We start from the raw sequence: 61,139 nt of genomic DNA on the forward strand, positions 1-61,139 counted from the left end.
ATATTAATATAAAATAAACATAATATATTATATAGCATGTGGGACTTCCCACCATCCCAAAATGGATGGTGGATTTCACCTGAAATGTGGTGGGCCACACCGTTTGATGGATGGAGTAGATTTAACGCAATTCGGTGGGGCCCACATCATTCTAGGGGAAAGATAGATAGATAGAGAGAGAGAATGACACGTGAAGGGGAGGGACCCCATCACTATTGGGCCCTCCCAAATACAATGCATACATCAAGTGGGTCCCACAACAAGTGGGCCCTTAAAATCAAAAACAACAGTAGATCACCCACCTCTAAGCCTTCTTCTTGCTCCCCTAGCCTCCTTAGCTCGTATGCTTAACCTTTGATAGTGGGTGATGGGATTTTGATGGTGGGGATGAGGGATGAGAGGGTGGGAAATGGGCCACACTTGTTGCTCTTGGAATTGCTTGGGAAGGCTTAGACGTATGGAGCTTGGGACAGTAGAGATAGAATGAGGGAAAGAGAGAGAGAAAAATATTAAAGGGATGGGTGATGTGGTGGTTGTAATGAAGAGCTATGGGTTTGCTTGATTTTTTGTAAAAGAGGGATGGTGAGGGGAGAGAAAGTTGACTTAAGGGAAAAGGAGGGATGGGTTGGTTGTACTTGGGGTAAGGTGTGACTTGATTGATTGATTGATTGATGGGACATGTTGTAGAGATTCCCTCAAAATTGGTAACGCGGGGCGTTTCTTAGAAACGAACGCTGGCCCACATCTCCTGGCTTGGGCATCAGTTCGGTGCGCAAGTCGCGGCGACAGCGCGGTCGCTATGATACAAGTTTTGGTTCGAGCCAACTTCAATATGCGGGATCCAGCTTAGGATCGTGCACAAACGTCAGATATGGGTCGAGGATTGTCGGAATTCGCCCGGAAGGACTGTGGAAGCCAACGGAACAGTACGGACTAGGATATGGGCTTTACAAAGGCCATCAGTCGGACCGTTACCTTCTCTAAGGATGTGAGTGAAATGAAAAGACCCCCTAATCCATTTTTCTAAATCATTATAGGACAAGGGGCTCAGAAATAAAACCGATCCAAATTTTATGTGGACCACACCATAAGAATAGTAGTGATCGAAATGACCTCCACTAAAACTTCTTATGGCTCACAAAAGTTTTGGATCATGCTAATATTTTTTTTTGTTCTAAACCCTTAACAACATTAAGAATGGTTTAAAACCGTTCCTAAAATTTTGCTCCTAAATATGTGACCGTTGGCACTAGAACGGTTTAGAACCGTTCCTAAAATTCCATTTCTAAAATTTGAAACGGTATCCAAAACGGTTCTGAACCGTTCCGGTTTTTTTGCGATGCCTCATTTAGGAACAGTTTTAAATCATTCCTGAAGCATTTAGGAACGGTTTAAAACCGTTCCTAAACGATAATTTTGATGTAGTGTCATCTATGCATTCAAGGCATCCCAACTTAATGATTTGCCATTAAGGTGGTAGCTGCAGGATCCTTGAATGCGGAAGTTCATTCCCCAATCTACTCTATTGAATGTCAATGAGGAGGGTGGATTGGGGGATGAACTTCCATGAGAGAAAAGGCTTAGGGTATATGATCTAGGGTTAAACACACAAAAACACTCTCTATTTTCTCTACCAACAACCAAGGACAAGCTCTCATTAAATAGGCAAAAGGTTCCAACAGATATAAAACGGTCACATTTTTGACAGAGTTCGATATCATCGAGCAAGGTTGATATCATCGAGCGTATACTCTCGATAGCATTGACTAGCCACTCGATGACACGAACTCAACTGTTAAACGCTTTTAAAACTTTTTGCCAACTGGTCGAGAAAATCGAACATGCGTCGATGTCATCGGATTTCAAACTCCGATTTCATCGACGCGGGTTCGATTCCGCGACATTTGAAAATAAGAGAGCAATTACCTTTTAAAATATTTCAAGTAAGATATGATCGAGCATCACTCGATATCATCGGAATTTGAATATCGATGATATCAATGACAGTGTCAATTTATCGATAATTCCAAGGAAATTTTCCTATATGCTTGCTGGACAGTTTATGTCCTAATTCGATGACATCGATCATGTCTCGTTACGATCGATATTTGAATATCGATTTTATCAAGTGACCCTTGATCCAAAAAAGATTAACCTGAAAACTTGCTAAAAAGATGTGTCCCAATCCGATATCATCAAAAGTCTTCCAATATCATCGAGATTTGAATTTCGAAGATATCAAGGAACCCTTCAATATATCGAGGATTACATGATTTGCCTTAGCAGAACTTTGGACACAACAGACCAGATGTCGAATTTAACGAGTCTGCTCGATGGACTCGAGATTCAAATTTCGATGATATTGATGAGTTCATCAATTCATCGATAATTCAGTCCAGATGTCTTTGTGGTTGCTAAATTGAAATGGCCTAGCTATATGTCCTAGAGGGGGGGTGAATAGGACGATGCCAAAATAAAACTTTAACAGCGGAATAAAGAAAGATAGCCAAATAAACTAAATTAAATCACAATGCTGAAATAAAAGCAACCTCACTAAACAAGTATTAAGAGGTTAATCCGAATTCAGCTCTAAGGACAACCTTACACCATAAAAACCAAGGGTTTATGGCAGGACAACCTTATTTCTAGAACGACCTTTGTATCAAAAACTCAAACTGGAGAGAAATAAATAAATAGAAAGGAATTGAAATAAATTGCAGGAATTTAAAACTAAATTATTACAACATTCCCACTGTGCTTGAAATGTAAATTTTACAACATTCACATCCACACATACATTCCACAAATCTGAATGAAAAAAGATATAAAACTTAAGCAAGCATTCAAACTACAAGACAAAGAATTATAGTAGCTCGCCTGTGTGTACACCAACTGTTCAACAACAGCCACACAGTGCTACTCCACTCCTAATATCCTCACACATGGGATATCAGCGTTCACTATCAAAGATAGGTTTTTCAGGCTCACCCAAAACCTTCACAATTGTGTTTTTCTCTGTGGGCTTACACAATTAAAAAAAACCCCTCTTCTGAGTTTTCCTGGCTCTCCTCAAATAACCAATACAATGAGATTTTTTTAGCAAATTCCAAAAGAAAACCAAATGAAAGTAAATTACACAAACGTAAAATACCTGAATTTCTCCTTCATTGTAGCGGCCCAGAAGAACCATGTTGGAGTAGAGATTTGAATGTCGAAGTTCAATGTCCAATACTCTCTTTGTAATGGTTCCAAGTTCTAACAGATTTTAAATTAAACCAATTAGGCATAGCTCTATTTGATTTTGATTCCAAGAAGACAGAATACAACAATTCCACTTTTCAAATAAATTAGAATACAGAAACAAAATCAAATAAGGAAAGCTAAAGAAAGAGAATATTAAATAAGCACACTTAGCTTAAAATGGAGCACGGACTTATCTCTCAGAAGGCCGAATTAAATTAGCTTCAATTTCATCTTTTATTCTGAGATTCGTTTTCTATTTATAGGTGAGCAAATCACGTCTTCGACTGGTCTAAAGTCCTCTACGACTGGTCATAGAACCAACAGATATTTGAAAATTCAGGCGCGATAAGATTGATAGTTTCACAACTGGTCGTAGGTGGTCTACGACTGGTCGTAGGTCCCCTTCAACAGGTCGTAGGTTTCACACGACTAGTCGAAGATAGCCAATCTTCATCGCTATACATTGAGTCGTAGCTCTACGACAGATCGAAGAAACAGTCGACACTGTTCATATGACTAGTCGAACAAACCCTAAGACTAGTCAAAGCCAAACAGAAAATATTCGAATTTTGCAACAACCTTACGACTGATCTAGGAAATTCTTAGACAGGTCGAAGCAGTGCTAGGACTAGTCGAATAAAGTCCAAGACTAGTCTTAGAACAGCTTAAACTTACATATATAAAACATATGAATTATGTATCCAGAATGACCTACTCTAAAGGTCAACCTAAGGTCAATCATACCTCAATAGTGAAGTAAGGACATTGAAACTTAGAAACAAGAGACCTTTGAAAGTAGCAAGGCTTGAAGTTTTGATGAAGCTCAAACTTGAAAGCTTCTTGAGATCATGAGGTTGAACTTGAAAGCTTCTTGAGATTCTTGACTTGTGAACAATGCTTGTCAAACAAAGCTGATCTTGAGTAGAGCATTGTTTTTAAAGATGCAAGCTGCATAACAGTGTCTTTGGCACCATAAATTTGACAACAAAAAGAGCTATAAACTATAGCACTTACATAGACACCTTAGGTCCTCATTTCGATAAGATCAAGTGAGCTTTAAGGACATCGACAACAGGGTTCGATTTCATCGAACCACATGTCGATAAATCCACAAAGGTAGAAAACTTTAAAGATTTTCCTAATTTTGAAAAAAGTTTTTTATCCAAAAACCTAGGGTGTTCTATGCAATTTTAAGGGTTTTAATTACCTGGTGTTTGAAGACATGGGGATGTGAGGCTAAGTTTTACCTGTGACGAGTTCGGGCACACATCTTATTGAGGCAGACGCTTGATCAATCTTCCTATAGGGCTCCTTTATCTAGCTGACTCAACACTCACGCTAATTGACAAACTAAGGCACTTTCATAAACTATTTTGGAATGACATGATATGTATGAATCTGTGAGGAAAATTCCTACTGAGTTTTCACTCACCTAATCATGTGGTTGCACCAAATAGATGCAGGAATGTGGACAGGTGAAGACCTCTATGATGGGTTTCCAAGGATGGCTGAGCTGGAGTTTAGCAAGGAAGAATTCTATGTGAATGTTGTTGAGCCATTAGAGCTCTAGGATTTACTTGCTTTTATACTTCAGATTTTATATTTTGTTTGAATTGTAATAATAATTCCTTACTGTGAGATTTCATTTTTCTTTCCTATACTTGTATTAAACTCCCTAGTTGTTTCTCATAATATCCTTAGCTTACATAGCAGTTACCTCACTTTGTGTCATGAGAATTACCATTTATTAGTTGTATGATGGTCCATTTTATAACGTAATACTCGGGTTCTCAATGAGGAGCGGCTATCCTTGGGTTATGAGAACCAGGGTGTTACAATTGGCTATCTAGAATTTTTTCCCTTCTTCTCAGAGGTTCCTTTCGTATCATCCACTCTTTCTGTGAAGCAAATAGTCCTACCGACAGTTTGGCCAAGCTTGGTAGCAGCTCTCAAACCAACAAATTCTTTCCTTCTCTCGCCTCCTTACCTTGAGTCATGAGGGGCCTCATTCTCCTTAACAAGGCAGGCTTTGGGACCATCAGAGCGCATTCCTCGTAGCAGTATGCCTAGCCCCGTCTTTCTTTTTTGGGTTGTTTATGGCGGCCTTCAGGTCCTCTTGGAGCCGCTTTCTTTTATCTTGTTTTCGTCTTTAGAAGTTCGACATGACAGGAGAGGTCCGGAATCTTTTTGTTGGGACCCTCCTGAAAGCTTGTATATTTCTCAGATTAATGAACTTTAGTGGCATAGGCCCACTTTTCTTATTAAAAAAAAAAAAAAAAAAAAGCAACCCCTTACTTATTTGGCCTTTTTTTAACCAAAATAAGCCTATCTTATCTCATGATAAACAAGCAATATCAATCCTCCATTGGTCCACTATCATACATCCTTTTACTTCTCTAGAGAGTTCATCTGCAACCCTAAAGATTCTGTCACCATCTCCACCACTACCAATTCTAGCAAGGCAATCCGCCACTGATTTACCATTTTGATTAAATCGAAGGCCTACAACTCGGTTCATTAAGTGCATCCAAACACACCATTGACCAGCATGTAGGGAAAATGATAGGATATTCTGCTGGTGGAGGACACTTCAATGTCCGTAGAAGGTGGCTCGTCTTCCATCTATAAACTTTGGTGGTCATTTATAGCTGAGTTCCACCTCCAATTCCATGTTGATCCCCTTTGTGTGGTGGAAACATGTGCCAAGGATCTACCAGCAAGGAGATCAATCAAACTTTTTTTTTTGTAAGAAGCAATTTCCATTGAAATAGGGGAGAAATTACAGTAATTCAGGTGGTCCTGGACAACAAAAATATCCACAGGGCACCTATCATATCCATATACAAAACCCACCCACAAAGATTCGCCTAAACGAATGCTCTAATAGCACCTAGACCCACCTTATCTAACAAGAATAATCCCCTAATATTAATGGGAAGATTCTTCACCTAGTCTTTTTTATTATTTTATAAAAGAAAGATGCCTCCATTTCAATATAACAAAAGGAGTACAAAGGGGAAACAAGTCGCCCCCAAGATTCGGGCTTCCCCTAACAAAAGGGGGGGGGGAGCCTATCATAAAGAAAGAAAATACGGCCAAGGGAGGCCACAAAAGGGGGCCAAGACCACTAGTGCTCCTAACTGACTGAACCTAAACCCAACCTGTCCAGAAAAAGCAGATCCCTGACTTCGTGAGGGAGATCTAGACAGGCAGAAAACAGAGCCGATCCTTGATTTACGCTACCTAATTTGGCCAAAAAGTCCACCGGTCCATTACCCTCTCTACAAATATGAACAAAATTTACATTTAAGGAGGCGGTGAGGCTCTTGATTCTCGTGACCCAATAACTCCATTTCCATCCCTGGCAAGAAAGCCCTGAGAGAAACCACACCACCGAAAGGGAGTCAGATTCCACAATAATGTTGGAGAAGCTGTGATGGATGCAATGCTGTCGACCGTCAAGTATAACATGAAGCTCCACTCTAGTGTTCGAAGCGCAGCCGTAACCTGCATAAAAACTGAAGCAAAACTCGCCTTTGTCTCCTCTGCAGACGCCCCCACCACCGGCTACCCCTGAGTTACCCCTGGAAGAGCCGTCAATATTCAACTTCACCCAACCCTATGGAGGTTTGGTCCAGATGCTGGGGCTGCCATGAAATGCCTAAAGCCTCCAATGCCTTGCTAAATGAAATCGCACAGGATTAAGGGGGCTTCCAATTTTCCAATAGACAACGAATCCAGCCTATAACCCGTAAGATGATCACACGAACATTCATGATTACCCCGTCAAATTTCGACGCATTTCTCCCATTCCAAAGTTCCCAAAGAATGAAATAAGGCACCATCTTCTTAAAAGGTGGGACGGCCCGTTCGTAGATCGCAAACTTCACCAATGGACCAGCCATCTCTCCACTGACGGTAATGGTCTAAGCTGGATATCATAAATACGAGCAAAATGGGCCCAGACCACTCTCGCTAGGCCGCTCCACATAAACAAGTGGATAGCAGATTCCACCGCAGGTCTCTACGTCAGCTGGAGGCCCTTCACACAATAGCAGTAGCAGGAGGCAAGCTGAATCCCACGTGTTTGGATGGCAGCATCAACCGGCAATGCCCCCCTTATAATTCTCCAGGTTAGTAAGGGGATCTTGGGCAGTAGTTTAACGTTCCAAATATTCGTTCCCCAAGCCGTGTTTGGGCTGCGCATCCTGCAAACATCCCATGCCAACGAAATAGAGAAAACACCACACAAATTTGGCTGCCAAACAGGAGAATCTGGGCCATCAGATATGCATTGCCCACCTTGGAAGATTTCATCAATTACCTACTAAGGGAGAACCGAGTAGACGGCCTATGGTGGAAGCAGGCCCATCCTGCCTAGGATATCGCTGACCTGAAGAGGCCGAAGTCGCGAAGGGATATCACATGACGTCCTACCCTCCAGCGGCCCACCACCTGTCCAGTTAGAGGTCCACAAGTCCAAATTACCAACACCAATCTGCCACTGAACTTGAGCTTCTAAAATCGGGAACAAGCTTCTAATTTTCTTCCATAAGGGTGAGACAGAGTTCATAAACTGCGTCTGACCCGCAGTCTGCAAGTCGTGGGCATATCTGGTCTACATGAATGAACCTCACAGCCCCTTGTCTGCTTTGTACTTCACAATCCAAGCCATTTTGAGACGGCATGCCTTTATGACTTTCGAAAGGTTCCTAATTCCCAAACCCCCTTCCGGCTTTGGCGTTGTAATGGTCCTCCATTTCTTCCAATGGAGTTTCTTTTTTCCATCAGCCCAACCCCAAAGGAAGTCAACAAAACGAGTTTCCAAGCTCTTCAGGACCCCAACTAGGACATGGGTCGCTGCGAGAGTATGAATCGGGACACTAGCCAAGACATGCTTCACTAATGTGGCTCTACCTGCTATTGACAAGCAACGAGCTTGCCAACCTTTGATATGTCCATCCACCTTGTCCACAAGTTTCTAAAAAGAGTCCTTCCTTCTGCCCATAAGATTCTTCACCTGGTTGAAGAAGCTCCTGGACTGATTTTGACCACTACCAAAAAAACGGGCAAAGGCTACGGATTTAATCCGTAGCCATATGCCTAATTGGCTTGCCAACCCCCCCTAAATTCACCACTCTTTTCATGCACAAAGCTTGTACAACAGAAGAGTGTGGTGGGAATGTAAGATAAACTCATAGCTCCTTGGATGTCCTTTGGCCACATAATTGGTAGTAATCTGAACAAACCAGAATTTCTTTAGAAAGAAAACATAATTTTAAGCATTTCCTAAGATTTCCAAAGATTAGTTGTAAACATTGTGTATTAGAAAATCGATTTGATACACCTAACATAAGCTACATTTGGCTCATGGCCACTCTAAGAACTGCGAAATGGGGTTCTTTTGTGTTTATTGGTAAAGAAAGGGCATTTTCATATGCATATACACTGTTGTTCCATGATTTTTGGAACTTCTACTCCTATAAATCCCAAATTAAAAGAGATTCCTAATTCAAGAAAATTTGCAAGACAAGATTTCTCATTCTCCTTCTCATAGTATTAGAGTATGTTGGGGTTTACTCCATAAGGACACAGCATGCGCCGCTCAATGCAGGTTAGATATCAAGGCAATAATGTTTAGTCATTTTCCATGGTATCCTAGGCACCTGGCATATTAATAATGCTTTGCTACACCGCGGCCATTTCAATTTTGGTGGTGTACCAAATGCCACCTTAAGGATGTTGATTGAAAGGGATTTTATACACTGCTATGGATGACACTGGAATTCTACATGAGAAGAAATTAGTAGGGATAGGTGTGGGTCATATTTCAATGATTAATCCATATATGAAATTAGTAGGGATAGGTCTCCTCTGATCCCCATATATGAAATTTTTTAGTTTTCTCAAAAAATAATAAAAAATAATAAAAAATTAGCATCTAGGTGTGGATCATATTTCAATGACTAATCCATTTTTGTGATGAAAAGAGAGAGAGAGAGAGAGAGAGAGAGAGAGAGAGAGAGAGAGAGAATCAACAGTATTCATTTATTTTTTCTAATGAAAAGAAGTATATTGAGAAAGGAGCTAAGCTATACAAAGAAGACCGACTCATAAGGAAAAAAAACAAGGCTAAAGGCCGGACTGCAACACAAAAAGACGCCCGGCTGCTTAACTCAATCAGCCCACAATAGAAGAAGAGGAGCCAGTTCCTGCACCTACACTTATTACTCACTTTGATGATGTTAGTCCAAGTATGCAAGTCCCTATATATTCCCTCACCCATAACTCATCTTTTTTTCTTTTTTTTAGAAGAAGGTGGATCGTGGCCACCATGTATATATAAAAGATGAGATGTACAACCTTTCAGGCGGTTCCAACAAAAAGAATCATAGCCGCCTATCATATGGAGCAATTACAGAGCAAATGCAAAGGGAAAAGAAAAAATCTGAGGCCATGGAATGCCCAGGAGAGCCGGCAGCTATTTAAGACAGGGGAAGCAGTGGAGTGGGAATGGTCCAGGCGAGGGGGTGGGCAGCAACGATTGGGAAGGGCCCAACCAGGTGGAGGGGGGTCGACTATCCAATCCCTGACTTGGGATTTCAACGTCTCAGCGAACCCACTCCTGCTTTGTCTAGGACCAGAGACCCTCTCACGTGTTTGGGAAGGATGTGAGGAGAAAGGAACAATCTGTCAGGAGCACCACTGCTAGCAGTGTTGGCGAGGCCATCGACTACGGAATTACCTTCCCTATAGGAATGATTGAATCGAATGGTGAGGGTTTGAGCCAGGAGATGAATGGTTTGAAGAATGTACCAAAGCTTCCATCCACAAAAAAAAAAAAAAAAAATCTGGGGTCGAGACTGCTTCAAAGAGGATCTTGGAATCAGTTTCCACAACAATGGTTGATATGCCCATATCATTGCAAAATTTCAATCCGTCAGCCAGAGCGCGAGCTTCCACTATCATGTTGGAGAGGATGCCATAGTAGGAGTGGAAGGCAAAAATGAAATTCCCTTCACAATCTCTACGTATACCCCCTCCACCACTAGCCCCAGGATTCCCGTGAGAAGATCCATCGACGATTAGCTTCAGCCAAGGGGCAAGGGGCCTTTGCCACTTCATAACCTTCAATCGGATGGTTCTGAGGGACGGCGCTAGTTGGGAAAAACCATGGATTGTAAGGCCTTCCAAGGCTCTGAGGTTGATGCTCGGCATAAGAGAGCCGAGGTCCAGGATCCATTTGGTGATTTGGGAAATGATTCAAATTGGGTTGATGGGCTTGTTGTTGAAAATAGCTCTGTTTCTTCCTAGCTAGATTTCCTAGAGGATTATGGGGAAGGCCAGCTTGTGAATGAGCCTCCGGTAGGAAGAGAAGGAAGTGGAAGAAGACCATTGAAGGACGTAGTCTTGAATGGATTGATCTTGGATTAGCGGGACTTGGAATAAGATGACAAAATGGCCCCAAATTTGGAATGCTATTTCACTATAGCAGAAAAGATGATCGATATCTTCAACCTGAGGACCAGCAATAGCAGGAGGGTGATGGCGAGAGTTGACGGGCTTGGTGGAAGGGAAGGAAAAGGTTGTTGTGGGTGGGTGAGAAGTTGGAGGGGTGAAGGTCTGAGCAGGGGACAGAGGTGCTGGAGGAAGTTGAGAAAGGGGGGGCTGTAATGGGCTGGCGAAGATGGGCTACAGGGGGTGTTGAGACGGCCTGGAGAAGGTGGGCTAATCTGAGGGATGAGAGGACTAGGAATGGGAGATGGGATGGTGGTGGGAATTTCTCCGTGGTTAGAGCTGGGCAGGTGATTGACGAGTGGGAGGGGCATGGAGGTGTTTAGCTGTGATCCCACAACAACTGCATTTTGAGGCTAAGCTGATGTCAAGGCGTTGAAAGGCTGAATCAACAAGGATCGCATGATACATAATCTTCCACAGGAGGATGGCTATCTTGGGAGGGATGATTTTATTCCAGGCCCATTGGGTCCAATGTTTCTCAGGTCTTTGACTTCTCAGCGCATTCCAAGCTGAATTGGAGGAGAATTTGCCATTTGGAGTCAACTTCCATACCAACCTATCACGTCAATCTGACATATAGACTCCACTATCAAGGATGGCCCGAATTGCTGAAGTAGGGAGAAGGTGAGCTACCAGTGTCAAATTACAGGATCCTGCTAGGCCCTAGAAGTCTAAAAGAAGGGCTTTACTGACTTGGGGATGAGGAGATACTAAAGCTGCTTGGAATAGGAGACCATTGTCAGTCCAATTGTGTAGCCAAAATGAGACTTCCCCTTTGCCAATAAGCCATTTAGAGTTGAGGATGGTGAATTGAAGGGAGCCTCTAATGTCCTTCCATAACCTGAAACTAATAGTTCTGGATGGGCTACTAGAAGTGAGGAATTTCTGAAGATATCTAGTCGTGAAGAACCCGGCCCAAAGAGAATCTCCCTGGATGAGACTCAAGGCTATCGTACATCTACTAGCTCTCATGGAGTCCACAATCCTTTTGGATTTCGAGCCCTCCTTCAAAGAGGGGGTAACAAATTTCAGACCATCTAACCCAATGACGTTTCTTAGATCTGTCAGATGTGCCCCAGAAGAAGGACGCAAGGACTCTCTCAAGGTGGCTGCATGCTTTCTTTGGGATGTTGATGGCCGAAAGGATGTGCATGGGAATGCTGGATAAGACATGCTTGATGAGGGCTAGCTTAGCTGCCTGGTTGAGGAGTTTGGCTTTCCACCCAGCAATTCGAAGCTCGATTTTTTGGAGGAGGGGAGAATGTGGATGTAGTGGATCCTGCCTTTGTGGAGGGGAACTCCCAAGTATGTGAAGGGGAGGGATCCTGGCTGAAAGCCAGATAATCGGGCTACTTGTCTGGCTTTGGGGGGAGTAGCTTTCTTGGGAAGGATGAAGCAGCTCTTTGACGGGTTGACTCTCTGGCCAGAAGCTTGCTCATAGGAGAGAATAAAAGTGAGAAGGGCTCGAATCGAGGAGGACCTGCCATTCAGAAAAATAATAGTGTCATCAGCAAAGAGCAAATGGGATATAGTGGGGCATCCTCTGGGAATGTTGAAGAGGAGACATCTTCTAGATAGGAATAGTTCCTTGAGGCCCCGAGAGAGGACTTCGGCAACAATAATGAATATGGCTGGGGATAGAGGGTCCCCTTATCACAGTCCCCTGGAGGATTGGAAGAAACCGAAGGGTAACCCATTGATGAGAATAGAGAACCAACTTCCTTCCCAACTTTGCCTCACAATATTGATCCAGTCCTGGTGGAAGCCAAATTTCCCAAGGACAGCGCTAATGAATGGCCATTCGAGCCTGTCATAAGCCTTTTCCATGTCCAGCTTTAAGATGATGTTCCCACTATGGGACTTGCGGTCAATAACATTAGCCATCTCACAAGCAATGGATATGCTCTCAATGATCGACCGGTTTTTGACAAAAGCACTCTGCTCCTCTGAGATAATGGTTAGAAGGATGATAGAGAGTCTGGAGGCTAGGATTTTGGAGAATATCTTCTGAATGCAATTGCATGCATAGACTAATGGGTCGGAAGTTGGCAAAGGATTTCGCATTCTTCTTTTTGGGGATGAGAAAAATGGACGTGCATCGGAATGCTCTAAGATATTGACCTCCTTGAAATAGCTCGATCGCCACATTGTGGAAATCGGTTTGGATGATATCCCAACATAAAGAGAAGAAGCTGCCTGAAAAACCATCTGGGCCCGGGGCACTATTACCCAGAATGGCGAAGATTGCAGCCTTGACCTCATTGAGAGTGGGAGGGCTGAGGAGGGTCACATTGTTGGAGTCAGTAATGAGAGGAGGGATGCAATCAAGGACGGAGGGCGAGGCAATGGAGGTGTTGGATGCAAATAGGTCTGTGAAAAAATGGATTGTCGTATCGCCAATCTCCTGAGTAGACTGTAATGGGGGACCCGATTGAGGCTAAATGGATCGGATGGAGGGTCGTCTTCTCGTCTAGCATAGAGGTGTGAAAAAACTTGGAATTTTAGTCCCCAACCTATAGCCATGTGATCCTAGATCGCTGTTTCCAGAAGATTTCCTCAAGAAGCAAGGCTTTCTTAAGGGAAGCAAGGGCCAGATTAAGGTTGAATCTGTCAACAGAGGATCTGGTATGGAGGAGTCTGGCTTCTGCTGCTGTAACCACATCCTCAGCGATCCTGACATTCTAGAAAACATTCCTAAAAATTCTACAATTCCATGATTTGAGGGTTGATTTAAGCCTATTCATTTTAAGGAGGAGCTTAATCATAGGGCTCCCCTGGACATCTGGCTACCAAGAATCAGAAACTAGGCTGTGGAAACCGTCGTGGTGCAGCCACATATTTTGAAAACGAAAAGGTTTAGGGCTAGTACCTATCACCATTTCCATGGGGGAGTGATCAGAGAATACCCAAGTTAAGTGCTCCACCCTGCATCTGGGAAAAGCCTGCAGCCAGTCTGAGTTGAAAAGCATTTGTCAAGCCTGGCACAACGTCTGCTTTGCCCAGCTCTATTGGTACACCAAGTGAATTTGGAGCCCAAAAATCCTGCATCAATCAGTCCTGCTTCGCCAATGGCTGAGCAGAAGTCATCCATGCTTCTAGGATCAGCCGCTAGGCTCCCTGCTCTCTCATCCTGGCTGATGGTCACATTGAAATCTCCAACAACCAGCCAAGGGCCTGATGTGGAAGAGGATCGGGAAATTAGTTCCTCCTAGAGAAGTTTCCTGTTCATTCTGTTGCAATCAGCATATACAACAGAGATAGTGATTGTCCAGTCACTGTCGTCCGATTCTGCTTTGACTATGATGCATTGCTTTGTGGCCGAAATTGTTTGAAGCTGGTATGGGGGATTAAAAAGAATCTAAATCTTCCCTTCTGTTATGTCTTCAGAGATGGAATGGTGAAATCCCAGTTTGGCAGCTGTGTGGATTCTCTTGCTAGGCCAGACCATAGGTTCCTGAAGAAGAAGGATGCCAGCTCTATGAGAGTAAGTCAGCCTTCTCAGATGCCTCTGAGTTAGAGCATTGCTGGTTCCACGCACGTTCTAGGATAGGACACTAGACATCAGAGTCACATTCCACTCCTACTACCCATTTTTGAAGTCCTGCTAGGCGAAAGCTGTGCCTAATAGAAGTTTTTTTCTGTTGCATGATCTTGTTCCGGATGCAGTTCCCTAGTGTAGGAGGGGGAGCTTTGGGTGAGGGGAGACACTCTGTCATGTCCACCCATAGTTCCATACCTCCACCCGAGCTGTGTGGAATGACGGGAGCTTCTTAAGTTTCAATTTCCGGGTCAGATGCATATCTAGAAGAGGAGTCATCAAGTTCAAAGCCTGAATTAGCAAAGGACTGAGCAACCTCCTTGCTGTCGAAGAGAACATCACCTAGCCCTAGTCGGTCCTCTTGAAATTCCTGTCTGTTAATCATAGTTTGGACTAATTGAGCTTCTATCTCTGGGTTCCACGTAGGCAGACAGGTAGTAATGGAGGGGCCAGGAGATTTGGTTACTGATATGGAAGGAGGAGGCCGGCTCTAGATCATAGGGAGAATGGAGGATTGAAGGGTTGCAGGGGACTAGTGCAGGGGCTAGATGATGACTGGTGAGGCTTGGAATGGGGGGGATAGGATAGGGGTTGTGGTGATAAGGGGGTTAGCAGGGGTGTGAGATTGGTTCATGTTGGGGCTAGGGCTATGGCCAAGGTGGTACTTGGACGATGTGGTAGGAGGATTGGTGGGACTGGCGGGGTGTGGAATGGGAGAGGTTGAAATAGCAGGCTACTAGGTTATGTTGGGTGGATTGGTAATAGGGATTGGAGGGTCATTGGTAGTGGCTTGGTTGGTTGGGACATATCCGCAAACAGGAGACGGGTGTCCAGAATTGGAGGTATTGGGTTGGGGCAGATGGTTTTCACCAGTCTCCATATCTCATCCTAATTATGGTGAACCTAGTGCACAACCTTTTTATGTAACATTTAGACTGTTAAATCAAATGGCTACGATGATGAAACGGCAACAGGATCAATTTGTTGATCAATGGCACATGTTGTTCACATTAATCCAGACACAATAGAACCCTCAAAATGCTTCCCCTTATAGACCTGAGTATCCAGGAGAGGTGGATCTACTTGAGAAATTTACCAAGTTGTGTCTATCAGTCTTTTAAGGTAGTTCTGATCCATCGATCATTGAAAATTGGATGAAGCAAATAAAGAAGATGTTGGAGGCTATGAACGGCTAAGAAAACCAAAAAGTAAGACTGATGTCATTTGTACTTGAAAGTGAAGCAAATACACACACACACACACACACACACACACACACGGTGGGAAGCAAACAGAAGAACAGTTCCAACTAGTCACATATGGACGTGGGAGGAGTTTTATAATAAATTCTATGAGAAATATTTCTCGAAGGCATTTCGCAACCAGAAAATGGTGAAACTCATGAACATGGAACAAGGGTCCATGACCTAAATTGTATTTGAATATGAAGAGATTGTTTTGGTGAAAGAATATGAATAAAGAGATCATCGATTATGTCTCTTGGTGTTTTACTTACCGACAGATCATCAAAATCCATCATAATTATTACAGCCTTTGAAAATACCTTAATGGAAATGAAATTGTATCCCCATAAGCTTTATTATTGGGCTACCCAATACTCGAAAGAATCATGACTCAATTTTGGTGATCGTTGATTGATTGACGAAGTTAACATATTTTATTCCCATACGCATCAACTACTTGATGGACAAACTTGTCAAGCTGCATATCAAGAAAGTAGTACATTTTCATGGAGTGCCTAGTTCCATCTCATCAGATCGCGACCCTCAATTTATATCATAATTTTGGACAAGCTAACAAGAAGCTATGGGCACCACTTTAGACTATAGTACAGATTATCATGCCCAATCTAATGGGTAGACAAAGCAAATAAATCAAATATTGGAAGACAAGTTGCATACTTGCACACTCGATTAAAGGAAGTTGGGATGATAATATGCATGCATTTCATTGAGTTTGCCTATAACAACAGTTACCAGGAGAGCATAGGGATAGCATTATATGAAGCTTTATATGGTCGTTCATGCCGTGCACCTAATTATTAGACATAGATTGGTGAGAAGAGATTGATTGGGCCAGTTATTATGCATGAGACTACTAAGAATGTAGAGATTATAAGGAAGTGTCTACAAGTTGCACAAATCCGAATTAAGCAGATAACAAAAAAAAATGTGACTAAGGGTACTTTATAGGAGACTACCAATTTTTGAAGGTCTCTCCATTAAAAGGACTTGTGCATTTCAACAAGAAGGGAAAGCTTGCACCTTGCTATATCAGACTTTTCGAGGTGTTGGAGTGGATTGGAGAAGTTACTTATCAGCTTGTGCTACCGCCTCAACTTGCAAGCGTCCACATCTTCCATGTTTCAATGCTATGAAAGTATGAAAAGGATGCTCCACATGTCATATATTAGTAAGACCTCGAGATGCATAACGACACATCTTATATGGAAATGCATGTACGCATTTTGGAGTGCAAGGAGCATATTTTCCGCACTAAGACCCTGTCGTTAATCAAAGTTTTATGGACTCATGATGGAGCTGACGAAGCATTGTGGGAGTAGAAAGGAGAAGTTCAAGAAAAGTTTCCTACCTCTTCGATGATGTACCTCAGGTCAATTTCGAGGACAAAATTTTTCTTTTAGGGGGGTAGAATGTAATACCCTAAATTTTGTATGCAAGCAAGAGATACAAATACCCTTCACATAAACAAGTAAACGATTTAAAAATTAAATTTTGTCTTTAAGAAACAAAAGCTACTCAGCTAACCAAGTGATAGAAACACTCTTTGTTGTAGAATAGGTAAAAGGATCGATACCCACTAGTGTAGTAAAATAACTCAAATTTGAAAGAAGAGATGTGATAAAAGAGAGAATGAGAGATTTTCTCCAGACCTCTTAAGAGAGAGAGAGAGAGAGAGAGAGAGGAGACAATTTTTATGGATTTACGTCATTCTGATCGATGATGAAATGTAGAAATTTATGCGTTTTTCAATTTTTATTTCCTTATTTATTTATTTATTTTCCTAATTACATCTTACTGTTTGTTTAAGTGGATTTAAGTATGCAAACTTATTTATTTGGATAGCTTTTAATAAAATTTCTCAAATTTTCCCTTATTTCTCTAATGAATTCGAGAAACTTCTCTTCTATATTCAAGGTGATTATCGTTCGAGGAATATTGTGATTGTCCTTATCATGCCATTCTCTACGTCAATTGGTATATGTTGGGTCTTTCAAAGGAGTTTTGCATTGTGGTCTTCCTCTTTTATTGAGGGCTTCAAGGTATTTAGCAACTTCAATAATTTAGCAAATGATGCGATGTAGAAGATTTAGCAACACCTCAGAGCGAAGCTTTTCCTTGGATCAATGACTTCTAACAACGGATTAGGTAATAATCCCATAAACAATACTCTAGGGAATTATCACTTAACAGATGCAGCTTTCAAGGAGCTAGAATTCCCAATCGTGTTGATCATAAGGCGATGTTGGTGGTGAATCACAGAGTCATTCTTGAGGATGTGGGATCTAACGACGAGGAAATAGATGACATGATCCTCCAAAACCCTGGACGATATGGTGATCGGGTAAATCAGACGGATCAAGAATCTAGGATGAAAGTTGATCTGACTAGCTTCAACGGCCAACTTCACATCGAGGAGTTCCTCGATTGGTTGCTTGAAGTCAAGCGCTTCTTCGACTACATGGATATCCATAAAGAAAAGAAAGTTAAACTTGTGGCTTAAAAGTTAAAGGGTGGAGCTTCGGCTTGGTGAGAACTGAAATTACACGTGGTGTAGGATAACATGGGTTTGTACGAAAGCTTAGTGGAGCTATAGAATGAAGGTTATGTCCTAAAATGGGGTGATCAGGATGAAATAAAAATTTACCAATTAACACACAATTCCTTACATAAATTATTATGTCAATTTAAACTAAGTAATTTAACACTAAGACTTCTAAGCCAATAGTGGTTCCAATCACATAGACTACAATAGATATGACATTCAAGCAACTAGTATATAAACAAGATAGTATACATGTATGTGTGGTAGTGCTCACTATCAAATGTTAGTGCGCTGATTTGTGCATATTTTTTATCAATCGCATGAGTCAATGTATCATATAGTCGGTTGAGTCATTAGAAGTTGAAGACCGAAGACATAAGAAGACATAAGCATCAAGGAGCAAAGAACAAATAAATGAGATGCCTTACTGACCCTAACAACCTAAAACAATCCCTTAAACCTCTATATGACCCTTAACATTATAAGTGAACCTTGTTGATCATCCCTTAGCTTTAGAAGCTTAAATGAAATATGATAAGTAAAGTTATAAGAGGTGCAAAGCTGCTGTGAAATCGTATTTCCAAAACAGCAGACTTTCAACTGGTGCTTGATCTCATCGAGTAGCCCTCGAGGGGTCTTCGATGGCATCAAAGATTGCCTCAAGGGAATCAAGTAGGTAACTTAGATTTGTCTAGTAAGATATAATTTTTTATCCGAGTTTCTCAATGGCATTGAGGACCCATAGAAGGGTCCCCTCATTGCCATCAAAGACCACTCAATGGCATTAAATAGTTATGTGTAAACTGTTTAGTAACAATTCAACTGGAAGCTTGATTTCTCGATGTCATTAAAGGCACGCTTAATGTCGTACAAATTGTTGTCCCTACTAGTGATGGAGCATAACAGAAAAAATGGATCTAGCCTGAGAAGGATGCGAGCAGAGAGAGGCAGGTCTCAGGAGAGACGATCGCAATTGAGAGGAAGGATTGCTCACCCGACCCCAAAAGATGCTCCATCTAGAGGGCAAACGTTTGAAACCCCACCGTCTTCTCTTAAAGAACAGCCATCTTTCAAATACGCAAGGATCAAGGGTTTTCTCTATTCATGGGAAACATCCCTTTTAACTGCTCGGCGACCAACATTCAGAGGATTTTCAAGAAATACAAACGGATATTAGATGTGTATATCCCCACTCTTCCAGGTTTGCAAAAACCTCATGGCTACGCATCCGTTCGATTCCGATATGAACAAGATGCGAAAGCAACCATGGATGTTCTAAACGAGCAGTGTATCAACGGAAGAGTAGTCTCTATGAGATGGGCGAAAGTAAGAGCTCATCAACCATCCAGAATACAGGCATCTATTCCAGCTCGAGTGCAGATGAAATCGCATCCTAATACTTCATACGCCGCGGTGCGGTCGAAGGAACCAACCCATCTTTCAAACAGAATAGAGGAAGAGCCAGATCTTACAACCATTGCAGATCCAGACGCAATGTCCACTCAGCTACAAGAGCTGCAACTTGATCTGGTAGGGAGAGCAGATGGGGCGTACATTTCCATTTTGAAACTATACAAAGCCATCAGAGACTCCAGGTTTGCAAGCTCCTCCATTAACATAACTAGGATTTCACTAGAGAAATTTCTGATTACATTGAATTCTAAGGAATAACTTGTCGACTTCCTAGCGGATTCGAAACTGCATAGACATATGGGCTTATTTTCAGTCAACAAGTGGTCAACAGGGGAAGTGATGGGAAGTGAAGGGAGATGGATCAAATTATTTGGAATCCCTGTGCATGCCTGGATGGAAGCTTTGATGCTTGATCTAGCCAACTATTTTGGGTCTACAATCCAGATTGATCCCATTAGCAGCTACGAAATATTTCAGGTGTTCGCCCGGATCAAAGTGCTACACTGACTAATCTCCCACCCCCAACCTAAAATCCATATTATCCTCAATGTAAATGATATATGAGCATGCAATGCACATGGGACAAAAAAAGTAAATGAAACATGATGGGAAGATAGTACCTGGATGAAGAAATCAGGAGGATCTTCTACAGAGATCTCCGCATGGAAGCGAGTCAACAAGAGAGTGAAAAGAACTAACCTAGAATGATGTAAAAAGTAAACTAACCTAATGGCATAAAACCATCTAACCTAGAACAACATAAAGTAAACTACCTTGGTCTTATGAAAGCAAGGAAAAAACTACTCAGTCATGTTGCAAGGTTTCTCTTCCGCCAATATCTTAATAAGTTTCTCAGTAAGTTCCTCAACAGGTTTATCCAAAAGCCCTTTTTGCAATAGACTTAGACGCCCTGGAGCATGACTTTCTAAAGAAACTTATGTACCTCACAAGAAATTTTTCGTTGAATTGCTTGAGGTATCCAGAGTATATACGATTTACCTGTGACAGAAGAAGTTTCAACGTTAGTATCCCATGGTGAATCAGAGACTACAAGTAGATGAAGTTCAGAAAACTTCTCAGGAAGTGATGTAGTCTCAACACATTTTGAAGTGTCAAACTTCGATTTAATTTTCAGCTCCTCCTTTAATGGTAGACAGTTAGGATCTGGGAAGGGAGGGACTTCAGAGTAAGGGTTCTCTCGGTCCGTGACAACTACCGAGATGTTGTCTTGGAAGGCATCCGCTATTTCTTTAATCATAGGCTCATTTGAATCTGGAAGGTGTGCCAAGCAATTGTCCAAAGAGTTGAAAAATTCAACTAAGAGTGACTTATTTTTCACATTGACATCTGTAATGAAATGCTCAAGGATTCCATCATTTTTAAAAGTAGATGGAGGTATGCACTCTTGCTTTTGCCCTGCACAGACAAATTGAGGATCAATTAGCGATGCATTGATGTGAGAACTCTATTCATCGGTACCACGACCGTAGCCATTGGTGCCGTAGCCATAGGTCTAAAAGCTATGGCTACGGCTATAAACCGTAGCTATATAGATAATAGATACAGATTAAAGCCGTAGCCGTTGCTTCTATAGTGGTCAAGGATTTACGACTACGGCTTATATCTGTAGCCAAAAGTTGGGCAACAACCGTAGCAATAGGCTGAAATTAGCAACAGCTACAGTTTTCAGATACAATGCTACGGTTAATAGCCGTAGCTAATGAATGTATAGATACGGATTAAATCCGTAGCAATATTATTCGTAGTTTAAAATTACATACAGCTACGGAGTTTATCTGTAGCGAAAAGTAGAATGAGAACCGTAGCAAAAAGCTAATTTTAGCAAGAGCTACGGTTTCAACAAAGGGCTACGGTGGATAGCCGTAGCTAATGCTTGTTGTTAATAGAAAATTTAATTAGTAATGGCAACTCTTACCATTGTAGTACACCCTGATAAATCATTCATTCATTCAATCAAACACAATCATTCATTTTCATTCACAAAAGTACAATGCCAACATAATAATAGTTATATGTCTATTTAAAGTTCTCATTAACAACAAGATCCAATCGGCATCGATAGTAAATACTCATAATCACTTGCTCTTACAACTATTCCCACCTCCGGTGTCTCTTCATTTTCTTCTGTTTCCATTGCCTCGCTGGTATCAATGCCTTTGGTTTTAAGGAACGGTGTGAAACCCTTCTGCTGCAACTCGAGGACCAGATCTGCTCTCTTCCTGTTACTTACAATAATCTCTCCTTCTACCACCCCAATGATGAATCGGACTTTGTTAGACAATCTCAACAGCTTTATTTCAAGATTATCCAACATTACTTTCCGCATGAAAGTAGCAAGTCAATACTACCATCTTCTCAATTACCAAAAAGAAAAAATGGGGGGCCTAAATCAAAGCTCACCTTTCTCTTTATATAGAACTCAAGTCTTAAATGAAAGAATTCTTCAAGAACTGCAAGAAAATAAGGCACGGTGATGAGAAAGCATATATAGATTTAAGAAATTCATAGCAAGTACATAGAATAAGCAAGCTTACTTTGTTCGGGACTGTCATATTTCTTGATGACACCCCTCACGTCGAATGAGCATATCAATGATCTTACCGAGACTGAACATGATGAGCATATCAATGATCTTACCGAGACCGAACATGGCCATCCCAAGACCTGCATTCGACAAGATTGTGACAAAATTTTTCATGATTTGAGGCTTCTTAACACCCCATCTATGGTAAGAAAGATGTTAGAAGAAAATCAGATTCACATGGAAAGAGCAACACATCTAAAATTCAAATCTCTATCTGAAAAAAAGAAAACTATAATTCCAAATACCCACTTTCAGTTCATGAAGAAAGACTAAAGATCACATTGAAATCCATTGCTCTCCCCGAGGACCTGAAATTCCAAACTCCCAACCTCAAATTCAAGAAAAAAAGAACAAAAGAACAAAGATAAATTCAAATATCTCTCTGAAAATCTATAAAACCCTTCACCAACTGTTCTATACAACAGCAACTGTTCAACTAAACCCTTCATACCCCAACAACTGTTCCACACACTTTAAAAATCTGCTACCATTGTTCTGTACAGCAACAGCATTAAGATATATTTAAACAACAACGGTGAGTGAAGGGCCAGTGAATAATCATACATTTTGACCTGTGTTTGGACAGAGATGCTAAAAAAGATTATTTTCTGTTGATCTGAAGAGGCTAGTGAATAATCAGATATGATGCATCATGTGTTCATGAATCTGTAGCTCCACCATTTTGCAATCTTGGATTAGCATGCATAGATGATGCCTGCAACCTTCTCAATTCCTAAGAAAGTTGGTGGGAGATGAGCTAGCCAGAATGGGCTTGAAGGACCTGTGAAATATTCATGTGCATAATAGTTCTCTATGACGCTATGTATAGGTAATAGAAAAAGAAATTTTGGAAGTAAAAACCTTCAAAAGAGTAAAACTTGTCTCTAGATAAAGATTCATGATAGAGCTGGAATGTTGGAAAGGATTGGTAGATGCATCATTTGTTGCTGCAGAAGGTATTTCTTTTAAGAACTTGAGGCAATCCTGGGAAAAAAAGAAAGAAAGACGTCCATGAGTGGACTCTTAAACATTTTCATGTTCAAGAAGCTTTAAGAGAAAAAAAAATGCAGCATATATTGAGGACAAGTTCATTCATACAATGGCAATGAAATAAAGCATGTGAATCACCTTGAAAAAAGTATCCTTGTATGTGCACAGAAGTTTTGAATCAAGCTTATATTTTTGTTTAAATGGACCACACCACATGAAACAGATAAAATGTTCTACGGTTGAAAATTTCTTGGGGGGCACAAAAGTTTTGAATCAAGCTTATATTTTTGTTTAAATGGACCACACCACATGAAACAGATAAAATGTACTACGGTTGAAAATTTCTTAGGGGGCACAGAAGTTTTGGATCAAGCTTATATTCTTGTTTTCCATTCATCCATGTCTGTATGATCTTATGAACAGGTTGGATGACAAATAAACATCACTGTGGGGTCTAGCAATCCAATTTCCTTAAAATGTCATGTCCACATTCAATTGGAAAAGTCAAACTGCATGTGCAAGATTTTCCAGAGGTGAACTTTGGGAACAAATTCATGATGGTGCGACCAGTGAATGGTCAGGTCACAGAAATGTGAAGGCCAACGGCACCATTGCTAGCAAAACCAAAAACACCTTTTTGTTCGGCCAAACATCATCTCTATCCTTGTAAATTCATCAGAAATTGGGTCAAGTAAAAAGAATTGATGTATTTTTTAAACAGTTAAGATTTATCCTTCAAACTTCATCAGGTTTGAGAAATCAAGTTCTATTTTCAACTATTCTCATCCGAGGAAAACATCAAGATTCATGCATTCCGTGTGAAAGCTGACTCCAAATGGCTGGGACAAGGCTACTACTATGATGACAACATGCCTTTACAGTGTATCCTTCTCTTCTGATCGATAAGCTAAAGCAGAAACATTTCAATGCAATATCACAATGTCGCAGAGTCAGATCCATTTATCTGCTGCTACTGGGGCCAACTAAGAGTCTGCACCAAGACAGTGACAAGAAAGGAATGCTAATAATAGTTCATTTATGACCAGAAGACGCTTGTTTTTTGTCCAGTTATGATAGAATTTCATTGTTAGGAAATGAATGAATGACCAGCCAAGTTTTCAAAGAAATCAAAGTTAGATTATGCTGCATTTGGACTAAAATACCCAAGAAAAATTTATCAACAGATAGCTAATCCCATGATATACTACATAAGAAAAGCGTTCAAGAAACGAGGGAATGGAGACTTACTGCAATACATCGACAACACGACCACGGTCCATTAAGAACTCCCGTAGCTGCAACAGAGCATCAAGACGATCAGACAATGCTATGAATTATATTAGTCTTTGTTGCTCGTAGTTGTCACCTTTATCATTACCTTCGCATTCTCCTCTGCTTCCTGCTGAAGTTTCTTTGACTCTTGGACCACCCTTTCCATGATGAGTTCTTATTCAACAAAAGAAAAAAGAAAAAGATTCCTCCTTTTCACGCTTCTCTTGTTCAGCTGCTACCATTTCTGCCTCTGCAGCAGCCAGTTGGGCTGGGAGATCTCGGCACATCTGGTATAAAATGCAAGATAAGGTTAGAGAAGAGGTGAGGTCTGAAAATATTAATATCTTTCTATCAAAACAGTGGGTGCCATTTGAAACAATTGATACTATCAAACATAGCCGTGTAATGCTGCATCAAACAGGTCAAGCTACTGATCGGTTTGCTCATGTTCTAACCCAGTATGCTATCGAACAGGAATTGTAAGTCTCAAAAAAAAAAAATCCTATTTTCCACAGAATAAAATTCCAAACTCTGCTTACAGCTGGAAATACAGAGTTCTGAAGAGCTCTTTTTGCCTGAATCTCCTATAGTTAGGTTGGAAAAAACAAAGATTTTTAGCTACAAAACTTCAAAATAGAGAAATTCAAGAAAGTAATCTGATCTATGACTTCTCATTTCCCATTGCTGCATACAACCAAAAGAGTAAGACCAATATTAAAATCAATATAAAGAAGGCTAAGAAGCTGTCCTCATTGGTAGGCAGATTTGCGACAATTAAAAAGCTCATAAAGAAGGCTGAGAAGTGTTCTGCATGCTTACTTTGAATAAATGCAACCTGTTCTGGAAGCCATGTGTCGAGTGTAGCAGATCGTACCTACAGCACATAGCCAATACTTTCATTTTTAGACCTAGCAAGGATACAAAGCTAACCAGTAAATAGCTGTGTACAAAAGGGATGTGTACACAACTTACCTTCATAGGCTTTCAATTTTGGAACAATGATTTGTTTGGGGCTGCAAATTCCTGTAACCATATCAAATTTCAGGATCTTCGACAAACAACGTAACTAGCAAAAAATAAATAAATCTCACGGGCCTGCCACACGTATAAAAACATATTCTTAGGTCTGAGGGCCATAGACACTTCTGTCTAACCTGAAAGCCATCATTAGTGACAGATTCGTTTTGCTGCAAATATATATAAGCCATCATTAGTGACAAGTTCTCAATCAGGTAGCTACACATTCCATAGAATTTCAAGGGATGAAATGTGCAAGACATTTTGGATTTTGGGCCTCAAGGAATCTCCATTTTTTGGTTTTTACCTATGTATAGAAGGATATGGGATAATCTCTCATCGTCCCTTTCCAAGAAGGAGAAGAAGAAGAACTGACAGGTCAGTGGTTAACTTCAGAGAATCGGTATTCTCTTTTTGTCAAGATATTAAAAAAAAAAAAAAAAAAAAAAAAACCAGATTCAAAGAATACAGAAGGGTTAAGGGTGTTTTTAGACTGAAAGATAAAGGATCCCAGAAGCCAAGTGTTTCTGTTTCATGTTCTTCAAACACCAGAAACAAGCCATAAGACCATCGAAATCTTCATGATTCAGAGTTTCAAGGCATAAGAATAGAGATGGACCTTTTTAATATCCTCTAATAGAAGGGTTTTTGTAAACAGTGACAAGGGATGAAAAGGTGAGGATTCTGGGTAAAACGACGAGGAATAAGAAGACTATTTGCACTGACCGGTAGCCTCAGCAAAGGATCAGAATGACAAGAAGACGATGAATTATGTTTCATTCTACCTGTCCAAACTCTCTCTTAGATGCTTCATTTTTATTTTGTAATTTTTGGTCTAGCCAATTGAGCTGAACATGACCCCCACGAACCACAATGCCCTAGATGATGTTCAAAAAATTATGGCTTAATTGTCCGAATACATGAGCTTGTTGTCAATGCAGGCATCATTGAAGGAGGGTAACTTCTAGCTAAAAAGGATGATAAACTAACAGACATGGGTGACTGTGCAGTTTAGGTGTACATGTGTGTGTGCACATGCACAATGTGTATTGAATACATGTGCAGTTACAGTACAATTTTTTTAGAGGTGTGCAGGAACAGAACAATGCACATAATAGAGATTAAGAGGTTCCACAACTGGTAAACAAGAGTGAGAAGTGATGGGAATATCTGTTCAAGATTGTGGGCTGCAAATAAAGGGAACTGATAGATATAATGGCACACAGCAACATTTCACAGCAATCTTCAAAAAGCATCTAACCTGAATGGAAGTCAAACAGTGAGCTGCTCTGATTGCCCTTGATGTAAGCACCGACCCAAAGCTATAGATCCAAAAAGAATAGAAAAATATCATGGAGAGAACATTGAGGTGATTTGAACATGTAAGTGATAATATTGAGATGATTTTAGTGTATAGGCAAGTGAGAGGTTTAGCCTTACGTTGCCTTCTCAAGAGAATAGATGCGCAGCTCATACATGACTTGGTACATGCGCCTCGATCAAGGTTTGCCACTTACGGACTAGCGATCTTAATTTGTCGGTTGTAAAATCCTGTAGGACTGATCCTCATCAGCCTGAAGGTCAGCCAAGGAACACTCAAACACTCAGTGTTTGAGACTTTCATACTGCAAGTTACAGACATTAAAATAAATGTGAGGCTTGTGACTTTAAACAGACATTAAAAATACGGTAATAATGTCTTCATACTGCACTTCTAGCAGCAAATATTCAGCATACAATTTGCTCCTTAGATTTCCACCATTGGAAACTCATTTTCTAACTTTAAATAGTATCATTTTCAATACGGCCAAGCGTGTCAACACATTTAATAAGTTGTCCTTCATATTCCAGTAATTCGTAAATAATATGAAATTACTGTGCTCCATACTCAGAAAATGCTCCAGCTCCCTTAGATCACTATAAGTTACTGTGCTCCTAGTATAACCAAAGAAAAAGATCCAAATACAACTTCACCTTGAACTGCAGGGTACTGTTGATAGCATCACTTATCAGCTCCCAGTTTGGACCCATATCATGCATGAGGACAACAAGTGCCTGAAATAAGAAAATTTTAGTTAGGGAGTTCTCAATTGTCCTTGCAATTAGATTTCATATTTATTCTATTTACACGGGTTTCAATTTCTCAAAATCATTAAAATGACCAAACAGAATTTTCAAAAACAGAGTGTCTCCATAAACATCATAATCCACTGAATGTAAAATCATAAGATACAACATGAATGAACTTATAGGCCAATGATCCTGTTAAGTTCCATGCGTACCTCTAAGAATTGTAAGGCCATATGCCAACATATGCGAGCAAATCTGCCAGCCTGCAAGCAAAAATAAACTCAAAAGCTATAACAGCTTCAAAAAATGAAAAAAAAATAATGATAAAACTCACCTTGAAGCCCTTCCCCCTCCTCCTTTACCCGGGCTTGGGACCGGCAATGCAAGGAGTTGCATTGGCGGAGTTAAAAAAGGGCTTAAGCTCCATTTGGTTTGAGATAAATTTACATTCATAAACACCAATGTAATGACCAAATGGAGCCTAAGACTATAAATATATTCAAATATATAGTGCAAAATTCAAGCAGACTGTAAATATCGATGAACTATAGAGTACGAAAAAAAAAACAAGCCAAACATCATGTAGAGTAACTACTTAGGCCAAACATCATATAGAGTAACGACTTAAGCCAAAAAACAGCATCATGTAAGCCCCAACCAAAACCCACTTAAGCCAAATTACTATATGTTCAATTATATAATACTATATTTGTTCAAATTATAGGAATCTCATTGATTGCTTCCCCCATTGCACAAGTGATCCCGGACCGGCCTCTCTAAGTGTAGATGCGAATCCATCTTCTTTCCACAAAGGAGCACCAGGGTGTATAATCTCAGTTAGGATAACAACAAAAGCTCCCTTTGCTAATGGCTCACAATGGACAACTGCATTTGGACTAACTTCGTGTACTTGACCATGAGCAACAACACCACGTAAGCCCCAACCAAGCAATTCGCATTTCTTACCAATATATATGTATCCGGCTACATGTACACATATAAAATGGCGTTAGTATTGTTAGCATTTATAATATAATTGTAAGCTTATTACATTAGCGAAATTATAATTGTATACCGATGATCCCTGAGTAGATTTAGCCACTGGTGGTGATGGGAGGTTTTGACCAAACTATGCCTCTTGATGCATACCCACCCAGGACTTTATATCAATCAATGATTTCTTTATCTCTAATATCTCCTACGGTAGGCCTTCTTTTTCTTTTGCCATATTATATAGCTTTGAACGGGCAGGGGTTGACTTCTTCAATCCTGTTTTGCTTATCGAGCAACCCAGACCACGCATTCGTCCTCTACTATCAGAACCAACCAATTGTAAAACATTACAAATCAAGTTATTAGGAAATTCATAATTACCGTGAAACTTAAGTAATTTTAAAACTTTATTAGTACCTGTGTAAGGGCATCATCAACGCCGGTCATCTTAGAAGTAGGATTGCTACTATAAAGCTCATCTAGTTTTTGCTGTGACAAAATTAATACAAATAAACGTAAAATAATTTAAAGTTATATAATGACATTTCATAATGGTACTAGTTATTGGTAAGAGGGGTGCACTTACAACAAGGTCAGGATACTGGACGACTTTGTCCTTGCTTGTATGGGCTCTTAAGTAGACATCACCTCTACCTATCTCGGCATCAGAGGTAAGATTCCTCTCCATCGCCTTTGGCACATAACATATTGTTCAAATACACATCATTAATAGAGTTAATTAGATCAAAATTAAATTTAATTTTAAACTATAATACCTATCTTTATATACATACCATCTGATGGCGAGTAACAACCATGCTGCGCCTCCCAAGACACGCGGGTCCTTTTAGCTTTGCCCGATTGACTTTATTCCTTGCACTTACTCTCTTGAATTGCTCGGTGTTGTGTTGATCTACAAAGATCCTCCAATCCTCCATAGGGACACCTGGGGGGGGCAGGACTATCTCTAACAACTATAGGATCGTTGTTTTTTATATATTTTTTAGTCAACCTTTTCTTATAATTTCTCCATATTTCATTGATGTGTTGTGTTATGTACCAAACACTTGCATCCTAACTTTGACCCTCAAAGTCATAAAACAGTGACAATGTTTCTATGACCTTTTGAATGTGTGCATAAGGCACCTGGTGAAAGTCCTCGTATATGATCGGGATATGAGCACGGGCTAGGACACTGATATGCAATGCAAAGTCTTTGTGGTTGGGACTGTCCTCATTCGGTTGCCCGAATTCATTCGTCTTAAGGACTTTTTTCCTATCAGGTTGCACATGTAAAGAAGCACCCTTAGTAAGGCCTCTCTTTCTAGATGAAGAAGAAGCTGGCACATCTACATAAAAAAGAATAATAATTATATATAAACATCGTTGATTACCGCCAATATATAAGAAAAATGAAATCTACATATCTAATTAATGATAACTATCTTATTACCTTTTGTGTTTCTCGCATTTGCACCCAACACCTCTGGCTGTGAGTCCATGTGCTTATTTATATGCTAATAGGAAAAAAACCCTAATGGTTAAGAAACAATTTAGATAATGGATAAAGCACAAATAATTCACTATATTATCCATACTTTCATTATATTTCCTTCGATATATATCATTTTGTTACGTGGATTAAAAATACAAAGAATTCAATAGATTCCCCTTGATCGCTTTCTTTTCTTTATTTTCTCAACTACAACACTGACTTCTTCAGGTTCATTGAATATCAACTCATCGACATTTGCTAAGGTGGTGAGATCAGGTCTTGTATCGGCATCAGTTACAGCCTTCAATCGTTCTGATAGAAGGCATGTCTCCTCTTTGACAAAAATCTTTTTTGGAACCTCCAAGACCACGTGCCATTCAGGATTTTTATGATCTTTGGAGTAGAAAACTTGTACGGCATGCTCCGCGAAAATGAATGGCTCGTCACCCACTTTGTCTGAACTATAAAGACTAGACAAATTTACTAATCTGAGATTCGCTTCAACATCAACAACAACACCATGATGTGTCACCTTCACCCAATCACACTTAAATAGGATGGGCTTATACCCTGTACGGTACTCCAATTGAATAATTCTATGAAGGACTCCATAGTAAGGTTAATTTTCATCCACTGTATTTATATCCTTAACACTAGATCGGAAGGTGGTCATAACCTTTGTCATAACCCCACTATTTTGGTTCGTTTTATTCTCCTCATATTCCTTAGTGACGAAAAGGAAACCATTAATACAATACTTATTGTATTGTGTAGCAAAAGCTAGAGGTCCTCTCACTATATCTTTGAATTCTTCTTTGTTAGATTCGTTGAACTTTGTTTGTCTCTTCAACCAAGGTATGAATTCATCCTCGCTAGGCACCTTGTTAGTCCTCCTGTAGCATCGTTGCAAGAAATCTTTGTACTTCCTGTGGGTTATTCGATACCAATGTTATATTGAAATTGCATAAAGTAAAGAAGATATATATGAGCTAAAAGTACATACCCTTCCCACGCATCATAGCTGGGATGACTCTTCATGACCCAAGTACGAGCTTGTTCATATTCGATACCCATTAGGATAACACTTTGACTCGAACCTACTGGACCAACATTGTCATCATTAGAATCATCGTCAATAATTTCTTGTAACTTTTGTGGTTTTGGAATGACTCCATCAAAACGTTTTTCCAGCTTTTCCAAGAGGCTTGTTTTATGTTTTCCTCTATATTGGTTGCAGTATATAACCGTCTCCTCTTGGATGTATTGTTCTGCAATGCAACCCTCAGGTCGCGTCTTGTTACGGACATAAGCCTTGAATATCTTCATGAACGTGACAAAAATAATGATACATTACATATACATGCATCTTTAGACGTTTCACCTATTTACTCTTACTAAGTTCATAGCGTACCTTTCGAATGGATACATCCATCGATAGTATACAGGACCACATATGCGAGCCTCGTAGGCCAAGTGGATGGTAAGATGCATCATCATGACAAATATCGATGGAGGGCATATAATCTCAAGCTGACATAACGTCCTAACCATGCCCCTCTCGAGAGTAATGAGCGTTTAAAGGTCTATGGTTGACGAGCACAAGGCATTAAAGAAGGTGCAAAAGCTTATAATTATAGAACGAATGACCTTCCTATCCTTGAATGCATGCTGGATAAGAATCGGGAGTAGATGTTATATCAACACATGATAAGAATGAGACTTCATTCCCTTTAAATCCATGCAATCTTCCGTTACAATGGTCTTCCAATTCACACTAAAACCAATAGGAACACGCAGATTATGTAAAGTCTGAATGAAAAGCTTTTTCTCTTCTTTTCTTAGACAGAAAGGACCTTGTTTCTGAATCGTCTTGCCATTGCTCTTTTTCAGCCATAGACGCTTCTTAATTCCCAACCATTTCAGGTCCCTGCGCGTATTAACATCATCCTTGGTTTTACCGGGCATGTTCAACATCAAAGCGATAAGGATTTCACATATATTTTTCTCGACATGCATAACATCAAGGTTGTGGCGTACGGAAATATCTTTTCAATACTCCAGATCAAATAATGTAGACCGTTTGAAGAACCACGGTGATTCAACATCATCGGTTAGCTCTTGTCGGCCTCCATCAATACCCCTTATATTCTTCTTCCTAGACTTCCCCCACTGCATATTAAGGTTCGCAGTTTGTCTTTTGACCTCAATCTCATCCAGACGGATCAGTTGTCATCGTATCTCCACTTTCTTATTGTAAGTGCCAGCACTTGTGTCCTTTCTAGACTAGTCCAACATTGGCAACCACCGTCTATGGCCTAAATAAATATGTTTCGTTCCATACTTGAGTCGCAAGGAATCTGTGTTAGGACCACATACAGGACAACCATATTTACCCTTGGTTCTACAACCGAAAATGTTGCCATATGCTGGAAAGTCATGGATTGTCTAGAGCAGAACTGCACGCATATTGAAATTGCTTTCATGGTATGCATCGAACGTCATGACCCTTTTCCGCCATAAGTCTTGAAGTTCATCAATCAATGGTTGTAAGTAAACGTCAATATCCTTTCCCGGTTGTTGCGGTCCCTCAATGAGAAAAGTCAATATAGTAAATTGAGGTTTCATATAAAGCTTTGGTGGAAGGTTGTACATCACACACATAACGGGCCATGAACTATATGAAGTGCTATAAGTGTCGTATGGGTTAAACCCATCTGTAGCCAAACGCAATCGAACATTGCGAGGCTTAGCTAAAAAACCCATATACTTGTCATCGAGATTCCTCCATGCAATAGAATCAGCTAGATGCTCCATCTTTTCATGTTGCAATTTCCTGGTTGAGTGCCAGGACATTTCTTTCACCAACCATGGCACACTGAACATTCTTTGTAGCCTTGGTGTTAATGGAAAATACCTTAACACCTTGGCAGGTACTTGAAATTGTTTTCTGTCATCATCCATTTCTGTCTTGAACCTAGAAGCTTTACAAGTTGGAAAACTAGTTTTCATCTCGTGCTCTCTCCAGTACAAGATGTAGTCATTTGGATAAGCATGGATCTTCACATAATCAAGACCCAACTTTGTAATGATCTTCTTCGCTTGGTAGGTATTAGTTGGGGCCTTATTACCTGAAGGCAACAACTTCTTTAGTAGTTGAAGGAGCTCTGTAAAGCTTTTTTCACTCCATCCATGGTTCACCTTTAATTTAAAAAGCTGTACAATGAAAGTCAGCACGGTGAAATCTTCTGCCCCAGGGTATAGCTCAGTCATTGCTTCTTGTAGATTTGCTTCAAAATCGTTACGTTCATTTTCCCTAAATTCGCCTCCAACTACAGGGGTCACGTTCGGCTCATCCTGGACAACTTTATCTAGGTTATTACCACCGAGTTCTTGAACGATCGTGTTGTGAACATCATTTAAGTTTGGGACACTATGGCATTGTTGGGAACTTGATGCACGTTCATTGCACTCAGGTGATACATGCTCACCATGCATGTTCCAAACCCTATATTTTGGATCGAATCCATTTTTCATTAGATGTATTTCCAAATCATCATAAGAAATCGGTAAACGTGCACATCTCCAAGTGGTGCATAGACAAAAAATGGTTTCTCTACCAGGAAGGTGATCTCGCGCAAACTTTAAAAAACTTCTCATTCCAGAAATAAAACATGGGTCCGGAAAACTTAGTGTTATCCACTCCCTATCCATTACAGGCGAAACCCGATTAACCAAAGGGTCCTTTTTGAACCTGCACCTTACCAAAAAAATAATTAATAAGTATTTTTCACTCATTCACGAATATAATTCTAAACACATGCATCTATGATCTTGATTTGAAATCAACTAAAACACCAAAGAGTTTTGAAGTACTTAGCTAAAATGCAACAAGAGGTAGTTCCCTGTTCAAGCTATCTATTCTAATTGTGTAACTACTATATTGACGTAGCAAAGTTCTTTGAGTTGAATATATGTGATTTAATTACCAGAAATGAAAGAAAGCAGGAATTGCAACAAGAGGTAGTGGGACCATAAGTGGTTGAAGTGGGCCAGCACCTTAAAAGTAGGGATTCATGCGGCTACTATAAATTTATGGCATTCCTTTTGAGTTGAAAGAAAGCAATCAATTGCAGGTTATTGGATTAACCAGGGGAGTTGTTATTAACGCCTGTTCCAATTGATTTAGCTGCACCCTATTTTCAATTTTGGGTTTTGAAATATTACCACAAATGTACTCTTTAGAATGCCCAAAATGGAAAATGGAGGGTAAGCAAATCAATCAGGTTGGGTGTTGACATCAATACCCTTTACTAATATTTCAGCAGCATCAAACAAAATAGTAGTCTGTTGTGAGTATCAAACAACAATATACCCTGAAAGTATATTCCATCAACGGATAGAGAGAGAATACAATCAAACTGAAAATATACTACTCCACAAAATCACATCTCATTGACATTTTAACAACCAACTCCCCTGCATGTTTTAACAACCAACTCCACAAAAATTTCATATTCATTGAAATCAAGTGATTGAAAACATTGATCTAGAAATTGAAATAAAGATAAATGCTATATAGAACACTTCATATGAGTTCTAGTAATTGAAATCATTGATCTGGTGTGCCACCCCATGAGTGTATATAGGCAAACAAATTCGGAAAACCCATCTGTGCAATTAAGATTCAGAAACAAAGGTGAAAGCAACAGGTAATCATACAAAGAACTTTCTATCCTTGCATGGCATTTGCTATGATTGAGGTTTGATTTTTTAACCCATCCCACTTTGAAATCCCACCATTAGATTTCTGATCATCCCATGACCACTCCCCAGGCTCTGTCTTCTACAGCCCGTCAACCAATGCTTCTTGTTTGAGTGAACAGTTCCTTTCTCATGCCATTGGTTGGATGACTACTACAGTCCAATGACTTATTGCAGCATTTCTCATCATCATCCAAGCCTCATCATCCAATAAATTGGGATGAGGCTTGATTTGCAATGAATCAAGGTGATGGAGATCAAGAGAGACAGAGAAAAGGGGCCGGAGATCGAGAGAGAGAGAAGAACGCATACCAAAATCCTCTCTGACGATGCAATCTAAGGAATGCTGATGATGATTTTTCTGTTTCAAACAATGGTGCGGGAGATCGAGATCGAGAGAGACAGAGAGAGAGAGAAAGGGACAGGAACAATGGTGCCGGAGATCGAGAGAGACAGAGAAAAGAGAAGTGGGAGATTGAGAGTGAGAGAGGAAGGGACGGACGTGAGAGTGAGTGAGAAACGGACGGACGTGAGAGCGAAATAAAAAAAAATTGAGAGAGGGGGAAAAGAAAAAGGAGCACGGTTTTTCGCATTTTGTACCTGCTACGGATTTACTACGGTCTAAAGCCGTAGCTAAAAATCCATAAAGCCGTAGCTATTATTCCGTCCGTAACCAGCCCTCGGCGTTCACACGTTTGATGGGATCTGGACGGACGGATTTTTTTTTCTATTTGGGGGGCCCATATTGATGCATTTGAAAAATCCACTCCATTCATTAATTTTGAAATTTTTTTATAGGAAAAGTTGCCACAAATCTACAAAATCTTTTGTCCAATTGAACCACACCAACTTTCAATGATAGGTATTAATCTCCACTATTTCCTAACGTGTGGTCCAACTGATCATTCGATCTACTTCATTTTTTGGATCCTGCCCTAAAATTATTTTTCAAAACGGATAGACGTATTAGATGGAGCATACGATTTTTAATGGGCCTCGTAGAGTCCATCGAGGGGCTTGGACGGATGTGGGAAGGTTGTTACTTTTAGCTACGGTTTTTTGACTTTTAGCTACGGATAGGAGCCGTAGGATATGAGCTACGGTTTATATCCGTAGCCAAAAACTAACATAGTCCATAGCCGTTGATGGAGGTATGCACTCTTGCTTTTGCCCTGCACAGACAAATTGAGGATCAATTAGCGATGCATTGATGTGAGAACTCTGTTCATCGGTACCACCCAGTAAAGGTGTTGTATTGTCAAGAGTTGGCAACTCAAATGGTGGCCGTAACTGAATGGTTTCAATTCCCATAGTCATATCGGGCGACTCATCCGAATCATAACATCATTCAATTCATGGCGGTGGTTCAAACATGCATCACAAAGGTTTAAAGGTTTAGGTGAAAGCAATTCATTCTCTAAGTTTAAATTGGTCATGTCAGATTGGTGGAGTAGATCACTATGGTTGACAACTTCTTAAACCTCTTGATCATTGATACGGGCCAAACTGGAGATTAAATCCCAATACTCATCATCGTCCAATTCAGTGTAGTATACACTTGGGATGGGATCACATTCCTCACATTCTATTTTTAGATTAGGTTGAGGTTCGAATAAACTAATATCTTCCTCATCATTAAAATTAGGTGTGTCATGTGAGTGAAGTGTGTCTATATCATTGTATTTGAAAGACACTCGTATCTCTTGATCATTCTTTTGAACCATCATCGAGATCAACTCATCGGGAAATTGAACCATATGCTCATTAATGGACTCCAACTCCTCATTCGTAATTCCAGAGTTTTTTAAAAGCGAGTTAGGATCACTTTCCTCGCATTTTATTTCTGTAATGAACTGTAGCTGGGATGAACGAGCCTCCTCTACCTTATCAAGGCACGAATTAAGTGCTTCCAATGATTTTTTAATTTCAGCAAGACAAGTCATATTATGTTAAAATGAATCCTCTTGGATCGTTTCTAGTTGGATCTCAAAGGTAGGGGATTTAAGAGAATAGTCACTATAATCCATTATTGGTTCATCTCTCCAATCTTGATGTTTCCACTGATCATAGTTATACGGGTCATAGGTGGGAGAGTTTGATGGTTGTTGGTACACATTATCACCCCAATAATCACGACGACCCCAATAATCACGTACTGTTTTCTTAATTGGTAGGGTGTAATTATTCTCCCTCATATGATCGCGTATAGACTTCTTAATTGGTGGAGAATTATATTCCGGTTGGTTCTCAATCATGGTTTCAGAAAAATTTTGAGACATAAGTTGTTTTCAAGCATAAGCATCTAACACTTTTTCATGGAACCTCTCGTTTTCTAGAAATAGATTACCATACTCACATGCCCACTCTAGCCACTCTTGTTCGTTCATGGTGAAACCTTAATTCTGAATCTAATCCTAAAAAAATTAAAAGAAAAGATCCTACAGAAGTATGGAAAGTAAGAGGAGAAATTAGAAAGAAGTTACCAGATTAGAGATTCATAAGTTAAAACCTGAAAAACAAAACAAAATATGTCAGTTTCTAAAATAGAAAGTTTCTAAAGGAAGGTTTTAAACCTAGAATTAGAAAGTAAGTTAGATTCTAAAAATAAAAGAAATCCTAGAATTAGAAAATTTCTAAAAATATAAAAACAGAAAAACTAGAAAGAGATTACCAATTTAGAAGATCTATCAACAACCCTACAAAACAAGAAAATTAGTTCTAAAAATTAAATAGAAAGAAAAATCTAAAACTAAAGTTAGTAAAATCCTAATTTTAAACTAATTCTAAAATCAATTAATTTCAGAGAATTGTAACTGTCAGTTCCCTAGCAACGGTGCCAAAAACTTGTTCACTCCCCAAATATAGGGTTGTGATGTAGTAATAAACTCGGTGAGACCGAGGTTGAATCCCAAGGGACTGAAACCTGTACGTAATCTGAAACTAAGTAAAGCTAGAACTAGACTAAGATGAAATCCAAATCGAATGAATTTGAGGGAATAATGGTAAAATATTGATCTAAAACTTAAAGAATTCAAAGGTAAGAAACTAGGGTGCCAAGGATCCACTTGTAGCAATTGGGAAGTTACCTTGTATTGATTCAGGGATACAACTGGAATCAGAGTTCTATCTTATCCAGTTGGTAAGAAGAGATTTGTCAGATCTCTGAACTTTTCATGGATCTAATCATCAACAAATAAGATTTGTGAAGATTTGGAAGTCATTCCGCGGGAGACGATGGCAAATAACAGCAATTTACCAAACTTACAGCCAATCATAAGAGAATTGTGAAAGTTAGGAAGGGTTCCATCACCTAACCATGCCCATGAGACGATGGTGAACAACAGGGTTCCCAAGTTTACATCTCATAATTAAAAGAATATACTCAAAGCTATTGTAGATCTACTACAATTTGAGTCACAATAAACCATTAAAAACTAAAAGTATTTCTTAATAATCAAGCTAGAATCCATAAGAGTACAATAACCATGAATCAAAGCAAAGCTACCATCCTAATCACACTACAAGCTTCACCTCTTAGCCCTAGCTAAGAGATTTAGCTAACCATAAAAATGATTAAGCAATCCTCAAAAGAAAAAAAAAACAGAAAAATAAAGAACAAACTCTCTCTTCCTCTATGCACGTCCCCAGATGGGATTGAATTCACCTCCACGGCTGCCCCTGGATCTCAGGATCCCCTACACGTTGCTGCCTCTCCACCTTTTATAGCCACCCGGAGGCGGTGGATAAAGTTGGTGAGAGATAGCTCCATGCGGACATATTTATGTAGCAACAGCGAAAGATACATGTGCTGGTTCTTTATGAGGCCCATGATCGAAGTCAATGGAAAAATCCACTCCGTCCATTGGATGTATCTCAAAAAACCAGTCAGATATGGTTGATTTTGGATCGGTTTTGGTGTAGCCCACAAGGTTTCTCATTACACCGTCAGTCCTCTATTTAGATAATTGAAAACTAATTTCCGTGGTTTCTTGAAATTCATCACCTAGGCTGGGGTGAGAGGGCCTGTGGGCTCCCGATGGACAGTCCAGATTAGACTGTTAGTGTACGGTGGTGGCTCACAAAGGAAAAATGCAAGCTCTGTTGCGAAACAGAGCTTTGCGGATCTTGCTGTGATGGTTAGTGGGCACCACCTTAATGTTTATGGAGAAATCCATTCCGTCCACTGGGGTCCCCACAGAAAACCATCTGTGAAGGCCCGCTTTTTTCTAATTTCGATGTGGTCCACTGAACTTTGCTCGTTGCCGTCCATCCTGTGACTTACAGTGGAGATTGCCTGAGTGCATGCATGGGACCAGATGAGCACCATGGTTATGGTCGTCCCCACCGTCCGGGAATAATTCACAGTCCTGATCTTCCAGATGATTAATGGGTGGGGCCCACTACATGAAAACGGACGAATAGCATCCACTGCCTGGTTTACGCATGAGCTCGGGCTAGCGCCTGCTGACCGAGTGCCTTGATTCGGTGCAGCTCAGTGCACTCCCATCTCATATGTGGGGTCCTCTCGTGATGCTCGTGAGAAATCCACACCATCCATTATGTTTCCCATATACTTTAATGGGTTGAGACCAAACTTGATGCATATCCATGGATCAGGTGGGCCCTAATGCACCAATTTATGGGTTGATCTGTCCGTTGGGCCACTTCCACAATGATCCAAGGCTGATTTTTGATGTGCACAGTTAATTTATGGTCTCCAGGCCATTTATGAGTTGCTAGCCAAACGGATGGTGGAAACCCTGTGATCTTGCATTCTGGATGACTTTCAGGCCACTTGAGCTTCAGTTTCTCGAATTTCTCGGATCTCTGGCATGTAAATCTGTCGATCTTGGTCCCTGGGGTCCATCCCTTGCCTTGGTGAATTCTGAGCATTAAATCCGTGCTTTTATTACCTTATTTCAGTCCAAGCTCGTAAATACACCTTGCATGACAAACACGATTGAATCGAGCCGTTAAACAGTACCATGTTCATAAATCTAGGCAATAACTGGGGTCTGATATGCAATATTTGACCCTCAACACCAACCAGGGGCAAACTTGCAAAAGATTTTGAAGTTACAGGTATTAGAAAAGATCTACCCCATCCATACCCTCCAAGAAGAATCTGAATCCCATAATTCACATAAAGAATTGGCCGGGTTCACAGACCTGTAAACAGTGGAGCAGAAGCAGAGGATACAGGTTTACAGCTATGCTTGGTAGATGTTTGCCAAAATGTCGAGCCGAACCAGACAGAACACAGACTGGAAAATGAAAGCACAGTAGTAAAGGAAATTCAGCCCAGGCCCCCTAACAAACAACTAGCACTGGAGATGTCTTCAAGAAGTGTAATGAAAGTAGCAAGCGAATAGCAGTCTAGGCAGACTAAGCAAAGCCCATTTCAATGGCAACTTAGGCCACGTCTAGCTTTGGAGTGCTGCAACACTCAAGTAAACCTTTTCTTAGCTGACACAGAGAGCAATCTTCAGAAGTGCCCCTTGCAGAGAGCTTCGGATGAAGGTTATAAAACAAGTATACGGATGGGCAGACATCTCAAGGTTTGAGCAAGATCAACTGATTATCAAAATTCTTCTAGAGTCTTAGACAGTGAGTATCAAAAATCTTCGATGAGAATGCAAGTAGCTACCCCACAGTTATTGCGTTTCCAGTGCACTCAAAACATAACTCCAACCATGTCCGGATTGGAAGTTGATCTCTCACCTTTCTTTAATTCCATCCCCAAACCAGCAAATTTTTGTAACAACTTGTATGTCAATTATTCTCCAAACACTGCCAGTCAGGAAGATCAGTTAGATGATGTTTGCTACCCCTGACCAACTAAAGAGAATGAAAGCATTCAGCAGATGTAGGATATCAAACCAACTAAGGAAGACCACCGTCTACCAGTGAAAGGAAATGACACGAAGTCAACCACTTGCCCATCCCGGGAAAAAACAGTGACTAAAATCCTAAGAAGGCCTAGAATTCATTACTCCATGGGAGATTGGGATTCCAGATTATGCAGGCTAAAGAGAAGAGCTGTTAATTCTGGTTGTGTAACAGATGGATAAGACCCTGGTATGGAACATCCGTGGTATTAGAAATATTCATTCAAGGTCTTACAAGTGATTAATTAGGAAACATAATCCATGGGTCGTGGCTATTCTAGAATTGATGCTCAGAGATGAGAGGTGAGTTGGGGTAGGCCTTTACCTGGGCTACCACTGTTCGTACTCAAACAGTGCTGCAGGCAGTAAGATATGGGTCTTTTATAAAGATCATTTGGCCATTTCAGTAGTAAATGCAACAAACCATCTTCTATCTATTATGAAATCATGCCAGAGCAATCAGCGAGCTATTTACTTGTCCATTGTATATGAAAGTTGTGCAAGATATGTTAAGAGAGAGATATGGGATGTCCAGGCAGCTACTTCTCTCAATTTTCAGGGTCCGTGGGCTATTTCTAGTGACTTTAATGCAGTAATCAATGCATCTGAAAGGCGCAGCTACAGGGAGCTGGACAGAGCAAGCGCAGAAGAATTTTCAGCGGTGATTAATATAGCAGGGCTTCTTGACGCTGGGTATTCGGGGAGTCGCTTCACGTGGAGTAATAATCAGGTAGGGGCGGCCAGAGTTTGGGCGTGGTTGGACAGAGTGTTGATCAATTCCAGATGGGCTACCTGCTTCCCTTCTTTCAGGTTCTTCATCTACCTAAATCCTCATCAGATCATGCTCCTTTGCTCCTGCAAAATCCAAAAACAGATGTACAGCGGCCCAAAGCCATTTAAGTTCCAACATATGTGGACGCAAGATGATTCTTTCTTTCCTCTGATTAGAGCAGCGTGGGCCCAGGTTGATTCTAGCCACCCCTTTCTTAATGCCATAGTTAAACTGAAATCAGTTTTTTTTCCGATAACATTTTTAACCCTGTTAAGCAGGCTGAGGAGGCATTAGCTGCTTCAGTTAAGCAGGCGTTGATTGTATGGAACAAAGAAACGTTTAGTAACATTTTTAACCAGGTTAAGTAGGCTGAGGAGGCATTAGCTGCTTCGGAACTTGTGATGACAATATTGATGTTGTTCTTTAGTCAAACCAAGCTGAAGTTATGGCAAACCTTCACATCATAGAGGCCCATCTGGAAACCTTCTGGAAGCAAAATTCTAGAGTGAGCTGACTGAATGAGGGTGACCAAAACACAACTTTTTTCCATGTGATTGCTTCGGCAAGGCATAGGAAAGTAGGAATCCATAAAATCATCTTGGATCTAGGTCAAACGTTAACAGAACAATCGCAAATTAGGGAGGCAGCTGTCAGCCATTTCTTTAAACTCTTCTCATCAGGGGCCTGCGATAGTAACTCCCCTTTGTTAGACAACATTCCCCACCTCATCTCGCAGGAGACTAATAACGGTCTATTAGCTCCTCCTTCCCTTCCAGAAGTCAGTCAGCGGTCATGGCTATTCCAGCGGACGTAGCCCCAGGGCCTGATGATTTCTCAGGCGCTTTTTTTACCTCTTGCTAGGATATCGTAGGGTCGGACCTGCTCAATGCCACAAGGTATCTTTTTCAAGGTGGGAACCTCCCAAAAGCGGAGTCGGCTTCCTTCATCTGTTTAATCCCCAAGTCAGAAGCTTCATCCAGATTCTCGAATTTTTGGCTGATAAGCTTATGAATTGCTTCTACAAAATCATGGCTAATGTGATTGCAACGAGGCTCAGCAAGGTGCTCCCTTCCATTATCTCTTCATAACAAGGAGCTTTTGCCCAAGGCAGATCGATCTCAAAAAGTATTGCCCTCGCTTAGGAGCTATTTAGGGACATCAACAGGAAAGCCAGGGGAGACAACATCATCCTAAAACTCAACATGGAGAAAGCATATGATAGAGTGGAATGGACTTTTCTTAAGCAAGTCCTATCTCGGTTCGGGTTCAGTTTTGGATGGATTCAAATGGTTGAAGGATGCTGGGCAAATGTTTGGTTTTCAGTCCTTGTGAATGGAGAGACGGCCAGGTTCTTTAAGTCATCTAGGGGTATTAGGCAAGGAGACCCGATCTCGCCTAGTTTTTTATCATTGTTGTGGAGGTCCTCAGTACGGGCCTTTCGAAGCTGGTGGATTAGGGTCTTTGCCATCCGTACAAGATTCCTCGAGGGTGTCCCTAGGTCTCACACCTCCTTTATGCAGATGATACTTTGCTTTTCTAAATGGTGGGAAAGTTTCTCTCCATAGGGTGAAGGTTTTTGTTGATGCCTATCAAGCAGACCGGGCTAGGCCATTAATCTCAGCAAAAGCTCATTCTACTCGTCCAGTAACCTCTCTATTTCTAGAGTGAGAGTGATTGAAAGGCTGCTAGGCATTTCCAAATTGCCAGACCACTTAATCTATCTTGGGGTTCCAATGATAGTTGGAAGAATCAAAATATCCTCCTTTTAATCCCTCTTAGATAAGATCGAAGGGTGCATTGGTGGGTGGTAAGCTAAATGCCTTTCTCAAGCAAGGAGAGTGGTTTTGCTAAAGCATGTGCTAGGGAGTATCCCGATTCATACTCTGGCAGCCTCTCATATTTCGGCGTAGGTCCTTTCTTCGCTGGAAAAAAGGTTTGCAAATTTCTTCTGGGGTTGGTTGGAAGGCAAGAAGAAACTTCACTGGCGAAGCTGGAAGGTGGTGGCCCAGACCAAGCAAGAGGGATGGTTGGGTATTCATAGTCTTTTGGAAACGATGAAGGCATTTCGCATCAAGATGGCAAGGATTGCTCGGTTCAGTGGGAGATCGAGTCTTTGGGGTTCGTTTATGGCTGCAAATTATGTGGTAGATTTGGTGAAGAATCCCACCCAGCGGGCTGTTCCTACAGTTTCCCAATTTTGGAAGAAGATCTGCTCAACGTTCCCGTTTGTTGAGGCCAACACTCAGTGGATTCTAGGCCTAGGTGAGTGTAACTTGTGGACTGTAAACTGGATGGGCCTTGGTTCTTTTAGAAATTTGATTTTTGCTCCAATTCCAGCTGCTTTGTCGTTGCACCAGGTGTTGAATTTTCTGGACAAATCTAGTCATGTGCCTCCCTCGACTATCTTTGAGTTTCTACCACAACAAGTCATAGATCACATCTTTCATCATGGCTTCTGTATTTTCGAGGGTCCAGATGTGTCAGTATGGCTATTAACTCCATCTAGAACCTTCTCGGTTCAGACAATGTGTGTGGCAAGCAGATCTCCCAAAGATCAAAAAGGGTCAGCTCGCTGGTTGTGGCATGTGAAAATGCCACCCAGAATTTTTGTTTTTCTTTGGAAGGTGCTGAATAGAGCACTTCCAATGGAAGAGGTTGTTCAACGACGTGGAGTTCATCTCGCATCCAAATACAAATGTTGTAGTGCTAGTGGTGCAGATGGTCCTGCTGTGGAATTGGTTAACCACCTACTTTTGGACAACGATGTGGCCAAGTAGTCCTGGAGATGTCTAGGTGAGCAATTCAACATCAATGTCTGTTCGGTGGTCTCTGTGGAAGCCAAGTGGATGCAGTGGTGGGGTGCTTTGCATGGGAACCGGGATTCAAAGCAGGTATGTAATCTTGCCCCGAGATTCCTGCTTTGGGAGCTCTAGAAGTCACGGAATGCTGCTCGGTTTGAAGGTAAAGGTCTCAATGTTGATGGGATTTTCCGGCATGTCTAATGGTGGATGCAAATAAGCGCCAAGATACTTGGTTCGGCTCCCCAATGGCTAGCGGGTTTCTGCGCCCCTCGTCAGATGAGGAGGCCGTCAGCCACTGACAGAGGAGTCCTGCTCATGTTCCCAAGCAGGCGTTCGCCTCCTAGTTGTGTGGAGGTTGTGAGGTGGGTCAGACCATGCTGCAGCTGGGTCAAGATCAATGTAGATGGTTCCTCCAAATCTAATCCAGGGGTAGTGGGCGGTGGGTGTATATGTAGAGGAGATATGGGTCAATTCCTCTTTGCCTTCTCCTTAGGGTTCGATGTCAGCACAAACTCCTACTCTGAGTGGCGAGCGGTGTATGATGGGCTGAAGTTGGGTCTAGACAGAGGCTATAAGTAGATTATCATCAAATCCGATTCTCTGCTTGTTGTTAAAATTCATAATGGGATCTCTCAAGTGGGCTAGAAATGGAGCTACTAGTTAAGCCATATAAACAGGTTAAAGAATAGAGGAAGGATAGAGTTCACTCACATATTTAGGAAAGACAATGCCCCAGCAGATGTTCTGGCCTGGCAAGGGAGTGACTCTCAGATATCATCTGTTGTCGAGCCATTTGGCGGATTTACCTGCCATGATCCGAGGGTTGGTGTTTCTAGATAAGATGGGGCTAGGAGCAGTTAGAGAGTGTCAGCGAGTGTAGTTAGCCTCTTGTAGATGGTTTGGGCTTTCTTTGTTTGGTTTGTTATGATAGGCTTCCTCGAGTTCTTTTTCTAAAAAAAATAAATTTTTTAAAAAAAAGTCCACAACTTTAACTGTAAAAATAAATTTAAAAAAAAAAAAAAACATAACAGAAAAATTACACTTAAGAGCATAATCTTAACCATCTGATTTAATCTTCAAAAAAAAAAGGCACGCTCGATGCCATCAACAAAGTCATGTTCTATCTGGGTTTTTTTTTACTATTGGAACTTGAACTTTATATATAGGGCATTCGATTTTTAGGCATTTGGATAAGTTTTTTATGAAATAGGCCTAGGTGATTTTATGATAATACCTCTCATCCTAAGTCTTTAAGTCTATAAGATTTAAGTTATCTTTCTTGTGATTCATCACTTGAAAGAAGATTTCAACCTCAATATTGAAGATGAACTTGATCTCTATCTTATTTTAGAGATTAGACTTGCACCTATAGTCAAATCATTATCTAAACTTTCTACCTGAATCTTTGTATTGTACATCATTTGTTCATAAATATAAATATACAAGGGCATTATACTCATTTCTTTAAAAAAAAACATCTAGGTACATCTTATAAGATTACAACCTTCCATTAGTGTTAGGAGATTCACCCAATCTCCCATTACCTTAGTCACGTCAAAGGAGCACTACATGCCAGTTGTTTAATACTGAAGTTGAAGTCATGGTAAAGCATTCACATCATGATTTAGGGAGCGAAAAGGAACTGATTGAAACATAGGAGAGCATTAATCAAGCAACTTAAGATGGTACATCAACAGAGCTCAATTCGACAAGTGTTATTGAGTGAGTCCACGTATACTCATTCCTTATATAGGATTGATTGTAAAGTTTGAATTGTCAAACTCGACTAGTGTAAGTTCTTATACTTAAGCACAATTAGGATTGTCAAATTTCGTAGTCCTGAAAGGAGAACAAGCACTCATAAATATACTCTTCGACAACTCATGAAGATCTCGTAAAGACTCGATTAACATCTCAAGGAAGACTCAACATCATAAGCCTTAAAAGCTTTATATGGTTTGAAGATTGGAACACTTTATATGTGTTGCCCATTAGGTGGTATAACCTTAGATTGACCCTATGTTAGGTGTATTTCATATGATATCACAATAACATATGATTCTAAGTAAAAAAACACTGGAGTTGGGTGGACCCTATGTTAGGTATATTTCACATGATATCACGATAACATATGATTTTAAGTAAAATACACTGGAGTGGAGGGAGCCCACATTTAGATTCAATGAAATGTGAGTGGCGGGAGCCCACATTTACTAAAAAAAAGTAAAATACACTAGAGTTGGGCCAGCCCAACCTCAGGTTCGGCCAACCTAACTATGTTCGGCCCACCCAATAGAATTCGAGCAAGTATACAGCAAAAAAGATTTTCCTGAAGCAAGTTTGGCCAGCCCAACCTGTCTGCTCGGCTAGCTTGAAGTATGTTCGGTCAAGTTTCCAGCAAGATAAGATTTTGGATCTCATGTAGATTCGACTAGCCGAACCATGTATTCGTCTAATCGAACTAGAGGTTCAGCCAACCAAATTTTTGGTTGGGCCAGCCAAATTTTTGAAAGATTTCATCTAGTGAAATTCGAAGATCTATTGGAATGCAATCATTGGAATTCATCTAGCCGAACCTAAAATCATGCTAACAGAATTTCTAAACCCTTTAGCTATAAATAGAGGCTTTCTCTCACTCATTCAAGACACAAAAATTAGATATCTATCTTCTTAAGAAAAGAGTGAAAGTCCAAGCCTCATTAAGTTATTTGTGTGGTAATTCTTATATTTGATTTAACTTATTCTATTCTCTTTCTCAAATTAATTTAATTCTTTTTTAATAAAGTAATCCATACTCTACTTGAGAATTAGAGAATTAAATTTACAGCTCTAAGGTATTATTTATTACTTTAAAAATATATTAGATCCCTATATCCTTTTTGGGTTAAATACATATACGACTTCATTTATATAATAAGAAAGAAAATCACTTCAATCAAGCTACGGTTATGTCTTCGACTCGCCAATTGAAGATAAGTATTGCATTTATTTTATTTCATTTTAGGTTTTTCTGAGATAAGCTCGGAAATCTTAGCAGGTTGTTTTGTAGTAAGCTTGTGAAAATCACAAAGAGGGTTTTGTTGTGATAACCCGTGAAAATCACAAGAACTGTATAAGGTTGTTAAAGTGATCCTGTGAAAACCTTAAAATAATAAAAGCCAAAATTACAAGGGTAGTAATTTTGAGAGTGAAGTAGGTGTGGAGTTAAGCACCGAACCACTATAACTCCTTGTGCACTGTAGTGATTGTTTAATTCTTTATATGCTTTCCTTGTGATTGATTATCTCTTACGAAGTTTGATATTTTGATCTTAAAGACGTCGTGAAATGAAGTTGTCCTACCTAAAGTTTTTAGGTAAAGGTTGTCTTACGAGCTATTTAAAATCAAGATTTCAATACTCTTATGTAATTGAGAATATTTGTTTTATTATTCTACATTATATTAAGATATTTTGTATTATCCTATTCAAGCCCCCCCAACTATGATTGATTATCTCTTGCTATATTTGATATTTTGATCTCAAAAACGGTGTGAAATAAGGTTGTCCTACTTAAATCTTTTAAGTGAAGGTTGTCCTACGAACTATTTGGAATTAAGATTTCAATACTCTAAGCAATTGAGAGTATTTATTTTAGTATTCCGCATTATATCGAAATATTTTGTATTGTCCTGTTCACCTCCCCTCTAGGACATCTATAGCACATACTTTCAAATAGGTTCATGTGTAGGACATTAGTTTTTATATAGGACCTAAATCTAAATCCTTATGTAAGCCACCGGACACGGATGTGTATATGTTAGTCTCCGCGGAAACCTCTGGCAGGAGTATACATAGGTTCTTGGATTACGATTAAGGTTATTGATTAACCGATAGAAAACCAACTCAAGTCTCTTATGGGAACCTCCTGTGGGAATGAACGTTAGAATCCTTGTATAACATGATGAATGTTTAATTATATGTATACATGATTAGATGAATGCTATGGTAATATAAGTAACACATCCCACACATTATTTTAAGTAAGAAATTATGTGTTTAATAGGTATAAATCTTATTTGGTCCTAACCAACCCCTCTACAACATAACCTTCATTCTCTAAATCTACCAAGCTTCCACACATAGTCATGGTATCTTACGCCATGCGCAATTTCATCCCCTTCTCCGAGACTAATAGATTAGAGATTGGGATCAGAGATTTAGAGTCCTCTCGGCCACTAAAATTGTGCTCCATTCGGTTGATTAATGAAAAGAAATGAGGTCAATCCTTTTGAATGAGTTATTTTTACCTTGTGACAATAAACATGAGTCTACGGACTTAAAGACCCATTCTTTCACCAACACTTTTAAGTTCAAAACAACTCTCAAATGAACAAAGATATACTTTCAAACTAAATAAGGTAAAATATTGCCGATTTCATTAGATATTATGAAATAATGTTTATTACAATTAACAACTTACGAGACAACCAAATAAATAAATAAATAATAAAAAGAGATAAATACGTGATATGACTATTTGAACAAAAAAATCAAGGAGGGTGTGATCAACCAAATCAGAACTTAAATGATCACGATCTACAACTTAAGGTTGCAAAAAGACTCTCTACACCTAAGGTACTGTAGCAGGAGCCGTTATGTAGTAACTGTAAACTAAGCTAAGTTATACTAGGAAAAATAAAAGAAAGATAAATAAAAGATAAGCCAATGTGTTTGGCATAAGGCCTCGAACTCTTCTTCGATTGCTCCTTTTACTGATCGTCGAAAAGATGAAATCCTAGTTAGGGTTTCCTTGTTGCTTATGGATCCTTCACACTCACATTGCTGGCTTGGATATGGGAATCCTTTATTGATTCAAAACTGTCAACTTGCATTGGGAAGGACTCAGGTTATATTTTGACTCCTTCACTTTTCAGATCTTAATCCACCGCAGGGTGTACATGGTCTATCAAGGACCAGGCGAAGATTTGTTGAAATCTCACTGATCAAGAAAACCTGATCTAGGGCTAGATCCATACTAATCATGACCGCTCTACATCTCCAACAATATTCAGCTAAATAAATTTAGCTAGAGGTCACAAAAAGGTGTTGGATAGTCTAGATCATGCCTCATCTGCCATTTTCACTATTTACTATGGGGTGGTTTTAGATGTCGAGAATGATAGATGGAAAGTATGCATCACATCCTGACCCCCCGGGTTCCTGATCGAGATGCAACTCTAAGGGCATCTGGGTACTCTCTCTGTCTCTTCCTATCTCCAAATTATTGAGCGAACAAGATCCCACTTTCTCATCCAACTTTCCCATTGCCACTACCAAAAAAATGAGCAAAGGTTGCAGACTATAGAGGTCTATGGTTACGGCTTTAATCTGTAGCTAATTAGCTGCGGATTAAATCCGTAGCTAAAACAGACTTTATCTGTAGCTAAAACATACCTCCCTGTAGGACCTTATGAGAGACTGACGATGCCTACGGCGCTCCATGAGGCCCATTGCAATATATTTATTTTATCTAAACGGTCCATCAATTTTGAAATATTATTTCAGTGCATGAGCCCAATAATTAGAAAGATCAAAAGTCTAAGTGGACCACACTATGAGAAAGAATGAAAAATAAATTTATATCGTTAATATGTGGTGTGGTCCACCTAAATCTTAGATCTGACTCATTTGTTGGATAAACCCTAAAAATGAGCCGTTAAAATGAATGGACAGAGTGGATAATTAACATACAGAACAGTGGGCCTCACAAGTCCTAAAATAAATCACCCCTAAAATCTCGTCCACACACCTCTCCTGCGCACCCTATTTCACGAAAGCAAATCCCTCTCTCTCTCTTTCTCTTGCCCGCCCGCGACTCACCTTCCCTTGCCCTCTCTCTCTCTCTCTCTCTCTCTCTCTCTCTCTCTCTCTCTCACACACACACACACACACACACTCAGCCCTCTCTCGATCTCTCGTGCTCCCTCACCCTCTCTCTATCTCTCAACCCCATTTCCCTCTCCGTTTCCCAACCTCTCTGTCTCTCTCGCTAGGGTTTTTAAAACCCCCTTTCTCTACAAGAAGGAGAAGAAGGAGAAGGAGAAGAAGAATGGTTAGTCTCTCTCTCTCTCTCATTTCCCTTTCCCTTTTGCAGATAATTGTAAAATCCCTAAATTCAGCTTTCTTAGCTGCATCCGAAGCCGATTCGATCGATACTTTGTTCATCTCAGCAATCACAGAAGGAAATCAAGAAACTGATCTCTCTAAAGTATGTTTCAGATCCCAATTCTCCGAAATCTGTGTTGAAATCCATGCAATCTCTCACGTTTGTATGTCCCGTCTGCAGAGTGGTCCAAAACCCTCATTTTCATCTCCGTCAGACGCATTTGACCCCACCGATGCATTAGAATCCTTCCCTACACCATCAATTACTGATGGGAATCAAGGATCTGGCATGTATCTACACACACATCCACCTGATGCATGGCCTGGACTTCCACATCGTGAAGTTGCCATGCGTGTCCACATATAGAGATGCATGTGGAAAGGTGCGCGTGGGCTTATCGGAACTCTTGTATGGTGTATTTGTTTATATATTAGTCTTTATTTTACAGGTTATCTTCAGATCTATATACTATTGATGATTCTCTCCCATTTATTCTCAACATTCTCTTAGCAAATTTCTTTAGCCTTGTCGGCATTGCAATAGTTTTGTCATATGGACAGGTAAAACTAGAAGGCTTTTTGTTGTATCAATCCAGATATCTGATTGGACTGTTTTAGTTTTGTATGATCATATTTCTTAACACTACCTAGATAAATTTTGTTGTTCAGACATTTAATTGATATGTGCAGATTATGTTCTTGCTTCTATTATTACCGTTTTGGTATATCTACAAAAAATTGCAGGTATGTGTCTAACACAATTTCTTTCTGCTAATATTTATTCATTAATGATGAGCATACTTGGGATGATGATAGTAAAAATTCAAATTATTTATTTTCAAGTTAATCTGTATGGTTTTATGATTATGTCCATTTTCCTAGTTTATTTCTAAGAAAGTAGGTGAAACTAGTATTTTTAAGAAAGCAGAATAGCAGTAGGCAAAAGAGAGCATGCATGAAGGTAATTTTCAAGAACCGAGCTGAAAATCATATAATTCTGTAGAGTTTTTATTTGCATATTCATATGTCTATGGGTGTGACGAAGAAGGGGCAAGTCATACTGGTTTCGGTCCCCAGACGAGTCACGTTCTGAAACGCTACTTAAATCCATGCCCAGTGGGGTACATGGAGCCCACGAATAAATGATAATAAACATCTAGTCATTGTTTTTGCTGAAAATACTAATCATTTTCACAAATTATTGTGGTAATGAAATAAGCACACTGCTGATTTTGAATTTGGAGCATCACCACCAAGAAGTTAAACTGTTGTTTGGAATAATTCTGAGATATATTCAAGGTTTTTCTTGTTTGAGCATGTTTAAACTTGAAGTTCTTCATTTGTTTAGCCATTTTGGAGTTATCTTGACGTTTCATTTTGGATACATTTTAAGTTTTCTGCTAAATCAGTTGACATAAGTGGAGAATCTTTATTCCACTTCATTCTTGTGTTTGGAAGGTGTATTTTTTTTACGGTAAATCCTAGATACAATAGAGCATTATGTTATAGTATTTCTAGAATTGAGTTCACTCAATCATTTCATGTAGAGAGAGTGGGTCCTACTAGTGTATCTTGTACATCTGTATGACATATCTTGTATGCTTATGCACATAACTTGTCTGGTTGGGTATTTATACACATATACAATGCATATTGAGTTGTATATGTTGTATGAAGAGATGAATGAAAAGATTGAATTGGTTTTCAACTCATTGAATTTATGTTTTCAAAACTTACAATATTTGTGTGAGGTATTATCTGATGCTGACTGAACAAAGTGACCATATTGGTTGGCACAATAGCGATATAGGTGCACCTTTTTGTAATTTAGATTGCTCATCTAGTTTGTCATCATGCAAGCTAATGTACAAAAATCTCCTTTTCCTTGCAATTCTAAACTTTTTTCCCATTGATGGGCTGCAAAGACAATTTACCTATGGCTCACTTTCAATGGGGAAACAATTCCACTGATCATATAGGAAAGTTTTTCCAATTGGAGAGATTTTTTGGGGCACACCCCATTCACAATATGTTCCACAAGATGAAATGGCCTGAGTCATGGAAAGTTGGGCCCACCTGCACTGTTTCTTGCTGACAAAAGAAACTGCCATTTAACACAATCAAGATTTCTATCGTAATCATCATCATAACCTTTTTCCTAGCTATTTGTGGTCCCCTTTACAATTCTTACTTCACCAATTGTTCCTAAGGCCCTATCCTTGGGCCATATCATTGAGGTTCATATAGTTCTTCTTCTTATTTTATACTCATTGTCAGATAGATCTCATATTATTTATGTGAAGTATATCATTTCATGATTTAGATAATGCCGCTTGTTTATTTTGTGTCCAATTTGACAGAGTTGTTGTTTTGCCTTCTATTTTTCAAGGTTTGCAAAGTGGCCCCCATGGAAATCCTCTCCCACATGCACTTTACAAGCAAAATATGTGCCAATATGGCATGTGTCCAGTATATCTGATAGGAGCATAGGATGGGCTACACCATGCAGATGATGGTGACCATCTAATTTTGCTCTTGCAACTTGAACCACTCACTATATCATTTTTATCCATCCATTAAGATAACCACCATTTGGTTAGTTAGGATTGATTTATCATTTTGATTTCCAACATGCACCTTTCAAGATGTGCCTTACAATTTGAATGGTCTAAAAAGTTGTACTTGTGTGCCACGTGAGGAGTAACTGCCAATTTCAGAATGGTAACAACTCTTCCAACAGAACATGGAAAAGTTATATGACAATCTTGATTGTACAAATAACTTAACCGATTGTGCTTTGAGCATAAAACAGAATTTCACCAACCACATGAAATTAATCATTTGATTTTGCCTTGGAATTTGAACCATTCACTGTTAACCATCCATTTGATAACCATCAATCAAATGATGATTATCTTTGATTTATTAATGTGCATTTTGAAATGATAAATAGCCATGCATGAGTGCCACATTTGAGGAAGATGACTCACTAAACTACCATTTTCAAGATGTTTGTGAGCTCTGACATGTATGATGACTCCTTTGATAGTTAACTGCAATTTTAAGAAAATGGTGGTAACTCTTCCAACATACACATGTCACGGTTATATGACAATCCAAGCTGTCCAATTGCTTGCCCAATTGTGTTCGGAGCATAAAGTTACACAGGTAACCACATATCCTGGCCATCCTAATTGTTGGCCCAACTGATATTTCAATTTGGCCCTTTGGAATTTAAGCCAATCGCTGTTTGACTTTTAACCGTCAAATGGATGGTTAGGATTGGTTGATTAGTGGGAATTTCGTAATCAGCAGGTATTATTCTCAATCTTAGTTATCACTGTTTAAAAGCCTATAGTTGACTTCTTCTTCATCTTTTAAAAGCCTATAGTTGACACATGAATTATCCATGAATTTCTGAGGTGGGGTTGGGGCATGTCAACTATTGATTTCGCTAATTGTAATAGAAAACATACTCAAGATCAAGCTGGGGGAGATTGTTACCACAATTCCAACTATTGGTAAGTACAATTTAGAAGGCAGATTTAAATTTTATTTATTTATTTTTAAATTTCCTTTAGAAATGCTAATTGCATTAATAGAGGATTGAGTTATCCAAGGGGTATTACAGTTATATATAATAATAATTTGTTTATTATAGTGCATTCACAATAGTTATCATTGTGATTACAGTTATTCATTATATGTGTTTCAGGGGCCATCTGCACATTAGAAGCATACAATGGAAGGTAAGGAAAACCCTCGAGTTCCCTTCTTTGAATCATGAAAAGGTATTTGTACTGAATCCCATGCATAGGCAATATTAGGCATGCTCATGAGCAGGACATGCATAATTCCGTAAAAATTGATGGAACAGACCCGGATGTGCGTCGGAGCTATCCGGATGTTGAGCGGGGGTCCATGGAAGGTGGGAACCGTTGTTATGACCAAAATGAAGTTGTCAATTTTCTATGGACAGCATTGGAGTGGTCTGGCCATTTGGACAGGCCATGTTTATATCTGTATTTGTTTGAAATTGATGGAGCAGACCCGGATGTGCGTCGGAGCTATCCGGATGAGCGGGGGTCCCTGGAAGGTGGGAACCGCTGTTATGACCATGATGAAGCTGTCCATTTCCTATGGATAGCATTGGAGTGGCCTGGCCATTTGGACAGGCCGTGTTTATGTATTTGGTTACCATTAATGGAGTAGACCCGAATGTACGTCGGAGCTATCCGAATAAGCGGGGGTCCCTGGAAGATGGGAACCGCTGTTATGACTATGATGAAGCTGTCCATTTCCTATGGACAACATTGAAAGGGCCTGGCCAATTGGAGCAGGCCATGTTTATATCTGTATTTGCAGGGACCACACCCTTATCCTATAACCTAAACCTATTCTCAAATCCCAAAACCTATAACTACAACCTAAACCTTAACTTAAACCTATAACCTATAACCTAAACCTATAACTTAAACTCAATTCCCTAAACTTTAACTTACAACCTAACCTAAACCTATACTTATAACCTAAACCTATTCTCAAATCCCAAAACGTATAACCTAAACCTTAACCTAAACCTATAACCTATAACTTATAACATGAACCTATAACCTAAACTCAATTCCCTAAACCTTAACCTATAACCTAACCTAAACCTATACTTATAACCTAAACCTATACTTATAAGCCCAACCTATAACCTACAACATTAACCTCAACCTATAACCCAAACCTATACATATAACCTAAACCTAAACTTCTAACCTTAACCTAAACCTATTCTCAAATCCCAAAACCTATACTTATAACCTAAACCTAAACCTTAACTTATAACCTTAACCTAAATTTATAACCTTAACCTATAACGTATAACCTAAACCTATACTTATAACCTTAACCTATACTTCTAACCTTAACCTAAACCTATACCTATAACATTAACCTAAACCAAAACCTATGACCTAAAACCTTAACCTATAACCTAAACCTCAACCTTAACCTAAACCTAAACCTAAACCTATAAACTTAACCTAAAACCTAAACCTAAACCTAAAACCTAAATGTATTCTCCAATCCCCAAACCTAAACCTACATCAAATCCTAATCTCAACTCTTTAACCTAAACCTAAACCTAAACTTGAAAATCCAAACCTAAACCTGATCCCGAACCCGATTTCCTAAACCTAAACCCTAACCTATTCTCAATTTCCTAAACCTATAGCTTATAACCTAAACCTAAACCTAAACCTTAACCTAAACCTAAACCTAAACCTTAACCTATACCTATAACCTTAACCTAAACCAAAACCTATGACCTAAAACCTTAACCTATAACATAAACCTAAACCTAAACCTAAACCTATAACCTTAACCTAAAACCCTAAACCTAAATCTAAACCTAAAACCTAAATGTATTCTCAAATCCCTAAACCTAAACCTACACATAATCCTAATCTCAACTCCCTAACCTAAACCTAAACCTAAACTTAAAAACCCAAACATAAACCCGATCTCGAACCCGAACCCAACTTCCTAAACCTAAACCTTAACCTATTCTCAATTCCCTAAACCTATAGCTTATAACCTAAACCTAAACCTAAACCTAAACCTAAACCTAAACCTTAACCTAAACCAAAACCTTTGACCTAAAACCTTAAACTATAACCTAAACCTAAACCTAAACCTCGACTGTAACCTTAACCTAAACCTATAACCTTAACCTATAACCTAAAACCTAAATGTATTCTCAAATCCCTAAATCTAAACTTACACCTAATCCTAATCTCAACTCCCTAACCTAAACCTATACCTAAACTTGAAAACCCGAACATAAACCAGATCCTGAACCCAAACCCGATTTCCTAAACCTAAACCTTAACCTATTCTCAATTCCCTAAACCTATGTCTTATAACCTAAACCTATAACCTTAACCTAAACCAAAACCTATGACCTAAAACCTTAACCTATAACCTAAACCTCAAACTTAACCTAAACCTAAACCTTAACCTAAACCTATAACCTTAACCTAAAACCTAAAACCTAAATCTAAACCTAAAACCTAAATGTATTCTCAAATCCCTAAACCTAAACCTACATCTAATCCTAATCTCAACTCTCAAACCTAAACGTATACCTAAACTTAAAAATCCAAACATAAACCCGATCCCAAACCCGAACCCGATTTCCTAAACCTAAACCTTAACCTATTCTCAATTCCCTAAACCTATATCTTATAACCTAAACCTAAACCTTAACCTAAACCTATAACCTTAACCTAAACCAAAACCTATGACCTAAAACCTTAACCTATAACCTAAACCTCAACCTTAACCTAAACCTAAACCTTAACCTAAACCTATAACCTTAACCTAAAACCAAAAACCTAAACCTAAACCTAAAACCTAAATGTATTCTCAAATCCCTAATCCTAAACCTACACTTAATCCTAATCTCAGCTCCCTAACCTAAACCTATACCTAAACTTGAAAACCCAAAAATAAATATAATTTCGAACCCGAACCCGATTTCCTAAACCTAAACCTTAACCTATTCTCAATTCCCTAAACCTATATCTTATAACCTAAACCTAAACCTAAACCTTAACCTAAACCTATAACCTTAACCTAAACCAAAACCTATGACCTAAAACCTTAACCTATAACGTAAACCTCAACCTTAACCTAAACCTAAACCTTAACCTAAACCTAAAACCTAAACCTAAACCTAAAACCTAAATGTATTCTCAAATCCCTAAACCTAAACCTACATCTAATCCTAATCTCAACTCTCTAACCTAAACCTAAACCTAAACTTGAAAACCCAAACCTAAACCCGATCCCAAACCCGAACCCGATTTCCTAAACCTAAACCTTAACCTATTCTCAATTCCCTAAACCTATAGCTTATAACCTAAACCTAAACCTAAACCTAAACCTTAACCTAAACCTATAACCTTAACCTAAACCAAAACCTATGACCTAAAACCTTAACCTATAACCTAAACCTCAACCTTAACCTAAACCTAAACCTAAACCTCGACCTTAACCTTAACCTAAACCTATAACCTTAACCTATAACCTAAACCTAAACCTAAAACCTAAATGTATTCTCAAATCCCTAAACCTAAACCTACATCTAATCCTAATCTTAACTCTCTAACCTAAACCTAAACCTAAACTTGAAAACCCAAACCTAAACCCGATCCCGAACCCGAACCTGATTTCCTAAACCTAAACCTTAACCTATTCTCAATTCCCTAAACCAATAGCTTATAACTTAAACCTAAACCTAAACCTAAACCCTAACTTATACTTATAACCTTAACCTAAACCAAAACCTATGACCTAAAACCTTAACCTATAACCTAAACCTAAACCTTAACCTAAACCTATAACCTTAACATAAAACCTAAAACCTAAACCTAAACCTAAAACCTAAATGTATTCTCAAATCCCTAAACCTAAACCTACATCAAATCCTAACCTCAACTCTCTAACCTAAACCTAAACCTAAACTTGAAAACCCAAACCTAAACCCGATCCCAAACCCGAACCCGATTTCCTAAACCTAAACCTTAACCTATTCTCAATTCCCTAAACCTATAGCTTATAACCTAAACCTAAACCTAAACCTAAACCTTAACCTAAACCTATAACCTTAACCTAAACCAAAACCTTTGACCTAAAACCTTAACCTATAACCTAAACCTTAACCTTAACCTAAACCTAAACCTAAACCTCGACCTTAACCTTAACCTAAACCTATAACCTTAACCTATAACCTAAAACCTAAACCTAAAACCTAAATGTATTCTCAAATTCCTAAACCTAAACCTACACCTAATCCTAATCTCAGCTCCCTAACCTAAACCTATACCTAAACTTGAAAACCCAAACATAAACCCGATCCCGAACCCAAACCCGATTTCCTAAACCTAAACCTTAACCTATTCTCAATTCCCTTAACCTATATCTTATAACCTAAACCTATATAACCTTAACCTAAACCAAAACTTATGACCTAAAACCTTAACCTATAACCTAAACCTAAACCATAACCTAAACCTATAACCTTAACCTAAAACCTAAAACCTAAACCTAAACCTAAAACCTAAATGTATTCTCAAATTCCTAAACCTAAACCTACATCTAATCCTAATCTCAACTCTCTAACCTAAACCTAAACCTAAACTTGAAAACCCAAACCTAAACCCGATCCCAAACCCGAACCCGATTTCCTAAACCTAAACCTTAACCTATTCTCAATTCCCTAAACCTATAGCTTATAACCTAAACCTAAACCTTAACCTTAACTTATACCTATAACTTTAACTTAAACCAAAACCTATGACCTAAAACTTTAACCTATAACCTAAACCTAAACCTTTACCTAAACCTATAACCTTAACCTAAAACCTAAAACCTAAACCTAAACCTAAAGCCTAAATGTATTCTCAAATCCCTAAACCTAAACCTACATCAAATCCTAATCTCAACTCTCTAACCTAAACCTAAACCTAAACTTGAAAACCCAAACCTAAACCCGAACCCGATTTCCTAAACTTAAACCTTAACCTCTTCTCAATTCCCTAAACCTATAGCTTATAACCTAAACCTAAACCTAACCTAAGCCTAAACCTAAACCTTAACCTAAACCTATAACCTTAACCTAAACCAAAACCTTTGACCTAAAACCTTAACCTATAACCTAAACCTCAACCTTAACCTAAACCTCGACCTTAACCTTAACCTAAACCTATAACCTAAACCTAAACCTAAAACCTAAATCTATTCTCAAATCCCTAAACCTAAACCTACACCTAATCCTAATCTTAACTCCCTAACCTAAACCTATACCTAAACTTGAAAACCCAAACATAAACCCGATCCCGAACCCGATTTCCTAAACCTAAACCTTAACCTATTCTAAATTCCCTAAACCTATATCTTATAACCTAAACCTAAACCTAAACCTTAACCTAAACCTAAACTTAAACCTATAACCTTAACCTAAACCAAAACCTATGACCAAAAACCTTAACCTATAACCTAAACCTCAACCTTAACCTAAACCTAAACCTTAACCTTAACCTAAAATCTGAAACCTAAACCTAAACCTAAAACCTAAATGTATTCTCAAATCCCTAAACCTAAACCTACATCTAATCCTAATTTCAACTCTCTAACCTAAACCTAAACCTAAACTTGAAAACCCAAACCTAAACCCAATCCCGAACCCGGACCCAATTTCCAAAACCTAAACCTTAACCTATTCTCAATTCTCTAAACCTATAGCTTATAACCTAAACCTAAACCTAAACATAAACCTAAACCTTAACTTATACCTATAACCTTAACCTAAACCAAAACCTATATCAGCAGTGTCTTAATGCTTGGTTTTGCCTCATTTTCATCTACATATCATTCCTGGGGCAACTAATAGAAAATCCGAACGGTTCTATACCGGTAAAGTAAGCATACATTAAGTTTCTTCCTGTCCTATGCAGGGCTTTGAGAAACTAAAAGAGACAGTTGAGAAGTGGGAGGGCATAACAAAGGCACCTACACGATTTAATCTAAACCTTTTTACTTACAAAGACACGTATGAAGCCATGCATGAACCTTACAAAGTTGCAGAATAAGACTGCTCACCAGCTGGCCATGGAAGTTATCTGCAACTGAAATGAAAGTGTTTCTCTTGCCTTACTTCAATCTGAGGCAGCTCATATGAGGCCAGAGAATGGTTCTTAGTTCACCATTGTTGAATGGTCTTGCAACTCTTCATCATTAGTAATTGCTTTAATCTGAGGCAGCTCATATGTGATTGTAATTAAATGAATGAATGATTGTAATTGAATGAATGAATGATTATGCAAGTGGTAATTGAATGAATGAATGATTATGAAGGTGGTAATTGAATGAATGAATGATTGTAATTGAATGAATGAATAATTATGAAGGTGGTAATTGAATGAATGAATGATTATGCAGGTGGTAATTGAATGAATGAATGAATGATTATAATTTTTTTTTATGTAGGCTATAGCTACAGATATTAACCGTAGCTATTATAAAATTCGGGATATTGCTACGGATCCAACACTACTTTTAGTTACCAATAATAACCGTAGCTATTTTAACCTATTGCTATGGATTAGATCCGTAGCCATAGGTTGTAGACCTATTGTTTCGGGACCTACGACGACGGTCGTGCCACGGACGTGCTACGGATAATGGATGGCTTTGGATTATATGATAAGAATTTATCCCCCAACTTTGGTTCAGACCCAAACCAGGTTAGCCTAGACAAGGGTTTGATCTCTTGATGTTTAAAAACTTCTCAATCGCTATTGCTACTCCAAACGCTTTAAAAATATCTTTCATTTTGGAAGGACTGTGAGAGTCGACCTCACCAAGGATATCATAGCCAAATTCTTGATAGATCCATTCTTCGGTAAGTCTTTTATAAGCATTCCCAATATATTTCCTCATAAATGGGAACTTTGATCATGACCACATGGCATGTGATGATTCACTCCTATAAAGGCAAACCTAAAGGCTCATGCCTTTGCATTTATAGCAGAATGTGTATTGTTGAAGGAAGCGCGAATAACAACACTCTTGGCCAAGAGTATGTCTTATACCAATTGCAATTACATGATGTCAACACATGACGACCTGTGATTGACCTACGCCAGGGCACCAAAAATGGGTGTAAACAAATATTAAGACCCACTGGTTGGACAATTCAGATTGATGGATAACATGCTCACGTCTAAAGTAAAAAGATTGCTTTACTATATTCAGTT

At 39.4% G+C, this 61,139-nt stretch overlaps 2 protein-coding genes and 2 long non-coding RNA genes across 4 annotated transcripts; 2 read left to right on the forward strand and 2 right to left on the reverse strand.

The window, feature by feature from the left end:
* Nucleotides 1-7,267: 7,267 nt before the first annotated feature.
* On the reverse strand, nt 7,268-12,825 carry LOC131232338 (uncharacterized). Its single transcript, XM_058228572.1, has 4 exons — nt 12,419-12,825; nt 12,045-12,241; nt 7,881-8,160; nt 7,268-7,451 (listed from the first exon to the last, which is right to left on the reverse strand). Exons 1-4 carry the CDS (start codon nt 12,823-12,825, stop codon nt 7,268-7,270), a joined length of 1,068 nt encoding a protein of 355 aa, XP_058084555.1.
* Nucleotides 12,826-19,210: 6,385 nt separating this feature from the next.
* LOC131232339 (serine/arginine-rich SC35-like splicing factor SCL28) lies at nt 19,211-19,777 on the forward strand. The gene has a single exon (XM_058228573.1). It carries the CDS (start codon nt 19,211-19,213, stop codon nt 19,775-19,777), a length of 567 nt encoding a protein of 188 aa, XP_058084556.1.
* Nucleotides 19,778-22,947: 3,170 nt separating this feature from the next.
* Nucleotides 22,948-24,562, reverse strand: LOC131233330 (uncharacterized). Its single transcript, XR_009165176.1, has 3 exons — nt 24,481-24,562; nt 24,363-24,409; nt 22,948-23,108 (listed from the first exon to the last, which is right to left on the reverse strand). It is a non-coding gene; the product is annotated as an uncharacterized LOC131233330 (long non-coding RNA).
* A 25,696-nt stretch (nt 24,563-50,258) lies between these two features.
* On the forward strand, nt 50,259-53,621 carry LOC131233827 (uncharacterized). The gene is made up of 4 exons (XR_009165363.1): nt 50,259-50,431; nt 50,510-50,711; nt 51,019-51,072; nt 52,718-53,621. It is a non-coding gene; the product is annotated as an uncharacterized LOC131233827 (long non-coding RNA).
* Nucleotides 53,622-61,139: the final 7,518 nt, after the last annotated feature.

Source organism: Magnolia sinica, chromosome 18 (genome assembly GCF_029962835.1).
Source record: "Magnolia sinica isolate HGM2019 chromosome 18, MsV1, whole genome shotgun sequence".
In the NCBI taxonomy this organism is placed as follows: Eukaryota; Viridiplantae; Streptophyta; class Magnoliopsida; order Magnoliales; family Magnoliaceae; genus Magnolia; species Magnolia sinica.

Excerpts from the sequence above, each read along its gene's own strand:
- LOC131232338 (XM_058228572.1), bottom strand. The coding sequence starts at position 12,825 with ATGCGAAATCCTTTGCCAACTTCCGACCCATTAGTCTATGCATGCAAT. Across the intron at positions 12,242-12,418 it reads TTCCAATCCTCCAGGGGACT|GTCCTCCTCGATTCGAGCCC; the intron begins GTGATAAGGGGA and ends TCTGAATGGCAG. Across the intron at positions 8,161-12,044 it reads GGGAGTTCCCCTCCACAAAG|GTAGAGCCACATTAGTGAAG; the intron begins GCAGGATCCACT and ends TGTCAATAGCAG.
- LOC131232339 (XM_058228573.1), top strand. The coding sequence starts at position 19,211 with ATGGGAAACATCCCTTTTAACTGCTCGGCGACCAACATTCAGAGGATT.